Source organism: Salvia hispanica, chromosome 6 (genome assembly GCF_029641045.1).
Source record: "Salvia hispanica isolate PSC_SH4W2 chromosome 6, Shi_PSC_v1, whole genome shotgun sequence".
Classification (NCBI taxonomy): Eukaryota; Viridiplantae; Streptophyta; class Magnoliopsida; order Lamiales; family Lamiaceae; genus Salvia; species Salvia hispanica.
Window position 1 is genome coordinate 42612225 of NC_142697.1, and position 67132 is coordinate 42679356.

General features: G+C 36.0%; 12 protein-coding genes across 16 annotated transcripts in view; 4 read left to right on the top strand and 8 right to left on the bottom strand.

Moving 5' to 3' along the window:
- Positions 1 to 4087: 4087 nt before the first annotated feature.
- Positions 4088 to 5634, top strand: LOC125206876 (bidirectional sugar transporter SWEET5-like). Its single transcript, XM_048106091.1, has 6 exons — positions 4088 to 4130; positions 4601 to 4637; positions 4728 to 4944; positions 5033 to 5194; positions 5287 to 5409; positions 5497 to 5634. The coding sequence occupies exons 1-6, from the start codon at positions 4088 to 4090 to the stop codon at positions 5632 to 5634; spliced, it is 720 nt and encodes a 239-aa protein (XP_047962048.1).
- Positions 5635 to 6638: 1004 nt separating this feature from the next.
- Positions 6639 to 7991, bottom strand: LOC125203805 (bidirectional sugar transporter SWEET7-like). Its single transcript, XM_048102260.2, has 6 exons — positions 7889 to 7991; positions 7755 to 7791; positions 7445 to 7661; positions 7191 to 7352; positions 6983 to 7105; positions 6639 to 6901 (listed from the first exon to the last, which is right to left on the bottom strand). Exons 1-6 carry the CDS (start codon positions 7929 to 7931, stop codon positions 6764 to 6766), a joined length of 720 nt encoding a protein of 239 aa, XP_047958217.1. The 5' UTR covers positions 7932 to 7991; the 3' UTR covers positions 6639 to 6763.
- Positions 7992 to 8872: 881 nt separating this feature from the next.
- Positions 8873 to 11340, bottom strand: LOC125204400 (serine/threonine-protein kinase 54-like). Its single transcript, XM_048103057.2, has 6 exons — positions 10919 to 11340; positions 10222 to 10343; positions 9820 to 10016; positions 9551 to 9725; positions 9327 to 9461; positions 8873 to 9249 (listed from the first exon to the last, which is right to left on the bottom strand). The coding sequence occupies exons 1-6, from the start codon at positions 11205 to 11207 to the stop codon at positions 9043 to 9045; spliced, it is 1125 nt and encodes a 374-aa protein (XP_047959014.1). The 5' UTR covers positions 11208 to 11340; the 3' UTR covers positions 8873 to 9042.
- A 1591-nt stretch (positions 11341 to 12931) lies between these two features.
- Positions 12932 to 17984, bottom strand: LOC125203326 (uncharacterized). 3 transcript variants are annotated; one of them, XM_048101650.2, is made up of 20 exons: positions 17875 to 17984; positions 17597 to 17742; positions 17303 to 17340; positions 16828 to 16850; positions 16130 to 16236; positions 15994 to 16045; positions 15820 to 15904; positions 15640 to 15730; positions 15169 to 15207; positions 14989 to 15056; positions 14792 to 14854; positions 14623 to 14678; positions 14474 to 14547; positions 14240 to 14332; positions 14060 to 14161; positions 13856 to 13936; positions 13665 to 13756; positions 13546 to 13561; positions 13326 to 13436; positions 12932 to 13234 (listed from the first exon to the last, which is right to left on the bottom strand). In XM_048101650.2, the coding sequence occupies exons 2-20, from the start codon at positions 17717 to 17719 to the stop codon at positions 13130 to 13132; spliced, it is 1419 nt and encodes a 472-aa protein (XP_047957607.2). In that variant the 5' UTR covers positions 17720 to 17742; positions 17875 to 17984; the 3' UTR covers positions 12932 to 13129. The 3 variants fall into 3 exon arrangements, with proteins under 3 accessions (XP_047957607.2, XP_047957606.2, XP_088916132.1); XM_048101649.2 differs by having other exon boundaries at positions 15604 to 15730; XM_089060006.1 differs by lacking the exons at positions 16828 to 16850; positions 17875 to 17984 and having other exon boundaries at positions 15604 to 15730; positions 17597 to 17676.
- A 3727-nt stretch (positions 17985 to 21711) lies between these two features.
- Positions 21712 to 24865, top strand: LOC125207734 (uncharacterized). The gene is made up of 3 exons (XM_048107201.2): positions 21712 to 22544; positions 23134 to 23275; positions 24431 to 24865. The coding sequence occupies exons 1-3, from the start codon at positions 21841 to 21843 to the stop codon at positions 24623 to 24625; spliced, it is 1041 nt and encodes a 346-aa protein (XP_047963158.1). The 5' UTR covers positions 21712 to 21840; the 3' UTR covers positions 24626 to 24865.
- A 1925-nt stretch (positions 24866 to 26790) lies between these two features.
- On the bottom strand, positions 26791 to 28297 carry LOC125203266 (RNA exonuclease 4-like). The gene is made up of 4 exons (XM_048101578.2): positions 28049 to 28297; positions 27845 to 27975; positions 27261 to 27745; positions 26791 to 27179 (listed from the first exon to the last, which is right to left on the bottom strand). Exons 1-4 carry the CDS (start codon positions 28209 to 28211, stop codon positions 26942 to 26944), a joined length of 1017 nt encoding a protein of 338 aa, XP_047957535.1. The 5' UTR covers positions 28212 to 28297; the 3' UTR covers positions 26791 to 26941.
- A 5790-nt stretch (positions 28298 to 34087) lies between these two features.
- Positions 34088 to 39262, bottom strand: LOC125205464 (110 kDa U5 small nuclear ribonucleoprotein component CLO-like). Its single transcript, XM_048104408.2, has 11 exons — positions 39068 to 39262; positions 37565 to 38317; positions 37404 to 37472; positions 36098 to 37291; positions 35892 to 35990; positions 35650 to 35808; positions 35412 to 35497; positions 35143 to 35341; positions 34795 to 34905; positions 34502 to 34708; positions 34088 to 34373 (listed from the first exon to the last, which is right to left on the bottom strand). Exons 2-11 carry the CDS (start codon positions 38303 to 38305, stop codon positions 34275 to 34277), a joined length of 2964 nt encoding a protein of 987 aa, XP_047960365.1. The 5' UTR covers positions 38306 to 38317; positions 39068 to 39262; the 3' UTR covers positions 34088 to 34274.
- Positions 39263 to 46179: 6917 nt separating this feature from the next.
- Positions 46180 to 49630, top strand: LOC125208588 (protein KINESIN LIGHT CHAIN-RELATED 2-like). The gene is made up of 3 exons (XM_089059872.1): positions 46180 to 46607; positions 46953 to 49012; positions 49121 to 49630. Exons 2-3 carry the CDS (start codon positions 47025 to 47027, stop codon positions 49329 to 49331), a joined length of 2199 nt encoding a protein of 732 aa, XP_088915998.1. The 5' UTR covers positions 46180 to 46607; positions 46953 to 47024; the 3' UTR covers positions 49332 to 49630.
- A 468-nt stretch (positions 49631 to 50098) lies between these two features.
- AO (L-aspartate oxidase) lies at positions 50099 to 54619 on the bottom strand. 3 transcript variants are annotated; one of them, XM_048108236.2, is made up of 9 exons: positions 54303 to 54619; positions 53765 to 53913; positions 52800 to 53154; positions 52316 to 52558; positions 52065 to 52121; positions 51895 to 51975; positions 51644 to 51705; positions 50292 to 51287; positions 50099 to 50204 (listed from the first exon to the last, which is right to left on the bottom strand). In XM_048108236.2, exons 2-9 carry the CDS (start codon positions 53899 to 53901, stop codon positions 50201 to 50203), a joined length of 1935 nt encoding a protein of 644 aa, XP_047964193.2. In that variant the 5' UTR covers positions 53902 to 53913; positions 54303 to 54619; the 3' UTR covers positions 50099 to 50200. The 3 variants fall into 3 exon arrangements, with proteins under 3 accessions (XP_047964193.2, XP_088915999.1, XP_047964192.2); XM_089059873.1 differs by having other exon boundaries at positions 50099 to 51287; positions 54303 to 54446; positions 54528 to 54544; XM_048108235.2 differs by having other exon boundaries at positions 50099 to 51287; positions 53765 to 53910.
- Positions 54620 to 58293: 3674 nt separating this feature from the next.
- Positions 58294 to 62868, top strand: LOC125204081 (uncharacterized). Its single transcript, XM_048102628.2, has 14 exons — positions 58294 to 58526; positions 58609 to 58753; positions 59115 to 59182; positions 59272 to 59325; positions 59415 to 59498; positions 59593 to 59678; positions 59789 to 59872; positions 60553 to 60683; positions 60920 to 60961; positions 61452 to 61528; positions 61644 to 61734; positions 61818 to 61899; positions 62236 to 62308; positions 62421 to 62868. The coding sequence occupies exons 1-14, from the start codon at positions 58420 to 58422 to the stop codon at positions 62587 to 62589; spliced, it is 1293 nt and encodes a 430-aa protein (XP_047958585.2). The 5' UTR covers positions 58294 to 58419; the 3' UTR covers positions 62590 to 62868.
- A 497-nt stretch (positions 62869 to 63365) lies between these two features.
- Positions 63366 to 65990, bottom strand: LOC125205695 (carbonic anhydrase 2-like). The gene is made up of 9 exons (XM_048104766.1): positions 65805 to 65990; positions 65351 to 65412; positions 65116 to 65265; positions 64785 to 64833; positions 64576 to 64692; positions 64439 to 64492; positions 64264 to 64349; positions 63985 to 64090; positions 63366 to 63733 (listed from the first exon to the last, which is right to left on the bottom strand). The coding sequence occupies exons 1-9, from the start codon at positions 65973 to 65975 to the stop codon at positions 63569 to 63571; spliced, it is 960 nt and encodes a 319-aa protein (XP_047960723.1). The 5' UTR covers positions 65976 to 65990; the 3' UTR covers positions 63366 to 63568.
- Positions 65991 to 66143: 153 nt separating this feature from the next.
- The window catches only part of LOC125206017 (Pentatricopeptide repeat (PPR) superfamily protein), a 6083-nt gene continuing 5094 nt past the window's right edge, over positions 66144 to 67132 (bottom strand). Inside the window, exon 6 of the mRNA XM_089061188.1 lies at positions 66144 to 66284. The gene's annotated coding sequence lies outside the window, so the exon portion shown is untranslated. The remainder of the gene's footprint in view (positions 66285 to 67132) is intronic.

The window sequence follows — 67132 nt, forward strand, 5'->3', positions numbered from 1 at the left end:
CGCAGGAATATATTTTTAAAGAATTTATTCCTAGTTCGATATTGATAATGATAAACATTACATAAATATAAAAAACGTGACAGTATTTTCTAATATTAAAATCAAGATGGAATCTAAAATATAATATTGTGATATTTCTTATCTTTATAATGACGAGTGACGGGATGAGACTCGATTTATTATTCCCCCTCTACCAGATAATGCTATTAAATATTTTTTTTTATCTACATGTCCATATAGTATTTATTTTAAATGTCCATATAGCCATAATGAAAGATATTCGACATTGCAATTTTTTTTTTTTTTTTTTAATTTGCGGTGCAACCTATTTAATATGGTAATCAACACACACGCATTATTGTTAACTATGATGTAACAAAAATATTTAATTTAAAAAGTACGTGGTACTATATAATTAATTTGCATGTGTAATAAAGAAATATTCATATCATTTTACGATATATATAAAAGAAAAAGATGCACAAATATGTAAAAAGCTATTGTGTGTGTGTGTGGCGGTGGAGGGGGGGGGGGTCTATTATCAAATTCCATCGATCTAATCATACTATTAAAATGCATAGATAAGTAAACATATATAAATTGAAATTAAAAGGGGAAAATTAGATAAATTATTGTGGCCAATTATATTGTCAAATCTCAAGTGATTGAGAAATTGAAGTTCTCTGAATCACGAAATTAAAATTGATTTCTACGGTCCAAAAATAGTGTTAGTGGGTGCATACATGTACAATTATGCGTGGTAGCGAATAAATACATAAAGGCAAAATGCTTTTCTTCTTTATATAGTTTTACGATTCCTTATTTGCTAAGGCAAGGTAGGATAAAAGGGTACGCGGAGATATCTTTTGACTGAAAAAACAAGTATAGTCATTTGAGTTTCATTTTACTTTATCCTTCCATTTTTAGTTCAAACTTTGTAAAATTTACCATCCATATTTAACCCTAATCCAGCGTACCTACAATCTCGACTCGAAGAATGACGGGTCGAGAATGTATTGATCTAGCCTATACCTACAATCCAGACTTCAAATAAACTAGAAACAAAGAAAAATCACAACACTAACAACAAAGCATCTCTAGTCACACGAAAAACAACTGAAAAATAGAATGAATTGTTAGCTTTGTTGGGGCTATTTTTTAGAATTGTGTCCCATTGCTCGCCCTCAGATGATTTGAGCATTTTTCAGCCTATAAATAAAATCACATGAATATCACAGACGTACAAATAAGATAAAACAACAAATACACCATAAATCACCAATGCGAAAGCATGCTATCTCCTCGCTTTTCTTTTCCTGATCCTAGCCAATTTCGAATGTCCTTTCAATTGTCCATCATCTCACTATAGCTAGCTCACCACCGATCAATAGGGCTAATGTGACATTGGTTCATTCTCTCCCATCTTTCGACTTTGAGCATATTCTCGCACATTTTTCTGGTGAAAAAAGGAACAATTGGGTCGTAATCTTAAGTCTTAATAAATTCGTTTTTTTCTCGACATCCCAATTTGACTCTGTCTCCTAGCAAGTAGCTTTGTTTCTAAGCTATTTTAATTAGTAATAATAATAAACATATTGAAAATCTAAGTAACTTTATTCTTCTAGAAAATGACGAATTTAAATAGAAAAATATTAGTAGTACATATTTTTAGAATAAGTAACTATGTCTACATGATTAACATATTGATTCAATATAGGTGACAAAGATTGTTAGTCCTCCTCCTCGCCTAACTAAAGGTGGCTTGCCCTAAAGAAAAGCTAAATAGACAGGGATATTCATCAACCATATTATTGAATATATCCATTTGAACAATTAATTAATGTGACATGTAGCTTTATACAAAGGTGAGTGATCGCAAGAAAGATTATGGCTAGTGTTTTAATTATTTTCTATGATGTTACTTAAATTAATGAGTGGTAATGACAACATGAAAATACTTATAAAAATGAGTTAGTGAAAAGAATTACTACCTCCATCCACGAAAATTTGTCCCATTTTTCCATTTCCGTCCGTCCTCCAAAATTTGTCCCATTTTACTTTTACCATTTTTAGTAGTGGACCCCAATATTCCACTAACTTATTCCTACTCACATTTTATTATAAAACTAATATTTTAAAAGTAGGACCCACAATCCACTAACTTCAACTCACTTTCCATTACATTTCTTAAAACCCGTGCCCGGTCAAACCGGGACGAATTTTCATGGACGGAGGTAGTAAAAAAATAGTAGTAGTAGTAATTCAAAAACAGAGAATCGAGCAATGTTTAGAAAAGGAAAAGCACCTGAGGAGGAACAATTTTTGCTTTTGGGATGTATGAGTTTGTGCTTTGTAAGAAAACTTAGTGCTACTTTCTTTGTTCTTTTTTTGTAGTGGGGTTGAATGATACTGTGACATTCTTGTATTTGTTTTATTGCCACTCTCTTGTCACTTTCTCCTCAACTACTAGATAGTTTCATCCAATTTGACACATGGTGTGTATTTTACAATAACAATCTTTGTTTGTTTTATCTTCCAAATGGTTGATTAATAATTATCCACTCTCTTGTAAAAAAAAAAAGTCTTGCTAGTTGCTAGTACATGATATGAGTTTTAATATAAAGTTCGTAAAATACGAAAGAGATATATAGAGAGAAAAAATGGTTGAAATCATTTTACTATAAGTAGATAGATACTAATTCTGATGGACGGTTCAAAAAATGAGATTATTTTTTTCATGACGGTGGTATGTTTTTGTAGCAGTATTTGTATATATATTTTCTTGAGACTTCGGGCCCATTCTGATCCAGAGTCTTTGCCCAAAATCAACAATGAGGGTCTTAAATAAGTCAGAGAGATAATAGGCTGAGCCCTTAATTTGATTTGTAAATGGGCTCTTATTTCGTTAAAATGTCTTTGGGCTAAAAGAATCAAGTACTTTTGTTGGGGGTTAATGAATTAAATCATTTTTGTTCTGTTTAATTAATTTGATTTGAAGGATTATATAGCTTATAAATTGTGCGAAGGTTGTAATGTGAAATGGGTACGAAAATATTATAATTCATCCATTTTTTTTTTTAGTATTACTGTAAGATAATATTAATTGGCAATTAATTAGATCTGCCGAGTTAATGTTATTTTAAGCATATAGTATTAATTACAAATATACCTACTTATATATGATTAATGAATCCAGGTTCGTTATCGCTGCAGCAACAACTATTATTCGCATACATCACGTTAGGGCTGACAATTTTTGGCACGACACGATAACACGATACGAATCCGCACGGAATTAATGAGTATGTGTCAAGGCTTATTGGGTTCGTGTTACACGTTAAAAAATAATTATAATATTATTATTTTTTCTTTATTCAAAAATTTAAAATTAAAATTTAATATTAGAAATAATATTAATATATTGTAATTATATTATTATTATAGTGTCGTTATTGTTTCGTGTCGTATATGTGTTGCTATCGTGTCGTGTTGACCTGGAGTGGTTCGTGTCGTGTTCGTGTCTGAGGGTAGCGGGTCGTATTCGTGTTTCGAGTTTTCTTAACGGATCATGTTCGTGTTTGTTGTTATCGTATCATGTCGTTATTGTGTCGACACAATAACGACACAAAACACACGATTTGCCATTGCTACATCACATTTTACCACCTTTCAATTACGGCATATTTTATTAATCACATAAAAAGATAGAATGGAGTAGGAATTAGAGAATTCATCATGTTCCCTACAGAAATTGGCTCATCCAAAAATCTAACTGTATTTTAATTTTTAAAAAATTCGTGACTTATTTGTTGACTATCTTGATGAGCTATTTCATACTCATCGCCTAATAAGTTGCTCACATTTGACCTATAAAATTAATTGTATTCTTATCTAACCTCAGAAGTAAACATTGACGAGTGTTTTAGATTCTTAATTAATCCAAAATTAAATGCAATAATAGTCTCTTCATATCCACAGTCCAATTATCCAAATGTGCTTACAATTTAATGCTTCATCCTATCCAAAATCACTCTAGTATAAACTCTCATTTTGCTCTTTCCACCATCTTTCTATCTCTCTCACAAAGATGCAGGGACAAAGCCTAGTTCGTTTCATCATCGGCATTATTGGTTCGTGCTTCGTATTTCCTAATTTATTTAATTTTTTTTGTTTTAAAATTTTAATTGCAAATTCAAGTTGACTCAAAACAAAAGATTGGTTATGTAATTGATACAAATAACGTTAAAGAAACTAGAAATCTCATTGTTTGTACAAAAATAAAGATCGAAATGTAGCAAAAATATATACTGAAATCTAGATTTTTTGCCACTTTTAATATGTTTGAGATTTAGATATGTATTAGAAGTCTTATGTCTATCATTCCAAAAATTGAGATTAAAATTATTTCTTGGAATAGGATATTTTATTTTACAAATTCAATACTCGATTTTTAGATATTTGTATAGGATAATTGGTTGCTCGTTTAATTTATATATATATGTCTATGTTTGAGATATTTAGTTAGCCTATATACTTCAATGTTGAATGTTAATAATTTTGTTTTGATTCTTATAATTACTATGTTGTTTATTTTTGTCAGGCAACATAGTCTCGTTTGGGCTTTTTCTGTCTCCGGTGTAAGTATAAAAGCCTCTTTAATTTCTTGAAAATAAAATAAAATTAATACTAGTATATAGTTGTGATGATGTGAAATATGAAATTTTCAGGACAACAATATGGAGCATCCACAAAAACAAAAGCATAATGGATTTCCATCCATATCCATTCCTTGCTGCTTTCATGAATTGCATTCTATGGATATTCTACGGCATGCCCTTTGTTCATCCCGATAGCACTCTCGTGATCACTATTAACAGCGTTGGTCTCGCGATGGAGATTATATACCTAATTTTTTTCATGATCTACGCCGACAAGAAGTATAGGGTAATATTAGTACCCGTATTCATATTTATTACGATTTTCAAACCCTAACCCTAATTCTAACACGACTTTAATTTATTGTTTCTCTCAGAAAATAATACCTCTCTTCATTCTTTGCGAGCTCGTGCTCTTTGCCATCATCGTCGCAGTCTCTCTCCTCGTCTTTCACACCACTACCGATAGGTCCATGTTGGTCGGAATCATCTGCGACGTCGCTGGCATTATCATGTATGTCTCCCCTCTCAGCACTCTGGTAAACCCTAACCCTAATCCCACTTTTCTTTTTCATGATGATACTCAAATTATTTTTAATCTTAATTATAATTTGATTTTTTTTTTTTTCAGAAACATGTTATTGAGACTAAGAATGCCGAGTCCATGCAATTTTGGCTTTGCCTATCCGGCTTCCTTAACGGTTGCATTTGGTTTTGCTATGCTTTCTTGAAGAAATTTGATCCTTATATTGCTGTGAGTTAATAACTTTTTAAATTCAATTATACTATAACCAATTTTTTGTCAAATAATTAGTACTAATATATTTAATTAATTGTGTAGGCTGGTAATGGAATTGGAGGATTGTTTGGTGCGATCCAACTCTTGGTGTATGCGTTTTACTACTTCAAAGCCAAGAACAATGTGTTAAACGATGGCAAGCCAAGCGATGTGCAAATGAAGGCTTCCCAATTTGTTTGATCTTTTTTTATTGTTGAGAGTTTTGTAGAAGTTTGAATTTTATTATTATTAGCAGATTAATTACTAGTTTATTACATATGCATTAATATATTTTGAGGCACACTTCAATTCTTTATTTTGTGTCTATTAGGCATTAGCTTTGCCGTTCGATAAAGAACACTTTAACACAATAATGGCAGAATAATTTGTTTTAAAAGAATTAAAAATATAGAACAATACACTTATCGCTTATTCAATTGAGCACACCCTTTTTGGGTCCCAATTATCATGCGTTGGAAAAAACTCTTTCAGAAATACCATGGGAAATTGACACACTATGTAAAGTTGAAGTATTTTTTTTATCACTTCCAAAGTTTAGGAGAAATAACCTGCCTCGGGAAATTGACGTGTTAATTAATTTTTGACCAACTTTTAAAACTTTGGAAAAAAACCATGAATTTAGAAAATAACAAATTTGTACTAAATTCACAGTTTTCTAGACCAATATACAAAAATTAAAGGATGAGATAAATAATTAAGATAATGGTAAAACAAGTATGTTGTCTCTATTTATTTCCTCCAAAATCCATCCTTTTATTTTACTCAAAGTTTAGGCCATTGAAGCAAAATTCTACCACTTAACCTAAAACCTTATAATAATTTTAAGCTGACACTCCTTCCGGTTCGAATCCATTCCAACCTATATCAAATTACAGTTAAATAAAATCTTGTTCTTTTTCATATTTTTACTTTTTTGGGGACCAAAATGACCTCCTAGACAATAAGGCCGAGAAAAAGTAAATCCAATTGTTGGTTTCGTCAACCATATGATTGGCCTTCTCTTGAATTAATTAAACTTATTTTCTCTATGACAAACTTAATTTCGAAAATAATTTTAGCGGCTTCTTGTTTAATTATTCTTATATTCGGAGCAAAGTTACAAAGGGCAAAACTAATAGACACAAAATAGAGAACTGAAGCGTGCCTCAGAAAAAAAAGAATTGAAATATATTGCAAATGTAATAAAACAATATCAAAAACTTGAAGTAACTCAAGTCAAAACCCTAGAATCGAATTTGAAAGCTAGAACAAAATAATTAATCTGCTAATAACAAAAAAGATCAAACTGCTGCATAACTCTTAAAAAAGATCAAACTAATTGAGAAAGTTTCCGTTGCGCATCGCTTTGCTTGGCGTCGTTAGCCACATTGTTCTTCGCTTTGAAGTAGTAAAAGGCGTACACCAAGAGCTGGATCGCGCCAAACAATCCTCCAATTCCATTGCCAACCTACACAATTGAGTATATATTATTATGATTTATTTGAAAAAAAATAAACTATATAATTGAATTTAAAAATTATTAACTCACAGCAATGTAAGGGTCAAATTTCTTCAAGAAAGCATAGCAAAACCAAATGCCACCGTTAAGGAAGCCGGATAGGCAAAGCCAAAATTGCATGGACTCAGCATTCTTAGTCTCAATAACATGTTTCTGTAAAATAAAAATCAATTTGTCAGATTAAAAACAATTTGAGTATCATCATGAAAAAGGAGAAAAAAGTGGAGTTAGGGTTTACCAGGGTGCTGAGAGGGGAGATATACATGATAATGCCAGCGACGTCGCAAATGATGCCGACCAACATGGACCTATCGGTGGTGGTGTGAAAGGCGAGGAGCGAGATTGCGACGATGATGGCAAAGAGCACGAGCTCGCCAAGAATGAAGAGTGGTATTATTTTCTGAGAGAAACAATAAATTAAAGTCGTGTTAGGATTAGGGTTAGGGTTTGAAAATCGTAATAAATATGAATACGTGTACTAATCTTACGTACCCTATACTTCTTGTTGCCATAGATCATGAAAACAATTAGGTATATAATTTCCAATGCGAGACCAACGCTGTTAATAGTGACCACGAGAGTGCTATCTGGATGAACGAAAGGCATGCCGTAGAATATCCACAGAATGCAATTCATGAAAGCAGCAAGGAATGGATATGGATGGAAATCCATTATGCTTTTGTTTTTGTAGATGCTCCATATTGTTGTCCTGCAAATTTCATATTTCACATCACCACAACTATATACTAGGAGTACTACATATATTTTTTTTTCAAGAAAATAAAGAGATTTATATACTTACACTGGAGACAGAAACAGCCCAAACGAGACTATGTTGCCTGACAAAAATAAACAACATAGTGATTATAAGAATCAAAACAAAATTATTAACATCCAACAAAGAAACTAGTAGTACTAGAATGAAGTGATACAAACCAACGATGCCGACGATGAAACGAACAAGGCTGACTCCGTGCATTTTGAACTTTCAAAAAGAATTTTATGGCAACGGCCAGAAAGAAAGAATGAGATGCTGATTTTTGCGATGCAGAATTCTTGTGTAAACATGTGTTTATATAGGCTACTTAAATATCTAAATGATAGACATAATCTTAATTTATCCTTTTATGAATTTGATAACAAATCTAATTCTAATTGACTTTGGGATTATAAGGTTGCGTAGTTGTAATAAATATCGTTTTTCTTGATATATTATCTCAACGAAAGGTATCTGATTCTATGTATATCAACATATATAGATTTACAAAATCTTAACAATAATCATAATAATAATAATAATAATAATAATAATAATAATAATAATAATAATAATAATAATAATATTAATAATAATAATAATAACTTAAATCGAGTGTTGAATTTGAAAAATAAAATATCCTATTCCGAAAACTAAGTTTAATCTCAAATTTGTTAATGATAGACATACATACGACTTCTAATGCATATCTAAATCATAAAAACATATTAATGTCTTGTTGTTTCACGTTATGATATAACTCAAGTCTCAATGTATCAAAAGGAAAATAAAACTCGAAACCTTAAAAATTTATCCTAAATATTACTATTAATAATAAATAATGCGGTGAGGATATCCTCACTGTAAATAATATACTTTTAAATTTTTTATTATTCAGATATTGTTTTAATTAAAATATATAAATAAACATAATATAATTAAATAAAAAGGCTATAAGATTCATTAGTAGTACAAATAATGAAATGAAATAGTGATAAAATTGTGATGTTAACTGATGGAGTAAAAAAAATATAATTGATTCATACCACTTTGACATTAGACTCTCTATCTAGTACTCCTATGCTAGTATATTAGTATTTCGTTCTTTCTTAACTTAGAAAATTATTTTTTTGGCTATAAAATGAATTAAACCATTTCCACAATGAACTCAAAATGTTCATTTTGTTTTTGAATTGAGCAAGAGTTTGGATACATAATTCTAATACGAAAAGCAAGAGATGAAGGAGAAGCTAGCTAGTGGAGTATAGTTTATCGAAGCTAAGCTTGCTACGAACATCAACACTGTACAAACTTGAAATGGATGGGAGATTTCTCAAGGCCCTCTTCTCGGGCGAAAGCAGAAACAACCTTGAGATTTATTGGGAGGAATCATGCCACCTCCCTTTGATGTATCAATGGCTTCCAACATGGAAACCACTTCATCCATCTCCGGCCTCTTGTCTGAGTTGGCATCCCAGCATCGTCTCATCACATTCGCAATAGAACTAGGGCAGCAACGAGGTATCTCTGGCCTCAAATTCTGCATACAATGATGATGATTTAGTTCAAAACTGAAGATCTTGAAGAAAAGCGCACAATTTTTAAGTTTTTATGTACCTGATGCACGACAGCTGAAGTCAATTCAGAGAAGCTGAGGTTTGGATATGGCATGTCACAGCAATATATCTCCCATAAGCAGATACCGAAGCTATATACATCGCATTTCCTATTGTAGGGGTGGCCATTGAGGACCTGTGAAAGATTGAACCGAAGAAAAGTAAGGCATACTGCAAATGATATAATCGTTGGGTTGTCTACTTTGGGAGATGACATAGATATACCTCGGGCGCCATGTAACCGAGGGTGCCAGTCTCCCCAGTCATCTCGTTAGGATTTGAAGCCTCGACACGTGCGACACCAAAATCAGCGATTTTGATTGTTCTCTTCTTATCGAGAAGCATGTTCTCTGTTTTCACATCCCTGTGCACGATCTTCTGAGAGTGAAGATAGCTTAAGCTGTAGAAATTTAGCATAGAAAAGTCAAGTGATTGAAATAACCAGCAAATGTAAAATCAATGTAAATCACAGTGAGATCAAGGTGAAGTCTTACCCTCGTGCAAGATCCAAAGCTAGCTGAATAACCACTTTGAAAGCAAGTTTCGTCCTTATGTTTCTAATGAGGAAATTTTTAAGGGTTCCTCCGGGTAGATATTCAACCACGACACAGCAGACATTACGTGCCATTCCAAGTTGGCCGCTGTCTTTTTGTATGTTCAGCTCTGGTGCACCCAATGTAGCTCCAACGAACTGCAGAGGCGAATCAGCACCGAGGCATGACAAATCACGGTATGCTTGAAAAGGTATCATAAGGTGAAAATCCCAAACAGACAAAGGCATATTGAGTTTGTTCTTAGACAGAGGCCATCATCACATCTTGAGAGAAATAACGGAAATTTGCAATAGAGGATAAAAGGACAAGCAATGATCCAACATTTTAGCAGAAAATCGTTACCTTCGTAACATTTGGATGATCAAGCTTGTGCCATACAGCAACTTCTTGTGCAAAAGCTGCTCGAAGGGAAGCTACTTCAGCTTGTGACCGGTGGCCTTCTTCCCCCCAGTCGAGAAGTTTTACTGGAGATAAAAGAAATCAACTGTTACGGGAGCATACACAATGAATCTAAGTCACCACTCAACATCGAAACACAGTAGCAGCTTGAAATTAGTGTTAACTATTTCACAATAAGCTTTTATCTTTGCATCACTCATCAGTGTTCCCTTATTTCATAAACAGTCCTCTCTTTTTATGGCATATTTAGAAATAGCCCATTTTTCTATATATGGTGGTGTATCAACTATCAAGCAAATGAGGGCCAGAATTTCATTTCTTCATATAATTCTACTATTCCCTTCAAGAAAACAACTAATCATCAAAAAATTGGACATGAAAAGCTCCTGTAACTGTCTATGAATAAAAGATTAGCATAAATACTGCAAGGTTTATGCCTACTGATATTGAGACAAATTAACAAACACATGGAATGCATAGACTAGTTTCATCACCAACACAAAGATTTTCCATTCCAAAACATGTCAATTAACCACATTGCTGAAATTGAAAACAGCAACACAAGATTCAGTCTAATTCGACCATCTTTGAATCTAATTTATCTAGATCCATAAAAGGGAAAAATTCAATAAACATATACCTGCAACATCCTCTCCGTCGTAAACGCCGCGGTGAACGGTGCCAAAAGTGCCCCGCGCCAGCACCGCTTTGACCACGAGCTTCGAGGCGTCGATTTCCCAGTCTTGCCTCGCCGGAATCTCCCTCAATTCATCCTGCTGCTGCTGCTGCTTTCCTCCATTCTCCTGCTTCTTCTTCTCCATGGTCAGAGCTCTGGTGATGTGCCGGTTGAGCTGCTCGTCGATGCTCTTCAGATCTATCTGATCCGCCCTCACGAATCCGCCGCCGCCGTGGACGTCTTCCTCCGCCATCTCTCCGGCTAGCTCGAATGCGACGTCGTTTGGGTATTTGTGTGTGCTGATTTAGTGAAAGCAACTGTCAGCGGACAGCAGCATTGTGTGGAAGTTTAATCAGTTGGGATTTGCCGATTTGAAATTATTAATCTCAGATTTTGTCAGTCGGATTAATTTAATGTGATGTGATTTGTGCTGCTTTTTTTTGGATTTATATAATATAATATGTACATTTATTTTTCGCATCTTGTTTGTGTAATGTGAAAAGATTCTTCAGAATATTACTCCTATTATAATTATAGTGTTTATTGAATAGATTAAGATAAGTTAATTATAAAAAAAATTGGTAAAACGACCCATTGACCCGACTTTTTAGGATCTAATCCGAAGTTTGACCGAGGGCACTCAATCCTATTCCTAATTCTTAGTCATATAGTAATAGTAATAAGTTTATTATTAACCCTATCTTACTTTCTCCATATTTTTCATTTATAATAAGTTTATTTTTTTAATAAAGTGAACAAAATCCTTCACACAATACTCCAACTTTTTCCTCGGTCCCTTCTATTTTATCAATTTTACTGCATTAAAATTCATAGTCAACTACCAAAATTATAGGTAATAAATTGGGCGAGTATTATCTTCAGATGCACTTGTTTAGGTGATTATGATTTGATAAGAATATCATGTAATCATCTAGTAAATGAAAAATAAAATCTATGCGATTAAGATAACACCTAAAAATGATAAATCTAGATTTCGTATGATTTGGTGGATGCCATGGACCAAATTTTATTGATAAGATTGTGTGTTTATTTAAAGAACATCTAATTTACACAATTTTTTGAAAAGTTGGAATATCAAGTAGTATATATATAATGGCAGAGCAATCTCATGGCATTAGTATTTATTTCCCAAAGCAAGATTCTTGACCGATATCTAGTAGTAATAGATTTTAAATGGCAGTGCAATCTCATGGCATTAGTATTTAGAAAACAACTTTTTAATCATTAATAAACTATGAATGCACTATCTATTCTGCGCATGATCCTTTTCCGAGACTAGAGGCATGAACCATAAACTTATATACAACGTGAAGCATATGTAGCCAAAGTGGATGTTCAAATCATTGTAGTATAAGCTAATATCCCACGCTGAGTAAAGAATTAGATCCATTTAAATTCGAAGACTTTGAAAATAAACAAGTCCCATACATTTTTTAGCAACTTAATGTTACCATAAATATAAAACTATATATACATTATTTTGTGCATGTTACACTCCATGTGACCCATCAAAGCTATATCTGTCTTAAGCTGGAATAATCCAACTGCAAAAACAGCATCTCCACAATTATTCAACGTGATAAAGAATAAAGAAATTATGTAAGACTCCAATTGCAATCTCCCTAAATCCACAATTATTTATAGCAGGACGAGGAAATAATATTTTGTAGCCAACTTTTAGAAGTTTCTAGTAACGATATGGGAACAAATGATGTTGTCCATTTTTTTATGTATTTACCTATGTAGGGTAACTCCCCTACACTAGAACGAAATTCGACCACAATCTCAGGGTCATCTTTTTCATAAGATAGAAACAAAAATCAGTTATCAAAACACCAAAATGATGGTGATAATTGTGCTTCATTTACGGCATCTAAACATGAAGTTCCAGCACGACAAACTAACAATATCAATAAAATGGATTTATATAAAGTCAGCAAATGTGACTAGCATGAGTAATTAAAAGAAGTATATTATGATAAATGCGTAAAACCAAAGTGTTTTTTACATGGTTATAAAAAATAGTGGCCTATGTGGATATATTGCCATTCAATAACATATACGAATATACTATTGAAGATGTATATGTGCTAGTATAACTATAGCTGCATCATGTTAATGAAGGGAAAGATAGAACCAGGATAGTGGAACCGCCTACATAAGCCGTTGCCTTTTCTTCTCCGGTGTTGCCAGCACTTGTTTTTTGACTCCGTAGGTCTTTAACTGAAAATTCTCAAAGGCATCGGAAATAGCTCCAACCTGCACAAGCAGAAAGTTAAGCATTTATACGCGAAACTACAGCCACGTGACCATGAAATTTGATCAAAGTTCAAAAGCTGATTAAAGAGACCAGTTCAGGCTTTTTGGAGTAGACTCGAACAATCATGTCTTGGTAAGATGTTGGCAGCAAGTGGCTGATGCGATCATCAGAAATAATGAATTTCTCCGTACTTTCATAATCCTTGAAAAGGAGAGAATAGGGGAGGGGAAATAGTGAGAAAGTTGCAGGAGTGTAAAGTTGCGGAAATGAGAATCTAATAAGAGCCACAACTGGGACCCGTGATTCACACCTGGAAAAACTTGACGCTGGAAGAAGGAATATGCGAGAGAACACAAAACATTAGTACAGCCATTCAAAAACTATATCAAAGGAAATGGGTGCATGAAGTAATTCAATATGGATAAGCACCTATCGAGAGGATTATGCTTCCCACGAGTCAAATCAATCCGGACATTGGTAACAGCAACATCCTCCTCTCTTATGGACACTCCGCCACTTTTCTATACAGCAAGAGTGCAATAAATATAAATTGCAGAAAGTTTCCTGGAAAATAAGCCAATAATACTAAAATATTACTGTATTTTCTAAAGCAATCATACCTGTGAACAAACTATATCTTGAGCAGTGACGTTTTTGAAATTCTCCAATTTCTCCTTTGGAACAGCGAACTCATTACAATACTGCAAAATCAAATTAGAGGGTCAGTAGATAATCATGCTGTTGCACTAGGAGCTAAAATGAATGAAAAACAAAGTAGCAGTAGTAGTCACAAATCGTCAATGTGTGTACTTAGTCTATCAGACCTGATATAAGTCCCTCCGGCGAATCCGAAGGATTAAATCCCTGGATTCCTTCAGTTCTTGGTCTGGAGCAGTCTCAATTGTCTTTATAATAGTATCATCTAACTATAACACAAAACATAAACTGTAAATATCATGCAATATACGAAGTTAGAAGATATATAAGTTGGAAAGCTCCCCAACCTTCCAATACTGAGAAGGATCCTGTATGTGAGATGCTATTTGTAGATAACTATTTGCACTCACCATGGCATCTACTACCATCAGCTCTAAAGCCTGAAACACAAAACTACACTTTCAGCAATTTTCAAACGTAAATAGGCCACCCAAGGTAAGCAAAAACAAGATATGACTTTGTTCCTGCTATATATGTGCAATTAAATCAACTTCAGAACTTAACATAATTTTGGCACAGACCTTCACTTTTGCATGAGTATAAACAGTTCTGTGCAGGTCAGCTCGGGTGGCAAACAACTTATGGACAGTAAGATCTGAAACTTATATTTCATTAAAAGAGGATTGGTTACTAAATGAAAAGGTGCATATTCAGCTATGCATAAATTTACATTCTTTTGCCCGGTAGCAAATGTCATCTCCCATAACTCTCATACTCTCCATTAGCCTGCAGGTCACAAAGAATCCTTCATGAAATATAATTGTATCTAGTGAAATCCTCCCCAAGTTTTAGTAACTAAGTGCATGTGAGTCGAATAATGAATAAATTTAGAAAATAACCTCTCAAACTGGAAGTTGCATCCTAAACCACATGCTCGGCTGTCACGGACAATGTAATCAAATCTGAAGTATAAATTAAACGTGGAATAAATAATAAGACGATTAACAAAGTTTCTAAGGAAGATACAGTGATAAACTTAAAGATGATATCAAAAATTTAGAAAGAACATATAGTCCCCTGAGTTGAGGTTACTAACTTGTCAACGTCAATGCCACTTCGACCATTTGCCACAATATCATAAAGAAAACGCTTTTCCCTTGTGCTCTATAGATTGGAGAAAACCACATATTTAATCTCAACAAGTGATTTGGCATACCATAAAGCTGCACCATTATCAATAAAATAAAATCGCCATGATCTTTACAGTATCACTTACTTTGCCTATACCATATTTTGAACTTGCGAGTATCATTTCCTGCGAAAGTATTAGGGACAGAAATGGAGTCAAAACTAACATTGACTCTTAGACACACAAAACAGAACTACGATTGAAATAATCTAATCAAATACTAGCACAAAGCTCAGTGCCTCAACATTAGGAATAAACATTGCCCAGGGATAAAAAATAAAAACATTTCATATAGCAAACCGTTATTTAGAATTTTAAATGCAATTTCACAGAACCACTAGTAATATGTCTCCACGAGACTCCATCAATATCTTCTTCTTAGAGTTTAACTAACTGAATTCTTCATTGGTCACAGCTAACAAGTTACAGATGTAAAGTAGAAATTATGATTCGATAAAAAGACTAATCACCTTAGTTGACTTAATGACATCAAAATATTATGAAATCATGTTCCACTCTAACCTCTGACAAATTAAACCAAGTGATGAGCATTTTCACCTTGACTCTTTTAATGGTGTCAGCATCTATGTCAATGTGATGTTCATCAACAATATGATCCACCATCTCTATAGACATATGCTCATGAGACCTATAAACATCAATATCACAGTTTAATAGTAGGACCTAATCAGCTGGATTCATTTTTTTACAAAATTGTAGTTGGTCATGCAATATTACCACTCTGATCCTGCAACAACCTTGGGAAGAAACTCATGTTCAAACAAATGACTAAAAGGTCCATGACCTACGTCATGCAAGAGCCCTGTCAATCAAAGCATAAGAGGTAGTCAGGAACTATGATTTATGCAAATGGATGCTCCTGCTCATCGATTGAGAAAAAAGCAAAATTACCTGCAAGTTTCACAGTCTGCATATCAAATCGATCGATACCCAGCTCTAATCCCTGCAAAATGCATATCACTTGCAACGATTACAAAATAGCTTCACTGTATACTTTCAATAAACATTTCTAATGCAAAGGCACAACCTGTTGAGCCTTAAGTTTGTGAACAGCTTCACCAGCAAGCCAGTAAACTCCAAGAGAATGCTCAAATCTAGAATGGACAGCTCCTGGGTAAACCATGTGTGCCATTCCTGAAGATAAAATAAAATATTTAACACAAAATGGTCAATGGAAAGACTTCATCATATGAGTTAAGTGAACTGAGATCCTTCATCAGGAGAGCAGAGAGCTTCAATAAAACAATTGTCAAATCCATGATATTTCTTCTTGATATTCACTGCAGTTTGAAAAACACAAGCAACTATAATTGTATAAAAATTTTAAAAAGGCCATAATCTTTTGCCTCAAGTGTTGGAAGTAAACAAGTGAGGTGTGTAACACATCAGTTACAACTTACAACTGAGTTTCCATAAAAACATCTCGACGTCTCCAAAAGAAAACTTTTACTGTAAAAGAGCATGAACAAATATCAAGCCTAAAGATGCAATTTCCTCAAATTTCCAATTGAGTATTATACTATAGAATGTTGTCACTAGCCAATGATTTTCTTCACATAATTGAATGCTCATTAAATAAAATGAACATTGAACAGATAATACGACCTTATGGATAACTTAAGGTCATAATCTTATACTCAAGCTACTCGGCATAACCATTTCTCAAAATTAATGTAGTGCTAGTGAATGACTATAATGAGAGAACACCAAATGTCCTGCACTCACCCAGTTGCTTAAGATCACGCAGCCTGGCAATAAAACAAATATTGTGTTAGAAACTAAGACTACTGTTAGTTTGAGGAATTTATAATTGATTCTTCAACTTCAACTATACATTTAACTTTTTAGAAACAATCTGATATGTACATGTATAAATACACACACATAAACATATATGTATGCATATAAACAACAACAATAAGAACAAAACACCCTTGCACAGTTGCACTTTTTTCAACTAATAAGAATTCTAAATAAAAAAAAAAAGCATTCCTCCTAACAAGTTTTTAAAACCTGATAGTAAGTTATATTTAGAGTTCGTTTCCTCAATTCATAAGCAAACATCAATGGTTAACAATTCTCCTATAAAATCAGCCCTCTATATTCCACTACTCCGAATTCACCGAAATTCCCAACCAAACGCCTCTCTAAATCAGCATAACTACATCAGATATATCGATGGCAGAAGTAGTTTATTTACCTCTGAAACTGTTCGGTATCAGCAAATTTCAAACAGAGCTGCAAAACAAACAAAAAAACAATTGATAAACTGACTATATAATCTGAACAAACGCTTAACACAATAAAATATAGTAGCTCTTCAGGTAGAAACACATCACAGCTTTCACAAAGCTTAAACCGAACGATTTATCAATAGAATGAAGTCATGAACCTATCCTCTATCTATCGACTAAATTTAACAATTTTGAGCACAAGGAAAAGTAGCTCCAATAGAACTCACACACACAGTCCGAGTCCGAGAGATGTATGTTACCTGATCGAGATAAATGTTTCCGTGGACATTGTCATGAACTTGCTTGGAGAATCTCAAATCCTGAGAGCACGCGAAACTGTAATTCGAAGACAACGAGCACTCGTCTTCGTAAATTGCTCCCATCCTCGCTCGCCTGGTGCCGGAGGCTAAAAATGCACAAAAAACAAGCAGAAAAACTCCATTACAGCTGCAATTCACCACGCGTCAAACACATTTCTCTATGTTGTTCACAGAAACAAAAGGAAAAGCTCTCGCGATTGTTCGCCGAGTTCATTTACCGTTGCACGGTCGAGCGCGGAGGAGGCGTCGAGGATTTTGCGCTGTTTCCACAGAATTTTGCAGGAATATTGGGAAAGGGGAAGTGGGAAATAGTGCGGTCAAATGTGTATAGTGCAGAATTGTGGGTGCAGTAAAAGGCATTTTCCTATATTTTATACCGTTACGCGATTGGTGGATTTTTCACTTTTTTATCTTTTCAGATTTTTAAACTTTATTTCTTTTTCTCTAAATGGGTAAATTTAGTTATGCGTTATTTGTAGTATTAAATCTAGGTAAATATTGTTGGTATAAATGTGTATTTATATGATTGTGTTGATTGTAAATTTGATAACGCATTTTTGTAGTAATAAATCTAGTCAAATAGTGTTGGCATGAAGTTATATTTATATGCTTGTACAGTGTATAGGGAAATAACAATGTTCCCGCATCGTTGGAAGATAGTTAACCTGATTTTTAATTAGGACGGATGCTATGTTTGTTGAGAATTGGACTTCAAAAATCTCTAGATCTTAAGCCATAGAAGTGGTACGACCGTGCCGGTTTGGGGAATTCAAGCCGGAATAGATCTTAAACCTTTTGAGTATATTTTGTTATGCATATTGCATTTATTCATTTTTTTAGTGACCTATGATAATTTTATTTTGTCAACATTTCTTGTTTTCTTGAAAATTTGATATTGATAAATAAAACAAATAAATATTGATAGAGAGAATTAAAGTTATTATATCCCTTAAATAGAAAATTGTACTACAACCATTATATAAATATGATTAATATGAAATCTGATGCTAGAATTTTATAACTTGATACTATTAGACCTTGGAAGAATGGCTTGGCACAATATAAAGTATACTTAGGTATCGTTCGATTGTCAATTATTAATTATCATTAAATATAAAATTATTTTAATTAAAATGATTAGTTATAACTAATTATCATATATTTATCCATTTATAATTAAATTGTTAAATTCAATCTCATAAACTGAACACACATATATTTAATCATAAGATATATTCTTTCCGTCTCCCATTAATTGTCCATTTTTGCCATTTTTGTTCTCCTCTCATCAATTATCCACTTTCACTTTTGACAATAAATGATAAATAGGCATCACATTCCACTAACTCATAACATTCACATTTTATTATAAAACTAATTGAATATTTGACGATATATTTTGTACCTTTTTATAATACTGATCCTTGTTTACCAACCACACACTGTCTAAGCAAATCAAATTCTCTCTTGATACGTTCCTCAAAAAATCTGATTTGTACGTATTCTTCCCTACTTCTTTCTCGAGAGGAGATGGAAAACACACTCAATATCATTTAATTAAATAGTTGACCCAACCCTTTGTTGTTTGAAAAAACCCTCCACTTCAATTGGTATTTTTTCACATAAGAGCATCTCCAATGCTAAATAGGCCAGCAATAGGCCAGCCATTCTCTCACCCTGCCACGTCAGCAGCACTAAAAATACACATGTCACATCAGATTTAGGCCAGCCATAGGCTAGCCGCAAAAAAATAATTCAAAAAAATACTACATTTACGGATTAAAATTACGATTAAATTACGAAATTAAATTTACGACACGTATAAGGGAAAATTAATTCATTTCATTCAAAAAAAGTACAAAGATTTAAAAAAAAATACATGTTTTTTTTTTTTAAAGGGCTTCCACACACGAGCCCCGCCACTCTCTACTCCTCCTCGTCGTCGCCGTTGCCGCCGTCCTTGTCGTCGCTGCCGCCGCCCGTGGTATCTGAGCCCACTTTAAAACCCGCTAGTCGTGCCCTCGCGATTTCCAAATCAACCCGCATGCTCTCGAGCATCGAGTGAAGAAACATCTTCTCCGTGGGCTCAGTGTCGGTCCTCCAATCTTGGAAGACCTTGTACATCTGATCCCGCGTATGGTTACGCGAATGGAGAGTGTACTCGAGTGGGGCGGGTGGGAGGGCGGAGGACTGGACCTCATGGGGCGATAGGGGGGATCCTCCCCTAGCAGCCCGTTGCGCCTGCTTTTGTCCAACCAGGTGAGGACGACCAACAAATGAAGGAGGGGATGGAAACTCCTCAGCATCCCGGGGGGAGGTCGTAGGATCCGCCGCTGCTGCCGCTGTAGTCGCCGGAATAGTTCAGCCTCTGCTTCTTCGGCCACCCAGCGTCGCACCCCGCCCGGAACTTCTCGGAGTCCTTCAGCAACAAAAAGCACTCCCAGAAGTTGAACTCCTTATACTTCCCCGCCAAGGGAAACTCATTCTTGGCCATCCTCCGGGCGTCCTCCTCATTCTGCCCACTAGTGAGCTGACGGACGGCGTTGGCGTACAACGACGAAAAACGGCCGACCGCGACCCTGATGCGCTCCCACCCCTTCCGGACCTCCTCCCCGCTAAAGTCCTTCCCGTGCGGGCAGTGCCTCCTATAGGCAGCTCTGATCTTCGCCCACATGTTGACGACCCGCTGGTTGTTCGCAACCAGCGGATCGTCGCACACCTCCAACCACCCCCTGGCCACCCCGGCGTACTCATCCTCCGTCCACTTCCTCCGGCCGGGGGTGTCGTCACCAACGGGCTGCGACGACTTGCCGACCGCCTTGGCCTTCCCCTTCGTCTTCTTCTTCGGCGCGGCCTGCCTCGCTGGAACGGGAGTATCCGGATCCCCGAGATCGATCCCATATCATGCAATGACAGAAGGTCATCGCCAGTGAACTGCGTCTCCACTGGGGTCGACGTGTGAGCCGCAGCCGTCAAAAAATCAAGCGAGGTACGATATACCGTGTCCCCTCCCGGTGACCCCTGCATTCCCCCCTGCATCCCGGGATGCATACCGTGCTGCATCCCCCCCTGCATCCCTCTCTGCCACATCATCCCCATCATTTGATGCAGCATCTGCTGCTGCATCTGGGGGGGCATACCTCCCCACCCCGGCGCTGACTGCCCGCCGCTCCTCTGGCTTCCCTGCCCCCCGCCCGGCATCCCCCTGGTTCCCCCCTGCATCCCCCCCGGCGCACCGGCCATCATCCCCATCAACTGCCCCCAATGGACGTTAAACCCTGGGCCCATCTGTCCGCCCATCTGGCCCCATCCAGATCCCACAGGTACCGTGGAAGTCTGAAATCCACTCGTCGCTGGACTAGACTCGTTGTTGTGATCCATCGCTCGATGATGCTCTTGTACAGAAAGTTAGAGAGAGAGAAAACTCGTTAAAACAAGTGGTGCAAATGAAAATGAAACTAAAATCGCGTTTATATAGGTTTTTAAAAAAAAAAAAACAAACAAACAAACAAAATTCGGCGCTGGCCGATCGGGCCGCCACAATGGCGGCTAGCCGATCGGCCAGCCCACGCCGACCCGCTTGCCGATTTCCCGCTCACCGACTCCAATGGTTCGGCTAGCCGATCGACCAGCGCCAAGAATTGGCTAGCCGATCGCTAGCCGACCATTGAAGATGCTTTAAAGCAGACATGAGATAAGAAATTTAGTGTTTCTACTAATTTTTCCAATCAATATTTTCTTTTACATTCTTAAAAGCTCATGTGGGAATTAAAATGGATAATTATTATGGGACAGAGCTAGAAGTAATATTAAAAACTGAATATTCCCTCAGTCACCCTCTTTCCTATTAGAATAAAATTTTTATTTTTGGACACCTCATCCATATAATTTTGCAACTCCGTTAGATTAGGCGTCCCCACATACTTTTCATTACCGTCAACTTCTGTTAAATGATTTGTATAGCATTATTTGGCAGGAATCGACATTGGTAATCAGTCCGAAAACAAGCCCCCAAATTCGATAAAAAATAAAAAAATAAAAAAATATACTCCATTGTCTGTGTATGTGGAAATAAAAGGATTGAAAAATATCAGCTGCATTTCTTCCAAACAATTTCATTTTTTCTTATTAAAATCAACAGAATCGAAAATTCCGGAAAACAATTCATTCGAAATTCCGTTTTGATGGAAAATAAAAATAATCAGGCGCCGCCACCTGAAACCGAAGCAGCTCCGCCCAAATCTGCCCCCTCTCCGCGACGCAACAACAGCGGAGACCACATCTCCCTATCTTCTCCGGCGGACTCCTACTCCTCGCCGCTTCACTCCAAGCACAACAGCGATGACCACATCTCGCTCTCCCCGCCGGACCAAAATTCTCCCGACTCCGCGCACATCACCATCAGCAACAGCCGCGGCTCTTCGCCGGAGCACGAGACGAATCGGCCGATGGATCGCTCCTCGCCCGAATCCGAGTACATCGCCTTCGATCACGGCCGCGGGAGTGGGGTTGAGGAGCATCGGCCGGCGGCGGTGGTGGTGAGGAAGGACATGTACAAGGGGCCGATGGAGGATATGGTTGTGGTGGAGGAGCCTATGGCGGCGGTGGTGAATAGGGCGGTGATGGAGGAGCCGAATGTGGTGGCGCCGAAGCCGGATCCGGGACCTGAATTGGCCGGCGGCGGCGGCGGAAGTGGAATTAGGCGGAGGAGGGTTAGTCCGTCGCTGTCTATTTTGAGGAGAGGTGAGAGGGAGAAGATGGTGAGGAAAGCTGCGTTGGGGTTTAGGGTTTTTGGATTGCTGTTTTGCTTAATTTCATTTGCGGTAATGGCAGCTGATAGAAATCAGGGATGGGCTCTCGATTCATTTGATCGTTACAAAGAATTCAGGTAAAAATAATTATCTTGAATTTATATGTTTGCAAATAAATGTATTTTATAACCCGAATTATTTATACTAATCTTTCTATTTTTAGGAGTGATGACTTGGTTCAATTTAGGCAAAGAATAATATGTATGTAACTTATTCTACTAATTTGATTGTGATTTCTTGACTTAAATTCTGAATTCAGTTAAGCTCTGTTTCAGCTCGTTTATATACACTTTTTGTAGAAGTTGGAAAAAGACATTAATAATTCACATTCATGCAAAGTTGTGGTCGCAAATACAACGTGGAAAAGTTTCGGTAACAGTTGAGAGATTACATTTCAAGTGGTGGAGTTTGTCTTTCCCTTATGGAATAGATCAGTGGTCAATTGAAATTTGAATGGAGATGTGTTCTTTGCCAGTAGCCTCTGGTCGGCTCTTTGAATGCTAAGACTAGCCAACTACATTATCCAAACAACTGTGAATATATGTTTGTGTGAAGATTTATCGCAATCGTGTTTGATGTAGCTCATCAGTGTAGCATATACAAGGCTGTTTGAAATTTGAATTCTTTGAAGGTTGTGGTTTTGAATCTGAATTAGGGATTTGGCAGGTACTGTATGTCTGTGAATGTGATTGGATTTGTGTATTCTGGAGCTCAGGCATTGGATATGTCATATAATCTGGTGACCGGAAAGTATATTGTGCATCAACAACCGAAACTCCGGCACTACCTCAACTTTGCAGCTGATCAGGCAAGTCTTTACTGCCTATTATATGTGATTTGAGAAATCAAATATTCCAATAAATGAACATTTGCAATAGAAATCTCCCTTTTGTGGTTAATCCTTTATGTGTGGTTAATTACTTATATGCGTCCTTATGGTAATGAGTAATGATTTGCACAATCAGATATATTACTTTTCTTTGTGTTGTTTCTTGCCTAGACCAAGCATGGAAAGTGAGTGGTCGTGATGGTGATGTTGAGAGAAAAATTTCATTAGAATCGTGTTTCCCTTTCTGTATGATGATTAGTGATAATGAAGGGTTTGAATTAGTACTTCTGTCTACCCAGTTTGATAATTGATACTCATATCTATGCAGTTGCTCTCTATTCCCTAATTTAGTTCGCTTGTGTCTCTGGCCTAAAATAGAGTGATTTCTTTGGTGTTGTGGGCCTTGTTGTCGTCTTGCTCCTTAGATAATCGGATAAGCCATGAGTTGACGAAAGGGAATCACTAAGAGTTTATCTGTTTGTTGAGCCGCTTTTTTGGCTTGCATTATGTTCCTTTCTTCCTCCCACTCGTCAGTCACCACCTCACTTTACATGTTGAAGAATTATTGTCTCTAGTGCTTTAAGGAGTGTGCGTGCATTTTCTTCTTTTATGAGTAAAGGAGGAATCTCATAGCTTGAGAAAAGCAGTATGGTAAAGATGAAAAAATAGATTCCATTCACCACTATTCTCATCTTTCTTTAGTTGCTTTAACTACATGCTTCTACGTTGTGTTTCACGATCATGCTATATAGATACCATGTTAAGTTGTGCGTATAATATGACAAGATGAAAAACTAATTGCCCGAGAACCCAATTAAGAAACACAAACACTTGTGTGAGACTGTCCGATGGGTCAAAACGCATACTATCATTTATTTGAATTTTTGCTAGAGTTTGGTTCTGACTCCCAGCCCATCAAACGGTAATCATATGTAGAAGATGCAACGATATCGACATTTATGATTGATTTAACTTTCCCTTTATTTAGCAGCTTGACAGCTTCTTATCTTGGTTAAGTTATTTTACAAATCAAGAACTTGCTTGTATGCTTTTTCCCCTCTTGTTTTTGGTATGCTTACTGAAAGACATTCCGATGATAATGATCATGGTTATGGTTATGTTTGTTGGTGGCAGATGATCGCTTATCTTCTCATATCAGCTTCCTCGTCTGCCACCATCCGGATCGACGACTGGCAACTGAACTGGGGGAAGGACCAGTTTCCTGATTTAGCAACTGCTTCCGTGTCCATGTCTTTCCTCGCCTTCGTCGCCCTCGCAATGAGTTCTCTCATATCTGGCTATGTTCTCTGCACTTCCAAAACTGCATAGTTTCGACTTCCTCCCCTCGAACTAGGTCGTGTGCACCGCTGCCCTCGCCTCGAGTTCCTCTTCATCGATCTAGGTCGAGATATACTCTGCGTGTATCTATTGTAGGTTTGTAGCGGCTGTCTGCATCTTTAAGAACAAAATGGTGTATATAAACATTCATTATGTCGTGGCTTATAGTTGTTGATGATGGGAGGTTTAAATTATGGACTTTCAATAATAGTTGGTTGGGCCAAAGGTTAATTTTGATTGTTGTTATTTTTTGGGCTAAAGCATTCGCTACCAATTTTATTTAGCAATATGTATCCAAACGTGAGATAAAAAAAAGTATGGGTTTCATGAAAAGTGAAGTGACTAGTTAGCAATATGATTGTAAGTTTTTTAAAAGATGACATAAATAATGCAAGTGATGAGATGAAAATAATGTTAGATTACGGTTGTCTTGGCTGTGTTTTAGTATAATTAGTTTGATTTCTTTTTGTATTTCAGTGGTAAAAGATTTGATTTTGGAGACATACCACGTAACCACACATTTTTTTTGTCCTTCTCAAAGTGGATAAAAATAAATTTCCATCTATCAACAAAAATTACCAAAAAAAATAATGCGAATAAAACAAAATTTGAAAGATAACTTAAGGCTCTTCTATTATCGAAGTTTAAATTATTAAATTACTATCTTACTTACCAGCAATTTGGTCATTTAAATTGAAAAAATGTTGTCGAAAAATCCATACAATAGTTAGAAATTCCCTTTTTGTAATTAGAAATAAATTTTAAGGTAAAGTCGTAAATATATATAGATAGAACATCAAATTATAGCTCAAATTGAATTCCACGCCATAATATTAAATCCTCAATGTAAGCTCCCCTATAAAAATCATAATGTAAACTAAAATTAAAAACTTAACGAAGCAAATTTATTTCCACGAAACATTAATATAAACCTGCTATAGTTATGCAAAAATTTGAACATCAAAATATAGGGGTGCATCAGATCATAACTCATATATATATGTGATAACCTAATAACCCTATCATTTTATGAGTCAAAAGTATCATTTTTACTAAAAATGATATTTATACACGATAAAATGATATTTTTTCAGCATACATAAAATGATACTTTTATTCCATAAAATAATATTCTGTTCCATTAAATAATATTTTTCATCGATAAAATGAGGATTATTAGGTTATCACTATAAATATGGATTATGATATGATCACATCCCTATAATATCATCTAATCAACTTTAACTTTACTTCATTTTTAAAGTTAGTATAGTCACTTTTAAAAACATTATTATAGTCTATTTCTTTTAAGCTATATATTGATCGGGCTCATATCTATAAACTTTTAAATTTATTAGGGCCTATTATTTGTTGCAAATTATTTTCTCTAATTCACTTTTGGACTGTGATCACAGTTTAGTACATCAATTATTTATGGCCTAAAATACAATCAGTAGATTAGTCTAGCTTTATTTTTAACCAGACATGTATGATTAGCCTAATTATTCTTCAATAAACAACTTTTTTATAATATAATTTTATTTTCCACATCAATTTGTTTTTCAATTAATATCTATATAGGCTAGTATTACACATTACAATTACAACAATATTCGTGAGTTAACGTACGTTGCCAACAAATTAGTTATGTATTGTACTAGCATTCAACCACTACGCGATATTATTCGAAAAAATAACACGAGACTATTAATTATTTTAACTTTGCACAAGCGATATATATCATGTTTTTTTTTTTTTTTCTCAAAGAGCTATTGGAGTGAATTTTGAAGAGAAGTGAAACCTATGAAATTATGGACATATATTGTTAACATACTATTCATTTAACCAATAGACATTATTTACTAATAACTACACTTCTTTTTACCTAAATATCTTGAAAATCACTTGAAAGACACTTGAAAAACCAAAATCATTTTTAAGATTTATCTTGACTGTTTCCATAACTAGGATCATGTTTAAGAACTTGAATAATTCAAAATATATCCAGGTAATATTACTTTTTTGGGACCTTCTTGATTTCTTGAAACCATATAATTTGGATCATTATTTTGGAACTTATTTTATTTTTACAAATAATTAATTAAGATAAATTTATTCAGCAACACAACAAATTTCTCAAATTTGTAGCAAAACACTTTTAATTAAATTACTACTACCTTTGAAATAGCAACAATAGTAATGGCATTATACAATATTACTGCTTCTTCTGATAATACACATAAATCTACTGGCATAAAAGAAGGAAATAAATAGTTCAAACTTGTTGTTGAATTCATCATCTCCACCTCATTTGGAGTCCAAGCACCAACAATAGTAATCAGATCTAGACATGTCCAACATTCTCTCCGGGCTCATCCTCTCCAGCTCGGCTTGCCTCCACGAAGCAAAGTTATTCCGATTCTGCTGATCAGAAGCCAATGGATAGCTCTCCACCCTATGATCTTGTGCTCTCATTCTCTTGTACAGCCTCATCGCTGCAACACAGTCCTCGTACGGATCCTGCACCCCGTTCTGAATATCGTATCTGCACATAACTCATAATAGTAAAAAAAACACACATATAACATGATAAAAAATTAATAAAATTTTAGATTCATTCACCAACCCGAGATATGCCTTTGTCAAGTACTTCAACGAGTTGCTCAGCTTGCTCGTCTTCATCAATGGTGGATATTTAGCAGTATCCCTAATGAGAAACTCGGGATACTCAAACTCCAAGCATTTTAAGTCATGTTCGAGGCCATGGCCAACGAGGATTCGAGCTTTTCCAGTTCTAGACCGGATCTGCCATATCGGCTCCCCATTGCATAAGTAGTCTTGAATCTTCCTTCCAACTTGTCTAACTGGCGTCGCTTCCCTCAAATACTCCGGCCTTATGCCAGTCGTCTCGTACCTGTAGTTGGTGACAGGAAGGCTTGGCTTGACATAGGTGTGGAAAAGGATGTTTTCGTTCTCATCAATGAGGCAGACTCTTGCACAGAGGTCTAGTGAGCCATCACTGCCTCCTCCCACCATTTTGCAAGCCAGAGACACCACTTTCCCCCTTGTGTTATCCATCCTCAACTCATCTTGAATCCCCATTCTATAACCCTAATTTTCCAATAGGAAAAAAAAAAGTTAACATATGTTAAATTTGGAATTAAAAAGGATAATATGAAAATTTCATATTTGAATGAGTAAAATTATTACATTGTTTCGACGGGAGAAGTGGCATTTGTCTCGGTGATGGAGAAGAGCGTGGCGGCTGCTGAAGACATTCAAGCAGATGTCGCATCCTCGATCCTTGAATATCCTCTCGCATTCGGCTTTAGGAAGAGGTCCTGCTTCGCAAAAATCATCAAGCATATATATAAAATTCTATCTATTTGATGAAAAGACAATAAATATATATACCTATGAGATGCTCTCTGAGAGACTCAAAGGAGCGGCAATGCTTGTGGCAGACTCCGCAGAGGGGTTCGTGATTCGAGTGATACGAAATCCTCATGTGCTCGACAAGATGCTCCATCTTGTTGAACTGTCTGTAGCAGCCTGCACATTTGTTCCTGTTGTCCATGGATGAATTCTAGTGTGGTTTTTCACTTATGAACAAATGCAATTCTTGAAGAGACCTATTTATATTTGATGCCCATTTTTTTTTCTCTTTTTTTTTTTTGAGGGAGAGAGATTCGTCACCTTAAGTGGTCAAGTGAAGTAGTGTCATTTTCTCTAGAATTCACAGGCGATTTCAGCACTAAACATTCGTGGCAATCCAAATTCTTTGTGGCCCACATTTTTTAGCTGCTAGAATATTTACTGCAGTTACCATATCGGAAAGGCGGTTACATGATAATTATGCTGTCAAATCTTATGGTAATATTGCAAAGGCATATATGCTTTTCCAATTATACGTATTGCATGGAGTTATTTATATATATGGACTAATACAATCATGTGAAGATTTTAGAAGATAATTCAAAGCAAGATCTTGGATTGGATGAGAATTTTTTCCTCATCTATTTTCCTTTCGGCAAAAGCAATGCAACTCAGAAGATAAGGTACTCAACCCACCTCATTGATCAAAGGTAAAATTAATCTTCAGATTTTGCAGTTTTTATATGGGAATTTTTTAATTCGGCAAAGGGATGAAATATTCGGAATAATGAGTTTGACCGTGGGATCTTTCTTTTGACTGGAGTAGGGCCATATTATATTAAGATCGATGCCAAATTAAACAAATTATCATTAAATCCCACAACAATTTTTTTAATGATGTGATTCATGAGTCTTTATAGTGCATTTTGAGCAGAACTCAGAATCGACCCAAATCATAGTCTATCGTATTAGTCTATACACATATATCCTATATGTATGTGTATTATATGTGTGTTTATACACATATATCCTATATGTATGTGTGTTTATACACATATATCCTATATGTATGTGTATTATATGTGTGTTTATACACATATATCCTATATGTATGTGTGTTTATAATGAATTAGTGGATGTGTATGTGAACACGTGTAGGCACAAGGAAACCTAGTCTTGCTTCAGAAAACCGAGGTTAGGAAACTCGCTATTAATAATATGCCAACAAATTAAAGCAACAACCAATGGTTAATTTTTGGTGTGAACATTCCATGGCGAATCTATTTCACTCTCCCTTTTGAAAAGAAAAGGGCATAAGATTCTTACACGGTCAAAAGCATTGCATGCACACGTGTGGGTCATAAATTCTAGGGACCTTATTACGGGTTTGGATCCCCTGCTGTGGCTCCAAGCACAGCGAGAGCGGCTGTTATATACAACCATTTTTTTACAATAATAAATTATAATATTAAAATAATATATAAAATATTAATTTTTTTTATTTAAAAAAATTTGCTATGTGTAACAACAGCTCCAGCAGGGGATCCAAATCCTCTTCTTCCACTCATGGAATTTGATTTCTAGTTATTTTATTTGTCACCATTTGTCTGGATGTTCAGTAGTATATGCTAATTGGGGCTTGAACTTCCTCTTCCCTAGATGGGGTTGGGTATTTTCGATTTCGGACAACTTATAATGCCGAATGTATGGGTTTGAGAGTTTTTTCGATTTCGGATAATTTATATCAAAGTCATTCGTATTTGTCAATACTGGAACATAATCACCTGTGCTATTACACAAAACCAACTGACAATAAGACTCACTAGATAGTTCAATTGGTAACCTTTTTATATTGGATAACACATATAAATATCTCAATAGATATCAGTAACACTCAATATTATTTACCCTTATTTACGACGTGGTTCTATATTTGGAAATAGGTTATAAAGAAATTGGCATATGGATCGCAAAGAAATTTTCCTTTCGTTCAATTCCTTTACACCCAAGAGAAGTAACTCAACAATGACTAATTATTTGGTCATGGATTGTGACATAGATTATTATGGTCAAAGTTTGACCACACTTCTTTTTTCTTTACGGTCTAGTATATACCATATAATATCTACTTGTATTTATATGCATCCGTCATGATTAAAGTCAAACTGAAATAATTTAAAAGTTACCCCTTTTGTAAATGGAGAAGATGCTCTTGTGAAAATGATGAGAGAAATAAACTCAGTCTCTCATAATTTTTAAAAAAAATCTCCTTATTTTCTTTCTTCTATACGTATTAATATCAATTAATTTCATTTAGACACAAACAAAAATCCCATTTATTTACAAATCTGTTTTGACAAAGTCAAACCGCATTTAATTAATGCCTAAACTGATATTCTCCTCCTCTATACAATTACTAATTTTATTGAAAATATCAATGGTTGCAGCTAATCAGGACCTAATATTTTTCGACTATATTACTAATTCACCTCAATATTACATGTTAATTTTGATATAGTTCTTTGCTTTCTGAATTCTTGTAATGCTAACTAACTAGGGAGTAATATTTTATGTGATAAACACCAACCTGATTGACATATTTAAACTATACCTGATAAGAGACATCCACATAGAATCAACCATATTAGATGAATTATGTTCGTTTGGGTCAACTCTCTCTTTTCCAATGGATCATTGCGCGTCAAGTGTCACGTTTGCTTCTTGAATGACAAGAAGGGTTCTAACCCCTTTGGAACGTTTCAACTATCTCTAAAACAAGAAAAGAACAAGAGTGCAATTCAACTCAGCTACATAGGTTGTTCCGGTGAAATCAGTCTCACGTAGTTAACATTCACAATGACGTACACTTAGAATCAACCACATAGGTTGATCCGGTGATATCAGAGACATATATTGGTCTGGTGAAATCAGTCACATGTAGTTAAACTTCACAATTTTGAATAAAAGACATCCACTTAGAATCAACCATATTAGATGAATTATGTTTGTTTTGTCCAATCCTCTTTTTTCCAATAGATCACTACGTGTCAGGTGCCACGCTTGCTTCTTGAAAAGGTGGTATGACCAAAGAAAAAACAAGCAGTGCATATTACAGTTTGTCGTCCTCCTTCATCCACCGTTGTATAGCTTCAAGGATGAAGAATAGCCCGAGACTCTTTCCAACTATCCAAGGATGAAGAATAGCCCAAGACTCTTTCCAGCCAGAACCAGGGATAACCTCTAAAAATAAGTAAAAAAATATTACAAAATTGAATAATCACATTCAATATAACAGCCGAAATTTTAGCATACTAAAATTAAATCGCGCGAAATCAATAATCGCACAAATAAATGGTGAAATTTAAAGCTATCATGGATTTTAGTAAGTCGCGGCCGGAAATCAATAATGGCACTGGTGCAAATCTCAAATATAGCAAATAATCATTTGATGTATGTCCAAAGAAATGATTGAGCTCGCAGAAGTAAAACAGAAAACTTATGGCGGGGAGGAAGCTATCGTGGATGTGGTTGTTGAAGTTTCATGCTAAAATGGGGATGAGGAGATATTTTTTGATCGAGTGGGAATTTGGAGTCACACACGGTTGCTTTATACTCCTTCATCCCGGCCTAAGTAAAACGTTTCTATTTTGACACAAGAATTTAGGTAGTGGTGTTTAGTGAATTAAATTATTAATAGTAAAGTAAGAGAGAGTAAAGTAAAAAAGAAAAAGAGAGAAGATAAAGTAAGAAACAGAGAGGAGTGAGTTGATTGTTGCCCGAAAAAGGAAATGTCTCACTTAGATTGGGATGTACCAAAATAGAATACGTCTCACTTAGACTGAGACAAAGGGTATATATGACACCGAAAAATTTAAACCTAAGACACACGCTATAGTGTAAGCGGAACAATATAATACTTTATCCGTCCCACTTTAGGAGTCTCATTTGAGTTCAGCACGAGTTTTAAGAAAAGTAAAGGAAAAATGTGTGAAAAGAGATAATTAAATGTGGGTCATGCTTTTATATATTAGTTTTATAATAAAATGTGAGCGGAAAATGGTAAGTGAGATGTGGGGCCTATTATCATTTATGGAATAATCTAACAGGGACTCCTAAAGTGGAACAGAGTGATATTATTTCTTACACAATTGTATGGCATAATGAAATAAAATGGAGTAAAATCATAGAAGAATAGCGCCTCTTGTTCAAATATGGAGAGAAAGCTTGATGGTTTCATCTTTGGTAATTTGGGAGAAGTCTCATCTTTGGTAATTTGGGAGAAGTCTTAGAAATTGGAGTGAATGGAAGTTCAAATCTATATGTTATACATTGAAGAAAGAAATTGGAGTGAGACAACAAATGTGGGCATATTTTCACTTTCGAGAATATAGACGTTGGTGACTGAATAGAGTTTGTTAGAACTTAGAAGAAATAAGAGTATTTGATTTTGAGAGAGAGAATAGAGACATCAAGTTTTTTTTAAATATAATTAATATATCAAATTACTAATATAATTTTATTTGGTGGAACAAAATTTGATTGTTTATCATCACTCTTCTACTAAACTAAGCACTTTATCAGTGCCAATTCCCCAAAGTCAAACCAGATGAATGTGGAGTAGGAGTATTATATACTGCCGGTGAGTCCGCATAAAAAAGAATGAACCCATTTATTTTCTGTCATATTACATTAGTCCCCTATTAATTGATAGTATTAATTTTTTTTTTCATCCATCTTTCATTAATTGAAATGCTTATTTTTACTATTACATTTGGTAAAAAATTTATATTCCACTAATTCATTTTATTCACATTTTATTAGTCCATAAAACTATATATTCTTAAAAAACGGTTCACATTGCACTAATTAATTCCACCAATTTTCACTATATTTTCACTGCCAGTGGGTCCTGCCCCGCATAAAAGAATGAGTCCGAATAGTCTGCTATTGTGTTGTGTTTTTAATTAGTGGAGTAAACAAAACATAAAACTGCATAAATTGTTCGAAGAGTGATTATTTTTTAAGTTTCCCAATCAGCACACTGCCCATATATACGATTGATGAAACATTCTTTATTCGATCGGCTACTGTCGAATATTATGTCACGATTCTAGCACAATAACGTACTTAAAATTTTGCACAAGTACTACTCCTTCCTTTCCACATTAGTAGAGTCATTTCATTTTCTGTCCTTATTTTGAAAAAATGATAATAAATAGTTAAAATGTGTTTTGAAAAAATGATAATAAATAGTTAAAATGGAGAGAAAGTAAAGTAAGAGAGAGAATAATGTAGAGAAGAGTCTTATCTACAATATTCTTTTTTTTTACTTTAATTTTTCTCCATTATAACTATTTATAATTATTTTTTCAAAACGAGCGCGTAAAATGAAATGACTCTACAACTATGAAACGGAGGGAGTAATATTTAGTGGAGTGTAGCCATAATCATTTAATTAGCAGTGGAGTAGTACAATCTTGATATTAAATACTCATGTGTATCTATAGGTAAAATAAGCAAGTCATAATAATTTAAGTAGTAGTGGATTAGTACAATCTTGATATTAAATACTCATATGTGTATCTATAGGTAAAATAAGCAAAAAAATTGAGTTCAATGACTTCCAAGATTTCTTTTAAGTTTTAATTGTTCAACAATTTGATTAATAAATATCAGTCTTCTTGCAAAACAACATGAAGTAATCAAAGAAAAAAATGGAGAAGATTCCTACATACTCTCCTTATAATTTTCATAGTTGCATATCTCAACAAGTTTCCCTACTAAAAACAAAGAGTGTGATACTATTTTTATAGTAGTAATAAAATATGACTAGAATAAATTAGTAGAATTTAAAATTTACTTATTATTTATAGTAAAAATGAATCATTACTCCTAAGATTAAAAAAATGATAAACTGGGATACCAATTAGCAGACAAAAGCACTTTTTTATAGTATCTCTTAATTTAACAATTGCACGTTAAAAATTGTGTTAAGTTTCAAGGACGGAGGAAGTAAAAAAGGGGTACTATATGATAAGGGATACTTGTGGTACAAAACCCTTGAGGTTTAAATTGAGGTAAAAGTCGAAAAACCATTGAGGTTTAAATCCTTTTAAAGTCATTAATTTGGGTCGATGTTTGCTTGACAAAGCACACATGAACACATTAAAATCACAGAATTTGAAGTGTATTACAACAAAATATACGTAGGTAACAAAGTGTAGCATCTACCAAACCGCGATATCGAGCCAAACAAATGAAAAGTTCAGATCATTTGTTGATGAAGATCGGCAGCCTGCTGAGCCAGTTCAACAACCATAGCCTCATCGAAGAATTTGTTAATGCTCACATCTTCCGACATTCCCTGTGGAAATCCATACAAATTTATAAGGAATAAAACTACTTCAGAAATATATTCACACTCAAATCAACACATTTAACCCTGTGAATTTCAAGCCGTAATTAAGTCGAAAATGAGGATAGATACTGTACCTTGCGGCGCCTCGTCTTCACCATAAATTCACGAGCTAAATGTTGAATTGGGGCTGGCTCCAACGGACGTAGAACTATACTTTTATCCAACGGATCTCCAGGGACGATAGCCCAGTGATCAAATACGGATACGCAAAATGCCTGCCCTTGAGTATGATACCTCAAGTCTGTCTCAAATCCAAACGACTCTATCACCGGTAAAAATGCCTACAAATTTTAATAATGGAAGTTATGGTAAAAAGAATAATGAATATCACTAAGATACCTGGCTACTTGAAATAAGAGCCTCATACCTTAACGATGTAGGCTGGGGTCCCTGGCTGTGGAACGTCAGCAGTGACGTGACCACGCCTACGCGATAAAACTGTGTATATTGCGGAAACACAGTCTATTGGAGTTTGTATCTGAAAATAATACCCATTAGGATACAGTAAAAAAAAAAAGAAAAGAGTTGCAAAGGGCAAGAAATTAGTAGGTTTTTGCTTACTATTAACCAATCCCTAAAACCAAGCACCCAGAATACATACTCTTTCTGTGTATGTCAGTGGGTGTAATGGCATATACATAACCAACCAAACAATGCTAATATTGGTTTGACTTAGGTTTCTGTAACACAGCAAAGGGTAAGAGAAAAATATTACCTCCACATAATACACTGGTTCCATGAGCCTAGGTGTAGCCATAAGGAAAGCCGAATAAGCCACGCGTCGAGCAGTTGGAATGATCTGGCCGGATTGACGGTTCAGTGGCTCAGGAGCAATCTTGGCATCTACTATTTTAAATTTAACATTTCTGATTGGCTCATCGCATAGAGGGCCTTCTCGAGCTCCCCACTGAAACCTGTTCGACGTACATTAGTGCAACAAGAACACGTGTAAATTACAAAAGAAAAGCCACCAGAAAAACTTACCCTTGCACAATAGAATCTTTAACTGCACTGAGCAAACTCTTGTCCACTTCACTAGACAGTGTATCATCCAACAAAATATTAGGCCCCTGTTAACGTAAATATGTCATTAATTTATGTAAGAAAAAATTTCAAAGGAACACCTAGATCAAGGAATTAAAAGAACATAATGAAGTCTGAAATGGTGCTATTGTGGAGCAGATATGGTTGGCTAAAAACATTTGATGGACGCATTACTTACCTGCTTCTCAGGACCAAATGCCCAAATAGACCGCGCAGCTAGCAAATCCCAGTCATACTTTGTCTGGAAGAAGTCGCCAAGCTTTTTCCTGGGCCAGTCAATGCTTACAATGCCATTTTCAATGTCCTCTGCAAGTCCTCTCTCCAGTGGCTCCGCAATCTAGAAATTCAAATAATGACGAGAGATATATTACTAAGTAAAATTTCTAGATAGTGAGTTTCTAAATTAAAATAAATGCTTACCATTGTAATTTTATTTTTTTTGTTTGGAGTTTCAGCAAAGCATTTCATTGAAGAGGATTCCACAACTGTTTCACAAAATGAGACAACGGGATCTGCCACCTTTTGACAAAGTGAGGGAAAAAATAGAACGAAAGCCAGTTAGAAAGCTTGAAACCCTCAATCACTAACATAATCTGCAAAAGTAGGACGATGAAAGAGATACAAACCTTTACTTCCACTTCTGAATAAAGCTCCCTGAGGTCCTTCATTATGGAATCCAAGTACAACTCTCCAGTGCCCAAAATTGTATGCTCCCCAGATTCTTCAACCTTTGTGATAGCTAATGGGTAGCTTTTGCTGATCTTCCTAAGACCCTCCACCATTTTTGGCAGCTCACTGGGATTCAATGGCTCTGTAGCAGTTTTCACCACAGGAAGAGTGTTGAACTGAAGGGGTCTAAATATATAGACATCTTCATTATATTCCAAGTTGCAGAGTGTGGCAGTCTTCATAATGGAAGCATCCACACCTTCAATTAGAACCCAAGAACCAGGAGGGGCTTTGCTAATAGGAATCCTATAACGAGCTTGGTAGACCCATAATTTGGTCACTTCTTTCACTGTCATGTCTTCTTCATCATCGGGAGAATACCCTTCTCCCAGTACACGTACCGTCTGGCCAGTCATAATTTCTCCACTGTAGACCCTGCCGAAGGCATCAAAGACGCTGCAATCTGATTTAGGATACAGTTTGGTAATATTAACCATTAGAGGACCTGATGCATCACAGTTCTCCATGGCCTCATAAATTGGGGAGTCCTTAGGACCAGTGTAGATGTGCTCAACCTTCCGCGGTGCAGCATCTTTTGCAGATGGGATGTGTTGAACCAGCATGTCTGTAAACCCTGTGGCACTACCAAAAACAGAGCTACATGCCAATCTTAACAGTGGCCTAACATTCAAGCGATAAGCTGCATTACTCAAAGTCACTCCGAGTTCAGAGAGTGTGGCCTCTACACTCTTTTTATGTTCTCCAATCACTTGACTATATAATTTATAAAGAGGTTCAAGCACAAACTGAACAAAGGACCGTTCTGCTCCACTTACAGGTGGTTTCTTCTTAAAACTTCTGGTATCAGGTTCGTAGTAATAATCACCCCAAAGGCGAGAGGCAAATTTGTTAGCATCAAATGGAACACCGTGGAGTTTAACATATAGCTTAGCAAATGATTGCAAGGTAAATGACCATCCTGCACTGGAACTCGCGAAACAAACATTTCCAAGGGCAGGGTCGATAACTTGAACATTTCCAGCAGTTGAAGATGCAGCCGTAATGTGGTTGTTGATGACTTCAATTGTGTGCCTTAGTTTGTGGTACGCGTCCTTTGGAGGCAACTTGAGCTCAGTTATCAATCTGTCAACCTGAGAATACATAAGTCAGACATGTCAAAGAAAAAACCATCCAGGCAGCATTAAGTGAAATAATCAGAGAGAGTACCAACTTTACAAAACTTCACTGGGTTTGAGATATCACCTTGTTTATCACAACTACAATGGGGATGCGGTCTTGGATTGCGTGGCGTATTGCCCTTTCTGTGTTTACCTATTAACAAATGGGAAACTAAATACACATAGATGGAGGTGGAATCCAAAGTTTGAAAACACACACACCTACAATAAATAAGATGAGCTTACCAGAACTCCTTCTCCAGCATCAACAATTAACACCGCACCATCAGCAAGCCTCAGAGCAGCTGTCATCTCATCAGAAAAGTTAACATGACCAGGAGTATCCATAACATTGCAAAGATATGATTTCGAATTGCTATCCTCAAGAACAAGAGACATTGGCACTGCCTTGATGGATATCCTCCTCTCCTGCTCATCAATTCTCGTATCAGTATATCGCATATGTTTCTCACTGTTCTGATCAAAGGTTGATATGTGATGCGTCTGCTCGACCAACATGTCCATGAAAGTGGTCTTCCCACAGTGCAGGTGGCCTACTAAAGCAACATTCCTGACCAGCATAGGGTTTGACATGAGACCCAAAAGGAACTGTGTTGATACATAGGTAGTTGAATCCTTAACCCCCAACTCAAACTTGAGATTTCGCACAGGCTTAATAATAGGCTGTTCAAGTGGCTGCTCATCTTCATCCATGACTAAAGTTTCCACTTCTTCGCCATAGACCTCCTCAGCAGTTGGGTAATATTTTTTATCCTCGGCTAGGACAATTTGGCCATCCATATCAACATCCTCAGTTGTTGCTAGCCACCCATTTGGCTTTCCAGGGCCATGTTCATCATCAGACATAGCCTCCTCATCCTCAGGAAGTTCCTCCTCTTCCTCCTCCTCCCTATCACTCTCCTGATCGTCGGAATCGATTTCAGGTCCAATATAGTTTCCAAACTCATCGTAAAGATTATCATCCATAGCTCTATAAGACTGCAAAATGCAATCCTAATAATCAGCCAATTGTAGCAAGCTTGCAGCTCAGTAGATGAAATTGGAAAGCAATTCATAACTATTTTTCATACGCAAGCAGAAAATGAACAACTCAAACACCAATAATATCTATCATTGCACAAAATCCATACATATATATACAAAAACTGAATAGTTGGAAGAAAATGCAACTAAACGACTTTCCGGCCAAGAGCAATGAACCCCAAAGTTCCTATGTCAACTAATTTACTGACATTTTTAAAAAATTTACTGAGAACTCTATCACGCCTAATTGGCAAAAACGAGCATTTGCAATTCTAAGAACAATTTAAGTTAAGACACTAGCCAAATTTAGCTTAGTTCTCTATAAATAACAAATTAGGGTTCAGGGTTTAGAGAGAGAAGGGAAAACCTCGCGCAGGCACTGTTTTGGCGGGAAAGTGGTCAAAAAAAAGACGGAGATTATTGGATAAAAAATTGGTGCAATGAAATGATAGGGAGATTAACACTTATACATAAGTAAGTCATTAATCCAATCGGAAATTTTGAGGACTATTGTTGTGGACTGATTTTTTGATTGCACATAAGAGAGAGAAAGAAGGGGAGAAGAAGAAAAATGACCGGAATCCGATTTTCCTTGAAAACCAAAATAACATGGGAGGATAATATAAATCCACTACACTACAGCAACAAAATCAATGGAAAAATCAACAAGGTTAAAAGGTGAAAGCTTTAGAAATGTGAGCTTACTGTTGAAAATTCAGAGTCGTGGGTCCCCTATGATGCGGCGGTTGAGGAAGGCGAGGAGGGAGGGAAAGAGGCTGGCCTAAAGAACTGCCGGTGTACAGCTCCGACCAGAGGGCAGCAGGCTGAGGAGTGAGGGAGATGGGCGCGGTGGCGAGAAAGAGAAAGACAAGGAGAGGCGCCGATCTGAAGAGAGAGATTGTATTGGGCCTCATTCATTATTTTGGGCTTAGGTTTTAATTTTATTCATTATTTTGGGCTTAGGTTTTAATTTTGGAAAACTCTATAATTAGTGTTCTAAATTAAAAAAGACGATGTTATTAGTTTAGTTGTGCATTAGTACTATGTTTTATAAAGTTCTAAAGTTTACTAATTACACAAGTTTCATCCTTTATTGTTGTTGATTGTTTGAGTTGTTGATTGTTTGAAGTGATACTCTCATTTTTATTCGAGCTCCGAGTCTTGTTGCTTTCCCCCTTTCTTTCCCGCTTTTTTAGTCCTCCCCTAGTCGCGATCAACCGTGTTTTCTATCTTTAGAAAATGCGGTCGTGACAGTGTCTCTCTGATAGACTCAAAGGAGCGGCAATGCTTGTGGCAGATTCCGTAGAGGGGTTCGTGATTCGAGTGATATGAAATCCTCATGTGCTCGACAAGATGCTCCATCTTGTTGAACTGTCTGTAGCAGCCTGCACATTTGTTCCTGTTGTCCATGGATGAAGTCTAGTGTGGTTTTCACTTATGAACAAATGCAATTCTTGGAGACCTATTTATATTTGATGCCCATTTTTTTTTCTTTTTTTTTTTTTTTTTGATAGAGAGATTCGTCACCTTAAGTGGCCAAGTGAAGTAGTGTCATTTTCTCTAGAATTCACAGGCGATTTCAGCACTAAACATTCGTGGCAATCCAAATTCTTTGTGGCCCACATTTTTTAGCTGCTAGAATATTTACTGCAGTTACCATATCGGAAAGGCGGTTAGATGATAATTATGCTGTCAAATCTTATGGTAATATTTCAAAGGCATATATGCTTTTCCAATTATACGTATTGCATGGAGTTATATATATGGACTAATACAATCATGTGAAGATTTTAGAAGATAATTCAAAGCAAGATCTTGGATTGGATGAGAATTTTTTCCTCATCTATTTTTCTTTCGGCAAAAGCAATGCAACTCAGAGGATAAAGTACTCAACCCACCTCATTGATCAAAGGTAAAATTAATCTTCAGATTTTGCAGTTTTTATATGGGAATTTTTTAATTCGGCAAAGGGATGAAATATTCGGAATAAGGAGTTTGACCGTGGGATCTTTCTTTTGACTGGAGTAGGGCCAAATTATATTAAGATGCCAAATTAGTACTCCATCCGTCCCGCTTTAGCAATCTCATTGACTTTTCTGCTCTTTTTTTGTAAAAATGATAAAAAATAGTTAAAGAGGAGAAATGGTAAATTAAGAGAGAGAATAATATAGAGAAGAGTCTTATCTACATTATTATCTCTCTTATTTTACCATTTCATGGCGAATCTATTTTACTCACCCTTTTGTAAAGAAAAGGGCATAAGATTCTCACACGGTCAAAAGCATTGCATGCACACGCATGGGTCATAAATTCTAGGGATCTCCCTCCGTCCGCAAAATATTGTCCATGTTTAACTCAGTGCAGATTTTAAGAAATGTGAAGAAAAATGAGTGGAAAAATGATAGTGGAATGTAAGCCTCGCATTTATATATTAGTTTTATAATAGAATGTGCGTGTAATGAGTTAGTGGAAAGTAGTGTCCAGTTAACCGAAAATAGAAAGAAAATATAAGCAAAGTGGACAACATTTCACAGATGTACCGAAATGGCAAAATTGGACAACATTTCACGAATGGAGAGAGTATTTTATTTGCCACCATTTGTCTGGATGTTCAGTATATGCTAATTAGGGCTTGAACTTTCTCTTCCCTATACGGGGTTGGTTAGGGTCTAGGGTATTTTCGATTTCGGACAACTTATATACCTAAGGTATAGCTAGGTTTGAGAGTATTTTCGATTTCGGACAATTTATATCAAAGCCATTCGTATTTGTCAATATTGGAACATAATCACCCATGCTATTAGACCAAACCAACTGACAATAAGACCCATTAGATATTCCAGTTGATAATTTTTTATGCTGGATAACTCACATATAAATATCTCAATAAATTTCATTAACGTTCGATATTATTTACCCTTATTTACGATGGCATATGGATCGCAAAGAAATTTTCCTTTCGATTAATACCTTTATACCCCAATAGAAGTAACTCAACAATGACTAATTATTTGGTCATGGATTGTGACATAGATTATTATGGTCAAAGTTTGACCACACTTCTTTTTTCTTTACGATCTAAGTATATACCATATAATATCTACTTGTATTTATATGCATCCGTCATGATTAAAGTCAAACTGAAAAAATTTAAAAATTACCCCTTTTGTAAATGGATAAGATGCTCTTGTGAAAATGATGAGAGAAATAAACTCAGTCTCTCACAATTTTTAAAAAAAATCTCCTTATTTTCTTTCTTCTATACGTACCAATATCAATTTCATTTAGACAATAGACACAAAAAAGTCCCATTTATTTACAAAAATCTGTTTAGACAAAGTAAAACCGCATTTAATTAATGCCTAAACTGATATTCTCCTCCTCTATATAATTATTACTAATTTTATTCAAAAGATCAATGCATGGTTGCAACTAATGATCAGGACCTAGTTTTTTCGACTAAATTACTAATTCACCCCAATATTACAAGTTAATTTTGGTATAGTTCTTTGCTTTCTGAATTCTTGTAATATGCTAACTAACTAGGGAGTAATATTTTATGGGATAAACACCAACCTGATTGACGTATTGAACCTGTACCGGATAATGACGAATAAATAATTAAGTTGGAATATTAGTTGTGAAGGAAAAATGTAAAATCAGAAACGACATGTACAATTCCTGCTCAAACACAAGAAAATATAGATTAGACACCATAAAATTGCATCTCATAACCCAACACCAAATATACTCCTATATCTCACAATTTAAATGACTATTATCAATTTAATTTATGAGCTAATGAACCCAACCATCGAGCAAGAGGTTACACCATCAGAATATACTGTTGTTATGATGTCATTTAAATATTTACCATATAGCTTGGTAACTATAATTAATACATCAATTAAACTAATATTGTTGCAACACTTATCCACCTTGTTGCTTTCGGGGCTTGTCTTTCTCCTGACATATCACATTAATTGTTAACCAAAAAAAATTGATAGTTCGTCTATTAATTTAATTTAGTTTAACTGCGATGAAAACAGACACTTGAGATACAGTTAATTTAAAATTAATTAAGAAAATGAAGTGTCCAGAAAAACAATGCGTGTCGATAGGGATTTTGTACTATCATTTTCATGAGTTAGGAAATCCGATTCAAGCACTCAAATTTGCTGGAAAAGTAAGAATACTTCTTCATTAAGGGTTTAATTACTTTGTAGGGGATAAAAATTACAAATTACAAACCTATTTTACCCTTTATATATGAATTTATTTAATTTATTTGGTGAGAGAATCAAATGGATTTATGCCCATTGACGATACAATAATAAATAGTAAAAATTTCTGAATTTCTTTTTGATCAGTAAAATAATGTAAAGAAAATGGGTATAAAAGGGATAAATACATTTAAAAATTAAGAAATAGTATATAGGTGGGAAATACATCGTACTCCTACTTGATATGCCTAAACTTAGGGGTCATAGCATCATGTGATATCTTTACGAAGAATTATACACTTTGCTTGTTATGCAAACTTTTTAAGTAGCTTACACCTTGAAAATGTTTACTGAGTTGCTTAGTATATTAGTAAAGAAATTCGTACTTATCTTTTGAGCTTTGCAAGCAAAGGTTATATAGTTGATCTCAACGATAAATATTCTACTATATATTCAAATAATAATAGTAATAATTATTATTTACGTTATATTATACTCTCTCCATTTCACTCAAGATGACCACATTCTTGAGTGGCACGAGATTTTAGGAAGTGTTGTAATGTGAAATAAAGTAGAGAGGAAAAATGTAGTTGAATATTTTAATGAGGATAGATGAGAGAGGGGGTTATTTCCAAAATTGGAAAGTGACCATCTTGATTGGGACAAATAAAAAAGGAAAGATGGTCATCTTAAACGGGATGGAGGAAGTACAAATTTTTCAGTTTGATAGAGGAATATTTGTTTTCGTTTTTACCCAAGTACTATTAGTTCAGTCTATTTAAGAATGTGACGACGAAGGCGTGGTGCCCTAATGTTGAGGCTACCATATAAAGTGTGATTGATTCTGTGCATGTCGGTATTAAATTACATTGGAGAAAATTATAGGTAATCGGGTAATATGCACGCATACCCATAACCCAATCCAACATCGATAAATATTTTGAATTTTAAACGCTTATAATATTCATATTTTTCTTTGGTATCTGCATTCACTCAATTTCCTTCACATTTCTTAAACAACATGCTGGGTCAAAGTAGATCACATGATATAGGACTAGGCTTTCAATTAAGTATATTATTTTGAAAATTATTGAACTTTTATTAATAAAAACTAAAATTGCATAGTTTAGTCGTGTGCATGCTTAACTATATTCCTAACTAGGGGTGTCGAAACGGGTACCCGCGAGTACCCGCACCCGACTCATCGGGTACCCGCACCCGATTTAGGCCCATAAATCCAGTCTCGATACCCGTCCCGCTACATATCGGGTAGTCCCGATACCGAGTCGGGTATCCCGCACCCGACGTTGCGGGTACCCGACCCGAACATGTATTTTTTTTTATTTGTATATTTTGATATTTAATTGTTAAAAGTTAAAATGTGTATACGAGTACATAGTATATAAGATATAAATGTGCTACTGGACCTGCTATACATAATAGGAGTAATATATAGCCCGCAGGGGCTTAGCGCAATTGGATCCTGGGGAGCAGATATTGCTACAAGGAGTTGGGTTCGAATCCCACTACTGGCGTGTGGGAGCTTCCATCTCTTAGGCACAAGTGTGAGGCCTTGAGAGATGGGCTCCTGTCAGAACAGTGGGTTGAAGGCCTCCTCTCTAACGGGCCGTTGTGTACCCTGATTGAACCCCCTCATAAACTGTCGGGCCGGGGTGTGGGGGCGGCTGGGATGACCGCATCACCTTTTGCTACAAGTAATATATACTGTGAGTACTACTGTATGCATACTTAACTAATGAATTACCTTAAATCCATTAAAGATTTGGAATGGAAAAATAAAAAATGAAATATACTGCGATGTATGCTGTGTGTTGGAAAAACAAAAAGTGATAGAAATAGAATGGAAAAACAAAAAAATATACTAGTAGAATAGAAGAGAGAAGAGGAGATTTAAAAAAAAACCCAACCTAAACTAAAATACTGAAATTAATTAAAATATAAATTAAAATCCCCTATAGTAATCAGGTGCATCGAGCATTTCGGGTATACCCGTTACCCGCAAAACTCAAAATTATAATACCCGACCCCGACCCATTTTTCGTTATTATCGGGTAGCGGGTACCCGATACCCGGCGGGTATCGGGTCGGGATACGAATTACCCGTTACCCGCTACCCGTTTCGACACCCCTGTTCCTAACCATGTTATTGCCAATGCTCTCACATGTCCAATTTTAATAATGAAAAAATGGCAGTTGTGGTAATAATGGTCGAGATGGGGACGGGAGAGGAAGACAGTAAGGTATGGAAACCTTATCAACAATAAATATATAAACTCTAAATACAAAATTTTACTAAAGATTGAATGCAATCATGCATCACTATTTAATACTCCACTTTGGTAGGAAAATAATTATATTTCTTTGCATGTGTAGTTTTCTTCTGTGTAAAATGGACGAAACTAAGCAATATTTTTTTACAAATGGAAGATAATAATAATAAATCATGATTCAATATTTATTCATTTGTTTTTCTTATTATAAAAAAATGGTCCCAAATTACATGAACGAAGCTGTCAATTACAGCTTGTTTAATAAGGAGTGGGACAGTTATCTTCATCAATCATTATCTTGAATTTCTTTATCATTTTCCAAACTCCAACTTGTGACGAAGGCAACAATTAAACTTCACCTTTTGCATATAAAAAAAGTTGGAGAGAGTATGAAATAAAAAATAATATTACATAAGATTATATCTCTGCAGTGTTAATCCACCGATAAATTCAACTTGATTAAAGTGATCGTTGAGTTTTCCAATGGGTTTTCGATTTGGATTAAGCCCTTCAAAAGTCGCGTTTCGCATTTTTAATGCTTTTTTAATGTTACAAATGTACAAGTGCAATTCTATAATTATCAATACTATAGATCGATGTCGATTACAAAATAAAAAAAATTACTAGTATAGATTTTTCAGTACTACTTAGTTCATACAAATTTACAATTAATTCATTACTTTGCTAAATAAATTTATGGTCATGTGTTCGAATTTGATAGATGGCAAAATTTTCGAATTATGATCTCATTTTATCATTCTACAAAAGAATAAAACAATAAAGATTGCACACATGCACATATTATAATTTCAGTCACTGTAGAGCTATATTTTTAAAAATGAACTCTCTAATTTGAAAACACACCAAATATATAAATATTTCCCAAGAAATTTGATTGGAAAATTTGCAAATAGGTCCAAACAAGCTGATAGTATCAAACAATATATTGCATGATCATGCTGGTCCCCTTTTCCCATACAAAAAGTGCATCTTGCAAAACTAAACTATAAACTCATGATTAAGGCTCACAGAAATAAACTTATTAAATCTCAAAATTGCAATTATGAATTATGTATACTAACTATGACACAACAAATCTTAATACAAACACAAAAACCCAATTTTAAAATAAAATAAAAAGGTTGAATCAAGTTCCCATTTATAATTATATAAATATCCACTCAGCATAAAAATTACAAATTCTCCCATGACAAAATAAACAAAAGGAAGAGACAAGTGATAAATAAATAAATTAAAAAATATACAGAAAAGACATAAAAAAACCCAAAAAATACAAAAACGCAATTTCGGCGGTTGGCAACGGCGGTGTGCGGTGGCGCTGGCGGAAGATGATAAGTCCCCTTCAGCCTTACAACATTTCAACTTCTCCACTCCCCACCTATATGTATATATATATATAATCACACACAGACACACACAACTTGGAATTATCTGCCTACATTTGTCAAATTTTCCAATCATTTAAATATCAATCCAGTTTATATAAACTGGATTCTCGATTATCCAATTCTGCCCCTCCCTTCGTCTCCAAATCAACCACCATTTTCCGTTTCTCTTCATCTCCTCTGCCCATCAATCTATGTATATATACATTTATACACAAAAGCATGTGTTTCTATACATGAACAACACGCAATCAAGGGCAGAGACGGAAACGCACGCGCATTGCCAACGCAATCGATTTCTCTTCTGCGAAGAGTAACTATTAAGGTACGATCATGTTGTGCAATTCTGTTTTTCCGTTTTGTGTTATGATTTCTGCATCATGCAAATTTTGTTGTAGCACCTAATTAAACTATGATTAAGGGAATGGATTGAGATTGTGAAGAAGTTTTGTGATTAGATTGATATATAATTCCTAGGTTTTTGGATAATCATTGTTTCTGTTGTGCAAAAGGGTCGAAGATAAGAAATTTTGCTGTTACATTGTGTTTTAAATGCATTTGTTGAATGGGGAATGCGTTTTTCCCTATCATTAGTGCTCTGTGTTGCTGTAATTTCATAATGAATTCTGTCAAAACTAACTGCCACTTTTTGAATTCTAATCATCTATAGGAAAAACCAAATTAAGAAACAAAAAAAACAAAAAAAATCAAAGTTGGAGTTATATGGTTGTATTGAGTGAGGATGCCTAAGTTGAACGAGGAGGGATCAAACAAGGAGAACTTTGGCAAGGAGGAGGAGCAGCATTATGTTCCTCGCAAGGAGATTTTCATGGAGAGATCGCCTCGTAGCCCGTTGAGCAAGCACAGCCGTCCCACGAGTTCAGTGAGCCGCGACAGCGACTCTCTCGACCTAGCCATTGATGGGGCGGTGGACAACACCATCGAGGAGCTCTACAACAATGTGTGTGAGATGCAGAGCTCGGATCACTCTCCATCCAGGCGCAGCTACCTCTCGTATGGCGAGGAGTCGCGCATCGACTCTGAGCTGCATTTTCTTGCTGGAGGCGTGGTGGAGGTGAAGAGGGGGGTAGGGAGTGGGAGTAATGGAGAGAGGGAGGGGAAGAGAGTAGTAGCCATGGATGACAGTTTTGGAGAGAAATTTAGGATCAATCCTGCTGGTTTCAGCTGTGGCTCGCCTACTTCACAGTCGCAGGTCAGGCGCCTCTCGGAGCTGCCCTCGGAGGAAGCTAAGAAAGTGATTCGGAGGAGCAAGACTCAAAACAGGAGGCCCCCGAATGGGAAGCAGCCTAATGTTAAGGGTGTTGAGAAATTCGGGAGGGCTTCCTCTTTAAGGACTGAGAGGGGTAAAGTGCCGACTGTGGCAGAGGAGAATGGTGGCGAGGCAAGGTTTCTTGGTCCGTATCTTCTGAAGCAGGCAAGGGACATGATAGCAACGGGGGTGAATCCTAAGAAGGCTCTGGACACGGCTATGAGGGCTAAGAAGTCCTTTGAGGCCTGTTTGGGTGGTGAGAAGACGCCTGATCTAGACTACGTGATGTGTTTGCACGTTGTGTCCGCTTTGTACTGCAGAATGGGGAAACACGATGATGCCATCCCGCTTCTTGAGAAGTCTATTGAGATTCCTGCGATGGATTTAGGCCAGAACCATGCTCTTGCTAAGTTTGCAGGGTGTATGCAGCTGGGGGATACTTATGCGATGCTGGGTCAGATTGAGAACTCAATTCTTCTATACACTGCAGGTTTGGAGATCCAACGACAGGTGTTGGGGGAGAATGATCCGAGGTTTGGTGAGACGTGTAGGTATCTGGCTGAGGCACATGTGCAAGCAATGCAATTTGATCAGGCGGAGCTGCTGTGTCGTTTGGCTCTGGACATTCATAAGGTGAACGGATCGATTGCCTCACCTGAGGAGGCGGCAGATAGGCGGCTCCTTGGCCTCATTTGTGACTCCAAAGGCGACTACGAGAGTGCACTCGAGCATTATGTGATTGCAAGCATGGCAATGGCTGCCAACGGCCAGAATGCTGAAGTTGCAACCATTGATTGCAGCATTGGCGACGCGTATCTGTCTCTGCTCCGTTATGATGAGGCTATCTGTGCGTACCAGAAGGCGCTCAGTACGTTCAAGGGAATCAAAGGCGATAGCCATCCATCCGTGGCATCTGTCTTTGTTCGTTTGGCTGATTTGTACAACAAGATTGGGAAATTCAGTGATTGCAAATCCTACTGCGAGAGTGCTCTCAAGATTTACGCCAAGCCAGCGGTGGGGAGCCCACCTGAGGAGGTCGCGAGTGGTTTGGTGGATATATCTGCGATCTATGAGTCCTTGAACGAGCCTCAGCAGGCGCTGCAGCTGCTGCAGAGGGCCATAAGAGCTTATGGGAACGCGCCTGGGCAGCAGAGCGTTGTTGCAGGAATCGAAGCTCAAATGGGAGTGCTCTACTACATCTTGGGAAGCTATGTTGAGTCATACAATGCTCTGAAGAATGCTACAACGAAATTTCGCCTCATCGGAGAAAAGAAGTCTGCTCTCTTTGGCATTGCTCTCAACCAGATGGGGCTTGCCGCTGTGCAGCTGTTCTCGATCAACGAGGCTGCTGATCTGTTTGAAGAAGCTCGTGACATTCTCGAGTCCGAATGCGGGCCCTTCCATGCTGATACACTAGGAGTTTACAGCAATCTTGCAGGAACTTATGATGCAATGGGCAGGTATAGTGATCAAACCTCTTAAAATTTTTCCTTCATATGTCACAAATGAAGTTTTTATTAAGAGTAGTGCTAAATTTGTTGCTAATTGCTCTTAAAATATGATTACAGAACTACTGATGCAATTGAAATCTTGGAGTACATTGTTTTGCTGAGAGAGGAGAGGCTTGGAACAGCGAATCCAGACGTGGAAGACGAGAAGGAGAGGCTGGCTATACTATTGAAAGAAGCAGGAAAGTCCAGGACCAGAAAATCAAGATCACTGGAGACGTTGCTTGTCAAGAACGATGCTGTTCATGGAAGCATCATTGAGGTTTCCTAAAAACGCGATTAATCTCTCTGCTGAATTTTTTCTGGTCTCCTTTTTTGCTGTATTTCCTACTCCTTCCGGTTACAGGACCAGGAACGACGTGTGAAATGAGAGTTGTGCGTGTTTTTTTGTTAAGAAAAGGTCGGTATCACCGTGTAATGTAGAGGGGCTTTCGAGATGTTGCTGTCCACTGTGTTATGTACATATCCTTCCTCCACATCGGCAGGGGTGTAATATGAATTTGTATGTCACTTTCCAGTTTATGTAAACTATATGTTTTGCTATTGTAAAGATGGGATTTCATTTTCCTATTGTTGGTGCAACTACTAGTGATAATAGACACTCAACTGCATTCTGTGATGGATCAGATCAAATCTCATATAAATGTGCTTATTTTTTTTAGAAATTGGATTTGGATTTGTAAGTTGACATTTCATCTTGTGAGTGTGACATGGGACTTGTTTTGGATTAGGATTTTGTAAGGGACAAGAGGTGCTGCTTAATCATTAGTATTAATAGGAGGAACTGGCTTGTTGCTGTCCCACCTATTGTGTGGTATTGATGTACAAATCTGCATTGATGCTAATGGTTGAAAAAATGTGGGAAATGACAAAAAAATATGTCTAAATTTGCCTACTTGCCCTCATTTGTTACGAAGAAATTGTTTAAATATTTAGCTTGGAGTTTATTTGTTTGGACAGGACTTGCATGATCCAGTGTCCGCAAAAAATCAAAAATTTATTTGATTATACTAACAAATGGAAAAAATGGAAAAAAAATGGCAAAAGTAAAATAGCTACTTAAATAAAAAGAATTAATGACCGTACCATGTCTACACAATAATTTTAATTTGCTGCGTATAATCCAATCTTGCAATATGTTTATCTGTAACAAATGCAGGCCACCTAAAGTTTAGGCGGAAAAATCGACAAATTCGAATTCTTCTTTCTACTAATACATCTGGTTACTTACCTGTGGAGTTGCCTTGAGCTCCATGAGCTGCTTACAGGTGAAGATGGGAAGATGATAGTGGGCAGCCTCAAGCTTTCCTCGACGTGGGGGTAGTCAACCATGTAGTGAAGGCCACGACTTTCATGGCGCGCTAGAGCGCTACTTAAAACGAGTTTGGCACAGCAAAACAGGTTCCTCATCTCACATGCCTCCAGCCCCACCATTGTAGGTTCCCAGCCATGCTGAAATAGGTAAGTCTCCCATTCCAGTTCCAGCTTTCCAATCCTCATCTCAGCTTTCTGCAGCCTCGTCGTTGATCTGACAATTCCCACGTACTTCCACATTATCGACTGAAGCTCTCTCCTCACTTCCCTCGTCTTGAGGGAGATGTTGTTCAGCACTGTCTTTCCGAGTGATTTTGGCATTATAGGCCGGGCCCAAGAATATGAAGCTCCACGATCAACTCGTGAGCTCTTCATGTGGTCGATTGAAGGTTGAACTGCCCTTCTTGCAAAGACAAGGGCCTCAAGCAATGAGTTACTAGCAAGGCGATTTGCTCCGTGCAGGCCGGTGCAGGCGACTTCACCAGCCACGTAAAGACCTCTGACATTGGTTTCCCCTTGGAGCCCAGCACGGACTCCACCACACATGTAATGAGCTGCAGGAACGACGGGGATCGGTTGTCTGGTTATGTCTAAGCCATGCTTGAGACACTCTGCTGCTATGTTGGGGAAGTGGGAGAGAATTTTGTCTCTGGGCTTGTGACTTATGTCAAGAAGGACATATTTCTCATTACGCTTCTTGAGCTGATCATCTATGCTTCTTGCTACGACATCTCTTGGGGCAAGCTCTGCCCTCTCATCATACATGGGCATGAACCTCTCCATGTCCATGTTGTAGAGGATGCCTCCATCTCCTCTCACAGCTTCAGTTATCAAAAAGGCATTTTGCCGGGCCTCTTTCGGCTTAGCTGGAAGTCCTTCATCAGCCAAAGCAGTCGGGTGGAACTGCACAAACCTGGTTGTAATGCAATGCACCATATTTAGTTGACGACCAAAACTTTGGCAATTAATCACTAGTCTAGCCAGTAAAGAAATCTGATATATTGGGCAATGAACAGAGGAATGCTGTATGTGGAAACAAATTCTCGATGAACAAAAATTCTACGTCTTTACTTTATAATCAAATAAGTATCACTTCAAGAATGTAAGAGATCAAGGACAAAGACTGCTACATAGTGCTGAACAAAGTACAAGCTTAACTATGTACTAGTATAAAAATATGATCAGATAATTATTAAAGAGTTGCATGATAAGACAGTAAAGAAGAAACTGTACGTTCATGAATGGGGCGAAAAGGTTAGAATCACTTACTCCATATTGGAAATTACAGCATCAGCTCGGTGAGCCATAGCAATTCCATCTCCAGTTGCGACCTACAAATACAAAGTCAAGATATATCAGTCAGCATAAATATCATGGTTCTATAACTTTAAAGTCCACAATAAAGATGAGTAGGGCAAATTTACTTTAATGTTCCTTCAAATGCAGCTGAAAACCTTAATTTTCATCGAGACGGTATTATATCCACGAATTTTTGAAAGGAAAAGAATATGTAGTTTCACCTGAGGATTGGTAGTATTGGGATAGATATGCCCTGCTCCTCCTGATGCAAGTAGGGTTACCTTCGAGATGAATCTCACCACCTAAGTTTATAAATCAAAGACAGAAATCACAAAACGGTATAGAATCCTACTGCAGCCTGTTCCTACGAGTGGCATACTACTTTACTTACCTCATGTGTTTCTGTATTTAAAGTATCAACACCAAGACAAACGGTTTCAGAACCATCCTGCAACCCAACAAGAATACATATGTTAGACAGTGATACCAGAACCTCTGAGTAGTGCTAAATATGGTATGATGCATCCCTTTATACATCACTTCTGGAATTCTGCTACCATCAAATCAATCGGCACCAACAATGGTATGTGTGAAAATTTATGCACACGTTTAAGCACACAGACAAGCACAAAAACAAGTTACCTGAGAAGTCAGCAAATCTATAGCAAACTGATGCTCAAACACAAAGATATTAGGATCTTTCCGCACTGCTTCTAAGAGAGCCCTCTCTATCTCCCGACCAGTCATATCTGCAGCATGTACAATCCTACGATGAGAATGTCCTCCCTCCCTTGCCAGGTGCAAATTCCCATCCTCCCCATGATCAAATGAAGCACCCATTGCAATCAATTCTCTGATTCTCTCAGGTCCTTCTGTACATACTACCTGTATGCATGATAAATATTGTGAAAAAAAAGATACTATCATAGTCCTTGATTTGCTACAGCTTAAATCGAAAAAAGCATCAATTATATTTTTCCGTCACATGATGTGATCCATATATATGTGTAGCATGATATATTGATTTAAAACCCATAGCTTGGCTACTGAAAGGAGAAATATTCAACAATTTTTTACAACCAACAAAGTAGAAAAGATGGATAAGGAAAAGGCATTAATAACATACTCGGACAGTCTCCTCATCACATAGATAAGCGCCTGCAACAATTGTATCATGCATGTGACTCTCCACTGAATCTGATGGGCATAACACAGCACTCACACCACCCTGTGCATAGTTGGTGTTGCTCTCGTGTGGTTCAGCCTTGGTTATTACTGCAACAGTTCCAAATTTTGCAACTTCAAGAGCATAACGAAGGCCAGCAACTCCACTTCCAATAACAGCAAAATCAAAATATTTATTATGACCCTCTCTCAGGTACGATCTGATCACGGTTCTGCGTAGATTGCACTCTCCCTTGATATGGGGTTGGAAGTAATTAGATTTGGTAATCTGCAAGCCTTTAGAGACCCCATGACACCTGAAGTATGCATCATATATATTATCAGATGCAGATGTAACGTAAAACACCCAATATTATATTTTCTCTTGCTCTTCACAATTGAAAGTCACAAAACATTCAAATTATAGCTAGGTGACTGGGATCCTCTTTCTCAAAAGACACACAATAAGTCAAATTCAGCAACCTCAGCAACCATAGGAGTTAACCAAAAACAAGAAGTGCCACTCCCTGTAAGATTTAAATCAGTGAAAAAGGTGAAAAAGATGACTATGCTGAGCAGACAACAGAAACAGAAGGAAGTTTGCATCAATGTGCAATAGAAGACATCCCTTGTTTGTCAACCACCCACAACCAACCTTAGGTCCTTAACCGACCAAAATTTCCAGAGAGGAAGAACCGTCCGGTGCTTCCCTATACGGACATCAATATAGAAAAGCTGACCATAAGCAAATAATATTGTTCATGAAGGAAAAGGGTGAAACTTCATAGCCAGTCGCCAACATAAGGGTCTTAACACATCTAACAGAATCACACCGTCAATTTTCAAACTTTTCATCTCCAAACAAGAAACCAGGGTAAAATCCTTGTTACTATAATAAAGCATAAATTATAAGACTATTTGACATACCAAGAAAGCTCCTTCTGCATGCACAGCGGAGGCACGGCTATATTACGAACAGTATAAGCCCGTCTGCCACCATGTCCCCTCAAAAAGGCCTCTTGAAAATGAAGCTGGCCGCTCCCTGAAGCTACACTTGTAGCCATTCAAATATCCTGCTAAAAGATATCCCAATTCATGACATCAGCCCCGAACAAGCAAAAGTAAGCATAACAGTAAAAACTGTTGGACAAGATTTGTATAACTAATGCAGAACAAATCTATTGGGATTTTAAATTAGGATACTGCTCCAGGTGATAGAATGATATACATGAATTGCATAAAACAATTGTAAACCTGAATTCTCTCGTCTGAATTTTACAACCTACAACATTTCAAAATTCACAGAAAGCGTGAAAACTCGAAATCGCACACACGTTTCCTAGGGGTCAGATTGGTAAATCACAAATATAGACATATAAACCAGATGTTTTCAATTCGAAATTCGAAATCTAACCAATAACATGCATAATTGTAAACGAAAGCAAATCCAGAAAATTGAGCATACAATTGATCTGCGGAGCCGAAACCGATGCGCACCAGCACGAACGAACGCAAATGAGGATGAGATTCGAGGTCTGCGCCTGAAATCAATGAAGAATCCGGAGCGAGAAAGGCCAATTTGTGTATCTCAATATCTCTCCACCACGATCTGCGCATACATGCGTATAAAAAGAGAAATGGAGACCAAAAAAAAAAAAAGCAAAAAGGAGATGGAAATGGAGGGGCCGACAGTTCCGAGGCGCCACAGCTGAGTGTGTGTATGTGTGTGTGTTACAGTTAAGCTTGAAGAAGATTCGTTGAACTTCGCGCCATTAACCCCTACACTGCTACGCCTCTATCTATTCTCACACAACTATTTATGGTTATTATTTTTCTAATTTTCCTTTTTTCGTGAAATATTAAAAAGTGGGTATAACAAATTAAATTGGGATTACCCCATACGATTAGAGGAATAAATTTACCAAAAATAGAATTATTTATTTGAAACAATTTAAATGAATTATACATGCGGGGTTTGTATATAATAGTATAATTAAAAATTAAGGATAAATAATAAATGTGCAATAAACACCACCCACGATTTTATCCACCAAGTTTATATAAAGGTCAACAAAATAGCAACTTGTTCCACAGTCACGAAAAATATGACCATATATATATATAGGTTTCGTATTTTTTCTAAATATGGATTTATTATTGGAGATGGCAAATTTGCCACGACCAATAAGTGGAAAATTATGGAAAAGAAAGTGAAAACGACATTACAAAGAAGTTATTGGAAGCATGAACGGTTTAAATACTTTTCTCTGTCAAAAACTACTAACATCCTCAAATAATTATTTTAAGAATGTGAGTACATCTGTCGAATATAAATGTTAGTTATTGTTATGGTTACAAAATTTATATCATGACATGTTAGCATCCAAATATTTAAGAATATTCTAAACTAAGAAATATGAAAGCAAAATTATGATTTTCTAGTGAAATTCACAAAAAAATTCAAATCCATTTGTAGGAATACTGAAAAGAACTTTGTGATGATCTTCATTCTATGAATTTTAGTCCGAAAAATCATTAGGATTTCAATTCATGATAAAAGGTTTAACCAATTAACCCCATACAAAAACAAAAGGTGTGAAACTGGGCCCCATAAATTGAAAAGGGAAGACCTATACCCAGCCCACGTAGGGTGGGCCCAATGTACATATATTAAATCTTTAATTTAGTATACGTTTAAAAATTGGAATAAATATGTTTTCTTATAAAGGAAATTAGTCTTAAATAGATAAATAACATCGAGATTAAATGATGGGAGATATTAAGTATTAACGTAAACTATCGTACAAAATGAAGCTTATACTATTTTTATCACCCCGTTCGAAACAATCAAGGGTTTTATCACTTATAGTTTTAGATCAACAAAAACCTCACTTTTCATATAATAAACGAATAAATTTATACTTATATATGTTTTAAAATAAACATTATTAAGATATAAGTACATGTTTTCTTATTATTGCTTGCCCACGAAAATATGGAGAACTATAATATTGATTGGAGACCTCATAGAGGCAATGGTGGTGGAGAATTGGAATTTGAGAACCCATTGGAAGAAAAAAGATAGTACATTATTCTTTTTTGTTTTTCTCCCACTAAATTGATATATGCATCTTCCACTTTTACCTTTATGTAATTCTCACTATGCGTCAACGTAATTCTATTGAAACTAATAAGTCAGATTGACTTAGGGTTTAATTAGCATATCTCCAAATAAAAGTTTAGCAACACTATCATTAACAATATCACGAAATGCACGCACAAGTCCTTGTACTATTAGAATTTAATTTAAATGGAGTAGATCCTTGTAAGTTGTAATATATTATTGTTTTAATCATATCTTTCAACCGTAATACTTCATGTAATCGAGATCATTTATCCCACTATTGGCAGACTACACGAATCAGTACATAAAACAAATTCAAGGTTGTGTTTTACATATAATTAAAGTGATCGTATTTAAAATTGACTGGACTTTTGGTATGTAAAAAGTGCCGTTTTTTAAATCAGACTCACACAAATGTGTAATTTTCGAATCACCAAAGGATATTATCTACTGTGAAAGAATTTGCAAAGGGAATAAAGTGGTAAGGATATTGCCAAGTATATTCATTGTGGATTTGTGGTAGAGTCCAGATAAATGGTATAAAAAAAAGATAAATTCGTGCTACCGTATAAAGGCGATATTCCCATGCCATCTTTAAAATCGTATATATGTTACTATAATTATAAACTATAATTATAACATATAAAATTAAACAATAAATTTGACAATAATGGACCCTTAAAATGAAATATTTTATTCTCAATAAAACAAATGGGAGATTCCAATGGTCCACAGTCCAAATGAAATTCAGCTACGGCGGCCCATGAAGAATCCAAGCCACCAATCTAAAAGTTGAAAAGTGAGTCAACAAATAATTAATATTGTTGGACTCATCATCATTATTTCTTCTTTTCTTCTCCACCTTGGAAAAAACAATTATTCACAAATGAAAGAAATATTATTTGAGAGTTACGACTCTTCATAAGCTGTAGTGGCTCCAAAATTAGACGACTATTTCATTTATTTATATGATTTAATATTTTAATGTTGTTTGATAATGACTTTCCTTGGAATAGAGTTTCATCAGAGAAAACGGTCAAGTAATATTAAATTGTTATTTATATTCAGGGATCTAAGATCAAACATAAAAAAAATAAAATTGTAAGTAAGTTAAGTATAGTAAGTTAGTAACAAGTTAGGATAAAATATATAGGCAATAAGGTAGTGGTTAAAATATATGCACTTTGAGGCATGGATGGAGAATTTTTTAGAATTAGTGATTAAATAGTTTGCCTTATTTTATTACTTATTTATTGAATAAAATTAAGATAGTTAAATTACATATATTATTAAAATAAATTTTATTTTTAAATATAAATAGACTGCTAAATATTAAAAAAAAAGGTTGCTTTTGCTTTTCTATATGAACGCACCACCACCACTTTCTACTTCTCTTTAACTGGATGAGATGGTCCAGATGCATTTACTATCAAATTTCTAAAAATAAAATCAATGATATATTCACGCTTAATAATTAAAAAAATGCTATGATTGTATTATTGACCAAACATTTTTGAAAATTTTAATCTTTTTTATAGTATTACTTTGCTGATTATTGGGTAAAGCGGCAACAACGACCACTATGAAGAAATATGTAATTTTGTGCATAAGACATAGTACAACTTATTTGTTTAAATCTAAATTAAAAAAAATTATCATAGAAATCAAAGTTTCCATCAAATAGGAGGGTTACGCATGATGAAAGTATTTTATGATGCATATTCTTATAAAAAAACTTAAGATAATCAAAACCACCTAATATTATATACTACTCCATCTGTTCCTTCTTAATTAAGACATTTCTTTTCGACACAAAGATGAAGAACTAGATATTAAGTGTGTTAAAGTGAAAGGATAAAGTATAAGATATGAAAAGGAGGGTGTATTACATTTTGCAAAAAATAGATATGATTTAATTATTTTTTGTACTTCTCAATATGGAAAAATGGCTGAATTAGCAAACAACGGTGGGAATACGTTTTACATTTAAATGTAATTTACTTATGGTGTTCATAATATTAGTTAAATTATTTGATAATTATAACTATTAATGATGGAGTATTATATAATAGTAAGATTTTTATATGTCACGTCCACAATAATTCCTTATTCATTTACGTATGAAATTAAAAGGAGACATATTTACAGTCGGCCCATATTCCAACTATCCAGCCCAGATCGGCCGTTTGAGCCCATTTAGCAACTGCGCCAACTGCACAAACGGAACTGCAGAGAGAGAGAGGGGAGTGGGGTCCACAGACGACACGTAATGCGGATCTGCTCGTAACCTGCGGCCACGTGTCGATGGGGTTGAATCAGTCGCTCGGTGAGGGGTTGAGATAAACTCGCTTCCACAGCAAACAAATCCCCCGCCATTTCCCTCCATTTCTCTCAATCAAACTCTCGATTCAATTCAATCCAATCCAATTCTGCAGAAGAACGTTGTAGCTCGCCGGGGATGGGGAATATGGTATTAAAGTCCATTATTTCGGATCCGGCGCCGCCGCCGCCGATGGTGCTGGTCCCGCCGCTCTTCGATTTCCCCCCTCTCGCCGCCCGTACGAGGTCAATTATTTTCTTTTTCTTCTTTTGGTTGTGTTTCCCTTTGTGATAATGGAGGCTGAATGCTTATTTTGCGGCAATGTAGAATGGTGGAATCGTCCTACAACATGCTGTTTGGAAAGCTGGCCCTGAAATGCCTCTTCGACGACTATTTCGAAGAAGCGAGGCATTTCAGCACGAGAATTATGCTCAAGCCGATCGATGATCCGCATGTCGATTTGATTGCCACTGTATCCGTGATTTAATGGTCAAATTGCGTTTGGTTATGCGATTATGTTTTCATATGCTCGTTTCTTATTTTATTATTGAACTGTAGTTTAGGGATTTCGATAAGCGAATCAAAATAGGAGAGGTCTAAGTAGTGCAATTTGGATTCATGATCATTCATGATGCGACGAAGACTTGCATAGTCAGCTGTCTCCTTACCAAATTTTGCAAGGCTAAAAATGGCGATGGTTACTTTAGGTTTAGAGTTTTGTGTAAATGACATAGAGACAACCATATTGATTTTAGGTGGATAAGTTTCAGTTAGTTAGCCTTAGCAATTTAAAATAAAGGTTGTGATGTAGTAGTGTTCCTTAGCATGTTCAGGTTGATGGTCCGCTCAATCAAAAGCCAGATGAGAAACTTGGAGGAAGCGCACAGTTTCGTTGGCAAAGGTTCTGAAATATACTTAGACACACAATTTAGCTGTTATTTCAGTTATGTCTTGATGACGTGCTAAAAGAGGTCCACTGTTTCTTTGTAGTGATGTTCTCGATCCTCACACATTCGCTGATATCTCTGTTTCAAACTCAGAACCGTAAGAACCATTTCTTGTATGAAACCTTTGTATATGCTTCTGTATCGAAAACAGTTGATATTTATGCTCTTTATTTGTTGCGTATGCAGAACTCTAGTGGTGAGATCCTGTGCATACTATCCCAAGTTAGGGTTTGGAGCATTTGGCATCTTCCCAATTCTTTTAAAACAGAGGTTACATTCGGATTTTCAATTAAAAGAGTGATGTTGAGAAGTTGGAATATGCTTGTTCATTTGTCCAATGTTTATGTCATTTTTGACGAATCAGAAAAGCTCCAGAAGATTATGGCATCATGGGTTTGAGATATGGATCTTCTAATCTGTCAGTTGGAGCTACATTTGTCCCATTTCCTGGTAAACCACAAATTATAGATGGCTCTGGATTATATATCCTCATTCTATAGGATATATGTCAACACTTGTGAACAACGGTACGTCTCTCAACTTAATTGTTTCTTTTGCAGCATCGTCTGATGAACTCCCAAAAAATGCATGGTTAGTAAGCAAGATGGGAAGGTTGACTGCTGGAGTGCAATACGAACCAGCATGTATGTTGTTTTTTAAACTAATACGTGTTTCCTTTCTTTCCTAGAACTTCCACAAGAACATTAGTTTCAAATTAATAATTTGTGACCTACTCTATTTATTTGTTTAAATGCAGATTTTTTTGGTGTGGTACTAATTTTTCCCTTACATTCCTCATGCCTCTGAATTAATAATAAAATAAATAAACACATCTCTTATTTAAAGCTGAAGATGCTCTCTTTGTTGTTTGCAAACATGCAATGCTATGGATGGTTGAGGGGGTAAACCTTACTGTGAAATTAAGTTGCTTCTTCTGAAGGTATATTAAAGCTGATTGGAATTATTTTCTAGCCATATTCCTAAAACGAGCACATATTTCCTTTGGATACTAATCATGGTTGTTCTGCATATTTGGAAACAAAGTGGGGCTGGGTCTTTAAAGTATTTTGAATTCCATAGTTGTCATTGATATGATTTATTAGGATTGTATATGTGGTTAAGTGTACATTTTGAATAAATGTTTTCCGAGCCATCTTCATTGGAAGTAAATGAAATACTACAGAAATTAAAATGTTAAACACTGTTGTCTCTAAAAGGCTCATTGAAGAGAAATGAAATACTACAGAAATTAAAATGTTAAAAATTGCTGTCTCTAAAAATTTATACTGAGATTAAAACTTATATTGTTCTTGATGTGCTGTAGTTGGAAGCAAAGATGGAGCTAGATACAAAAACTTAGCAAATTGGAGTTGTGCAGTGGGTTACGGGCTAGGATCAGACAGCCCATTGAGCCCGTCATTCAATTTTGGACTTGAACTAGCTAAAAATTCTCAGGTTTCTTTTTATAGTTTGAGTTATAGCTCAAATTTTCAGTAATTTTTGCCTTGATCTATCTTCTAAGTCAAGTTGTTGGCATAACTTTTACACTGACTGAACTGAACTTTGTTTTTTGGATGTCATTAGAAAATGCTTGATAACTATTAATACTTCACTGAGGAAGATTTTATGTGGCTCTAGCATGTTACTTCATGTTTCCTACTCACAACTTTGTCTTTGTAAATGATATGCAGTTCATTGCCTCTTTCTACCAGCATGTGGTAGTCCAAAGACGGGTATCTCTCTCTCTCTCTCTCTCTCTCTTTCACACACACACACACACACACACAGTCTGTCCTTACTCTCTTCACTAGCTATTTTGTGTGTTTGTATTCACATGTTTTCACTGCTAGTATGTATCATTATTTTGACTTCAGTGCAAGTTGGCTTTGCTGTGCATTATCCTAAATGAATGTCACAAGAAGTTCGTCGTTTTCATGCTGCATCTCACTCTATGCATACTAAATTCAATTTGCATTCGAGGATTTCATGCTGCACGTCACTTTATGTATATACCATATTAAGTTGCATTTAAGGAATATTGTGTTTCTTCACAAGAAATTAATTCAAATATTGTAATTTTAAAAATCTTTATTAGGAATTTCTATACACTTTGAAACTATAATCATAAGCTGTACATTTTCTGGCTTATTCTATTGTTAATCCATTTTCTTGATGCATAACTTCTGAGACAGGGTTTACTAATAAATATATGATTTTATGCAGGTTAAGAATCCATTCGAGCCTAAAGAAGTAGTTGGAATCACAAACTACTTTGACTTTGGTTTTGAGTTGCTGACAAGGTATTTCCAGCTATTAGCTGTGTACTTGAACATGGCTTCAAGACTTGTTTGTAGTCCATGTTATACTGAAACAAACAAGTGAGTCAATAGAGTTCTTCCAATACTTTCTTTGCAGGGTCGATGATACCCAACAAGCGAACAATATTGACGATTCCAGTTTCCAAATTGGTGCATCTTGGCAAGCAAATAAAAACTTTTTAATAAAGGTAACACTTAAATATGTTTGTCATACTGTATTCATTTTTGTTGAATGAGTAACATATTTAAGAAACCTACTCGGTTTTCTCAGGGTAAGGTGGGACCTCTGAGCTCCTCGATAGCCTTGGCTTTCAAGTCATGGTGGAAACCTTCTTTCACATTAAGCGTCTCAGGTACTGATACTAATTTCCTTCATAGTAATTGTAATTGGATTTTTCTGACTGAAAATGTTTTTACGATATTACCTCCTATCTAACACGATCACACACAAAAACATGGTACTGGTAGGTATATTCATGTTTTCACCTCCTACCACATACTGAGATGAAATCAATGATTGTTGTGGGAACTAGACGTAAGCTCAAGGCGATGCCTCTAAAGAGCAACCACAGCAAAAGCATATACCCATTTGCTTCATCCTGACCCATAGCCTCTTTAATCATCATTTGCTGTGGCATATTCATGTAATAATCTCCGCTTCTTTGATCATGACATGCATTTGCATACAGCTGTTAGAGATCGTTCAAAGAGGGAGACAGCTCTTGGTCTCGGTATCCAAGTCGAAAATATTCGGGAAGGAATGTAAGTCTACCCCCCTGTTACTCCTCCCTCTCTGCATTCGTTAAAAGCTCGTTGGCACTTCATGCATTGAGTTAGTACTCATTTTAATTTTATTTTACGAATCGATTTGCAGTTATCAGAGGGCTGATCCCAATTTTGTGATGCTGACGCCAAGCAAGGAGCATCTTGCTGAAGGGCTTCAGTGGAAAATTGGGGAGAGACCGCTATTTGAATCAGATGTTACTTCTGGCAATTTTAATGGCGTGCCGAAGGAATTGAGACCCTTGAACAAAATGTTGTGATCGTGGCAAGCCTCTCTCTCTTTCTCTGAATACAATAGGAATTTAATACCTGTTAAAATAGAGATTATATTTATTGTCTTATTCTTTTAATTAGGGAACCTTCTTAAATATGTTAGTCCCTTTCTCTCTGCTTTTATACCCAGAAAATAGGAAATGTCACTCCTTCATATTTAGGGACTTTCTGCTTTGTCTCAATGGTGGAATCTAACAAGTTGTTTTGCTATCCAAATTAATGTAAAATGAAATAAAAAAGAATTCCAAATTTTGGTGATTACTTAATATGAGATGTATTGTAGAAGTGGTCCTCTCTCCTTTCTAAGGTAGTTTGAGCATTTCTTTTGGGCACGAAATTTAAGAAATTGATTTGTTAAAGATTACAAGAAGAGACAGAATAAAGTAAGAGATGAAATAAAGTTTTTGCCAATTACTCAACTATCTTGGGACGGAAGGAGTATAAAATTTTGGTGGGTCCCATAAGAAACGATTTATTGTCTTGATTTGGCACCATTATTTTTATTTTTCCAAGTAAATAAACTAACTTGTTTAGCTGCTATTGTAATTGGTACTAGTACACATCATAGTATTATCCATATATGGTAGTACTCAAATCGTCATGAGAATTCTGTTTCTCCATTCTGGTGAAATATCAAAAAATGTCCAACACACAAAACATTAAATTTTAGCACTCAGTTTTGTTTCTACAAAAAGAAATTTATTACAGCCAGATGACAGATTCAGTGAAACAAACAAAAAATGGCCACAACACAGTAAAGACATACCCGAATCTCAACTCTTATTTCATACATAAACAGAAAAAAAAACGGCTATATTAAAATGCAACAGAAAAGGAGTCTCCCTCCTTCACATTTATAGCCGATATAATGGTTTTTCTTTACTTCTCATATACGAGGAAATTAAAATACAAAGGTAGGATTGTAGGAAGATGAGAGAGACGTAGGGAAGCGTTATCGATTCAGGTTCAAACAGAGAGAGATGGCGATAGGCCGAAGTCGAGCGCCCACAGCTCGAAGGTCCCCTTCACAAAGTCATAGTGCGCTCCCTTCAACGCAAGTGTCTTCTTCACTAATCCTTCCCTCACAAATGGGTACGACAGCAGGTTTCCGAGCGACACGTTCACTGCTTCCTGTTCCGATTTTAGGATCACGAATCAGTGTCCGTAAATATGTCATTGGATATAAGCTTGAATCAGAATTACCAAAAATATGTCAATTGTGTACCATATTACTCCATCTGTCCTAATTTAATAGGCGCGATACATATTTTACTGACTCGTTTCATTATAAAATTAATACTAGTATATAAAAGTGAAATTTACGCTATAGTAACTTTTTCATTCATGTATTTGTGCTGCTCGTTGTGAATTATTGAAACTACCTTTTCGCATGTGGCGCATTGGTCGCCGAATGGTGTGTCTGCGCAGTCAGCCAATGTCTTTTTCTTGGCAGGCAATGCAATCGACACCCAGTCCTCGATGAAGTCACTGCAAATCACAACAAACGTTAAAATCTATCCCTCGAGATTGAAAATACAAAATATATAGAATATTTCCATTAGATATGAGGGGAACTAGGTGCGTTTCGATCTCGTGTTCTTTCATATTTTTACATGAGACAATTTGCACGTGAATATGTCAATAATTCCGAGCATGCTTACGTGGACGTGGAGCCATCATATGGGAAGGACATGACTCCTTTGATACCTCCACAGGCACTGTGCCCAATCACAACAATCTCCTTCACCTGAAACAACATTTACTAAACAATTATTCAAAACTTCCTTAATATAGTAAAGATTAGTGTTATAAATGAAATTTAGTTAATTAATTCACCTTCAGATGCAGGACAGCATACTCAACAGCAGCCCCAACTCCAGAGAATTTGGTCTGAAATTAGCACAAATTAATAATCATTTCGAAAACAGCCCATTTAATCAAATATTGATTAATTTCCCCTCAAAAAATCGCACCTTGTCGAATGGTGGGACCAGGTTCGCAACGTTACGGACGACGAAGGCTTCACCAGGCTGAATGTCCAGCACGTGCGAGGGACACACGCGCGAGTCTGAACATGCGAAAATCATGTACTGTATATATACAATCACAAATTTAATTTATTAGATTAAATTTCACCTAAGAACTAAAAAAAATTATAAAAAAAAAAACAAAAATAATGTACCGTGGGGCTCTGGCCTTTAGCGAGTTCACCGTACAGAGCTGGATTTTTCCTGAATTAAATTTCAAATCAATGCGATGTTATAATTCATTTTTCTCCATATTATCATTAGTGACAAAAATGGTAAAAAGAGAGAGATAAAAAAATTGGTTCAAGTGTTGTAAAAATGAGGAGTAAATCATTAAAAATATAAAATTACTATAAAAAAGAAAGAGACTAATTTTTGTAGACGATCCAAAATAAAAAAAAAGACTATTGATTGTCAACGAAGAGGAAGTATTATTTTTAATATTTGGGAAAATAACGAAGTTTGATATCGATGTGTATGTCTTACTCATATTTCTCCTTTTTGAAGGTGACAAAGCCAGTTTTCAGCTTCTCAACGGACTCCGACGAGATGCCAGCGCTGCCGTCAGCTGTTTTCAGCTCAGCCGTGATTTCCTCGATCTTCGCTGCCGCCACCGGCCCTAGCTCTCCATTCTCACTGCATATATAAATATATGCCACACCACATATTATAAAAAAATTTCTCTCAAACTTTAGAAATTAAAAGTATTTTTGTAATTAACCTTAGAAGCTTCTGGAGTCCAGCAATGGCTTCTTCGTACGAGTCCTTTCCCATGTCTTCTTTCTGCAAATTTTAGAAATTTATGAGTGTGAATTTTAGAGATGAAAATGAGCACAATTTATACAAATTTTGTTACTAACATATTAATTGGAGTGAAATTAATTAGTGATTCATGCAGCTGAGTTATAAATTATAAAGCGACAATACATAGACGTAAGGTTGTTATAGATGTTCTATATATAGCAAGTTTTTTATTTATATAATATAATACATTCAATTAACGACACGTATTAAATTTGGTGCATGTACTAATTGGAACATCCACGTGAACAAGTCACCTAAAATTTTGCAAGTGGCATACTTCTTCATCATGGACTTTCAAAATTTCTATTCAATTACTACATTATAGTACTAAATTAGTAAAAAATAATTATAAAATAATTAAGTGTGAGTACCAAGAGGGGGTGGATGATGGGAGCGGGAGCGGCGAAGACGGGCTCGTTACGGATGAGGATGGGCGGGGTGGAGGCGGAGGAGCTGAGGCGAGCGGTGGCAACGGGGCGAAGGGCGACTCGAGAGGTGGCGGTGAAGATTTGCGAGGCGACGCAGGTGTTGAGGGTCGACATTGCTCAATGGGGGTGGATTTGTGGGGCTTTATATTGAGAAGAGTGTTTTAATGCCATGGATAATGAAAGGGAAAGGTGAGTGAACCACAGCTTCTATTACTCGGAGATTAGGTTTGGATGTTGGGTTTCGATTTTAGACCTCAAATTTCATGTTACATTGTAATTGGAGGTAGATAGAATAGTGGGACAAATTTGAATGGAAATAAATGCCTTAGATTGATTTCTATGCTATGGATCAAAGTTCTCATGGCAATTAATTTGCAATGTACTATATACTTTCTCCGTTTCTTCCGATGGCGAAAACAACATCTAAAACCGAAAACAAAGCATCTAAGATATACTGTAAGAAACACATAATCTATCATAGAACAATAACCAGCTACCGAGGCCAGGTGGGATTACTCAAAAAGTATGATAATGAATACATAGATGGAACTTATAAAGGAACCAGAAACAAAACTAAATATGTCACTTATTTGAAAAGGAGGAAGTATAATTATCCGAACTTAGTGGCCATTTGTAAGATTTACATCTGTGTTTTAAATTTGTAGTACCTTTAATTTATTAATATAGTGTTAAATACTTAAATACAAGCTAGTAGCCTAGAATGTGTAAGGTTTACAATGCATGCATGGCGTAGCAATTAAACATGTAGTACTACGGTTCTTGTAAATATGCATTACATATAATTAATTAATACTACATCACATAATTAATATTGCAGGTACATTAATTAATAAATTAACATCAATTCGGGAATTAATATCCGAATATAATATGAACTTTGAAGTTTACATTGTGCAAATACGACCACAAAGACTCAAAGAGAATTAATTATTGTATGATTTGACAACCTCGGAAAAAGTATCTAGTGCAATATTTTCCACAAAACGTTCTAAAACCAACCTCGAGGCGACACGTATTAAGAGATATGAAAATGAATTTGTGGTGCACAAAATAATTTAATAAATAGTATAGAGAGTATTGGATATTAAATTTCTGAATAAAATTTGGAGAAGAAATAAAGAAAAAAGTAGAAAAAATAGGCGGTGCACCGAAATTAATGCTGATGAGAAGATAAGACCCTATCTATAAAACTTGGTTGCAATTCTGCTCAAAATTTCCACTTTATCTTTTAACATCATAGAAATCCAATC

What these genes read in the sequence shown, in the direction of transcription:
- AO (XM_048108235.2), bottom strand. Translation starts at nt 53,901, where the DNA reads ATGGCTACAAGTGTAGCTTCAGGGAGCGGCCAGCTTCATTTTCAAGAG. An exon ending in ATGCAGAAGGAGCTTTCTTG is followed by an intron (nt 53,155 to 53,764) that starts GTATGTCAAATA and finishes TGCATACTTCAG; the next exon opens with GTGTCATGGGGTCTCTAAAG. An exon ending in GTGATGAGGAGACTGTCCGA is followed by an intron (nt 52,559 to 52,799) that starts GTATGTTATTAA and finishes TCATGCATACAG; the next exon opens with GTAGTATGTACAGAAGGACC.
- LOC125203805 (XM_048102260.2), bottom strand. Translation starts at nt 7,931, where the DNA reads ATGCACGGAGTCAGCCTTGTTCGTTTCATCGTCGGCATCGTTG. An exon ending in ATGGCAACAAGAAGTATAGG is followed by an intron (nt 7,353 to 7,444) that starts GTACGTAAGATT and finishes TGTTTCTCTCAG; the next exon opens with AAAATAATACCACTCTTCAT. An exon ending in TCTCCCCTCTCAGCACCCTG is followed by an intron (nt 7,106 to 7,190) that starts GTAAACCCTAAC and finishes TTTATTTTACAG; the next exon opens with AAACATGTTATTGAGACTAA.
- LOC125207734 (XM_048107201.2), top strand. Translation starts at nt 21,841, where the DNA reads ATGGAAAATAAAAATAATCAGGCGCCGCCACCTGAAACCGAAGCAGCT. An exon ending in GATCGTTACAAAGAATTCAG is followed by an intron (nt 22,545 to 23,133) that starts GTAAAAATAATT and finishes GGGATTTGGCAG; the next exon opens with GTACTGTATGTCTGTGAATG. An exon ending in TCAACTTTGCAGCTGATCAG is followed by an intron (nt 23,276 to 24,430) that starts GCAAGTCTTTAC and finishes TGTTGGTGGCAG; the next exon opens with ATGATCGCTTATCTTCTCAT.
- LOC125203266 (XM_048101578.2), bottom strand. Translation starts at nt 28,211, where the DNA reads ATGGACAACAGGAACAAATGTGCAGGCTGCTACAGACAGTTCAACAAG. An exon ending in TCTCAGAGAGCATCTCATAG is followed by an intron (nt 27,976 to 28,048) that starts GTATATATATTT and finishes TTTGCGAAGCAG; the next exon opens with GACCTCTTCCTAAAGCCGAA. An exon ending in ACTTCTCCCGTCGAAACAAT is followed by an intron (nt 27,746 to 27,844) that starts GTAATAATTTTA and finishes TTGGAAAATTAG; the next exon opens with GGTTATAGAATGGGGATTCA.
- LOC125204081 (XM_048102628.2), top strand. Translation starts at nt 58,420, where the DNA reads ATGGGGAATATGGTATTAAAGTCCATTATTTCGGATCCGGCGCCGCCG. An exon ending in CCTCTCGCCGCCCGTACGAG is followed by an intron (nt 58,527 to 58,608) that starts GTCAATTATTTT and finishes GCGGCAATGTAG; the next exon opens with AATGGTGGAATCGTCCTACA. An exon ending in GGTTTTGAGTTGCTGACAAG is followed by an intron (nt 61,529 to 61,643) that starts GTATTTCCAGCT and finishes CTTTCTTTGCAG; the next exon opens with GGTCGATGATACCCAACAAG.
- LOC125203326 (XM_048101649.2), bottom strand. Translation starts at nt 17,719, where the DNA reads ATGGGAGCAATTTACGAAGACGAGTGCTCGTTGTCTTCGAATTACAGT. An exon ending in AGTGGCATTGACGTTGACAA is followed by an intron (nt 14,855 to 14,988) that starts GTTAGTAACCTC and finishes TTTATACTTCAG; the next exon opens with ATTTGATTACATTGTCCGTG. An exon ending in AAGATATAGTTTGTTCACAG is followed by an intron (nt 13,757 to 13,855) that starts GTATGATTGCTT and finishes CTTGCTGTATAG; the next exon opens with AAAAGTGGCGGAGTGTCCAT.
- LOC125205695 (XM_048104766.1), bottom strand. Translation starts at nt 65,975, where the DNA reads ATGTCGACCCTCAACACCTGCGTCGCCTCGCAAATCTTCACCGCCACC. An exon ending in ATGCTGTCCTGCATCTGAAG is followed by an intron (nt 64,350 to 64,438) that starts GTGAATTAATTA and finishes ATGTTGTTTCAG; the next exon opens with GTGAAGGAGATTGTTGTGAT. An exon ending in AATGCGCCACATGCGAAAAG is followed by an intron (nt 63,734 to 63,984) that starts GTAGTTTCAATA and finishes AAATCGGAACAG; the next exon opens with GAAGCAGTGAACGTGTCGCT.
- LOC125206876 (XM_048106091.1), top strand. Translation starts at nt 4,088, where the DNA reads ATGCAGGGACAAAGCCTAGTTCGTTTCATCATCGGCATTATTG. An exon ending in ACGCCGACAAGAAGTATAGG is followed by an intron (nt 4,945 to 5,032) that starts GTAATATTAGTA and finishes TGTTTCTCTCAG; the next exon opens with AAAATAATACCTCTCTTCAT. An exon ending in AATTTGATCCTTATATTGCT is followed by an intron (nt 5,410 to 5,496) that starts GTGAGTTAATAA and finishes TTAATTGTGTAG; the next exon opens with GCTGGTAATGGAATTGGAGG.
- LOC125205464 (XM_048104408.2), bottom strand. Translation starts at nt 38,305, where the DNA reads ATGGATGATAATCTTTACGATGAGTTTGGAAACTATATTGGACCTGAA. An exon ending in TTGTAGTTGTGATAAACAAG is followed by an intron (nt 37,292 to 37,403) that starts GTGATATCTCAA and finishes ATGTATTCTCAG; the next exon opens with GTTGACAGATTGATAACTGA. An exon ending in AAAGATTCTATTGTGCAAGG is followed by an intron (nt 35,342 to 35,411) that starts GTAAGTTTTTCT and finishes TACGTCGAACAG; the next exon opens with GTTTCAGTGGGGAGCTCGAG.
- LOC125204400 (XM_048103057.2), bottom strand. Translation starts at nt 11,207, where the DNA reads ATGGCGGAGGAAGACGTCCACGGCGGCGGCGGATTCGTGAGGGCGGAT. An exon ending in ATCATCCAAATGTTACGAAG is followed by an intron (nt 10,017 to 10,221) that starts GTAACGATTTTC and finishes TCGCCTCTGCAG; the next exon opens with TTCGTTGGAGCTACATTGGG. An exon ending in CTTCAGCTGTCGTGCATCAG is followed by an intron (nt 9,250 to 9,326) that starts GTACATAAAAAC and finishes CATTGTATGCAG; the next exon opens with AATTTGAGGCCAGAGATACC.
- LOC125208588 (XM_089059872.1), top strand. Translation starts at nt 47,025, where the DNA reads ATGCCTAAGTTGAACGAGGAGGGATCAAACAAGGAGAACTTTGGCAAG. An exon ending in ACTTATGATGCAATGGGCAG is followed by an intron (nt 49,013 to 49,120) that starts GTATAGTGATCA and finishes ATATGATTACAG; the next exon opens with AACTACTGATGCAATTGAAA.